General features: G+C 42.9%; 4 protein-coding genes and 1 pseudogene across 4 annotated transcripts; all 5 read right to left on the bottom strand.

Moving 5' to 3' along the window:
* Window positions 1–14,100: 14,100 nt before the first annotated feature.
* LOC113242203 (melanoma-associated antigen B5-like) lies at window positions 14,101–15,183 on the bottom strand. The gene has a single exon (XM_048213538.1). It carries the CDS (start codon window positions 15,181–15,183, stop codon window positions 14,101–14,103), a length of 1,083 nt encoding a protein of 360 aa, XP_048069495.1.
* Window positions 15,184–20,232: 5,049 nt separating this feature from the next.
* Window positions 20,233–21,270, bottom strand: LOC125281227 (melanoma-associated antigen B5-like). The gene has a single exon (XM_048213534.1). It carries the CDS (start codon window positions 21,268–21,270, stop codon window positions 20,233–20,235), a length of 1,038 nt encoding a protein of 345 aa, XP_048069491.1.
* Window positions 21,271–25,715: 4,445 nt separating this feature from the next.
* LOC113242204 (melanoma-associated antigen B17-like) lies at window positions 25,716–26,717 on the bottom strand. Its single transcript, XM_026480163.2, has one exon. The coding sequence runs from the start codon at window positions 26,715–26,717 to the stop codon at window positions 25,716–25,718; it is 1,002 nt and encodes a 333-aa protein (XP_026335948.2).
* A 4,153-nt stretch (window positions 26,718–30,870) lies between these two features.
* LOC113242285 (U6 spliceosomal RNA) lies at window positions 30,871–30,969 on the bottom strand (annotated as a pseudogene).
* A 31,085-nt stretch (window positions 30,970–62,054) lies between these two features.
* LOC113249590 (melanoma-associated antigen B17-like) lies at window positions 62,055–63,056 on the bottom strand. Its single transcript, XM_048213533.1, has one exon. It carries the CDS (start codon window positions 63,054–63,056, stop codon window positions 62,055–62,057), a length of 1,002 nt encoding a protein of 333 aa, XP_048069490.1.
* Between the last annotated feature and the right edge of the window lie 8,647 nt (window positions 63,057–71,703).

Below are 71,703 nucleotides of genomic sequence, written 5' to 3'. Positions count from 1 at the left end.
GAGAGGCAGAGTGAGAAACAAGTCTCCCCACTGAGCTGGGAGTCTGATGAGGGGCTAGATCCCAGGACCTGGAGATCATGACCTGAGCCACCCAGGCGCCCCTGAACATAACTATTTTAATTGATAGCAATGATACCAACTTTCCATTTAGAGTACTTGTAAAAATACAAAAGGAAATTTTAAAAATCAACAAAATATTGGACAGATAGTATATGGATATGACAAATGTAAAAATCTTACATGCAATCCAGTGGAAAAAAAATGTAAATAGTTCACAGAGTTGCAAATCCAAAGAGAACAGACATAGGCAAAGAAGCTCAAATTCACCCTCAGTGAGGGAAATGCTAATCAGAGTAACAATGAAATACCATTCTATCTCTTAAAATGGCTAAAACTAAAAAGAGCTACAACCTCTTGTTGATGGTGAATGAGGCAACAGCTACTGTCATAATTGCTAGTGAAATTCTGATGCATTAAAAGCTTTCTAAAATAACTTGACAACATACACTAAAATTAAAAATTAGTATAGCCCGTAGTGGGACCCCATCCCATAGAAATAAAAAGTGCAGAGGACACGTGCATGTGAAAGTTTATTGCCGCAGTATTCGTTTAAAAAAAAAAAAACAAACCCAAATTTGAAAACAATGTGCGTCTCTGTCACGAAATGTCAGGTTAGATTGCAGCATGTCTGTCCTCTCAGTTACTATATTGCTATTTGACATACTGAATCAGAACTTTACCAGTTGAGTTGGATCTTTCTCATGAGGTATTGAGATCCCACGATGCAGACCTACGTGTACAGTTTAATGACACTGCTATAAAATCAGCAGTAACAAAAATCAGTATTAGCCTTATATGCGTAGTGTACACCTATTTATACAGTATATGTAAGGGTACAGACTACGTTTTATTGGTCATCTTTAAGGCAGAAAAAGGGGCATTTACTGATTGGAGGGAGGTAAGAGAGGAGGGGCAAGCAAAAACAAAAACGAAAAAAAAAAAGGCTACACCAGAAATAAGGTATCTATGTCCATTTTAATCATATATTTAAAATTATTTTTCCATATATTTTATAAAATTTAAAAAACAAAAGTACAAAGATACTTGAGTATCAGTAACACAAGTAAGCCAATTCTTTTTTTTTTTTTTTTAACCAATTCTTACAAGCTCATTCTACTGGGTTCTTAGGTATATAATAACCTTCAAAATAGCAGTTTTTCTATTTCAATACTGTGTCGCGTCTGTGAGGCAACCGGATCTGGTGAAGGCTGGTGGCACAGGCAGTGAAAAACTTTACCCAAGGCAAAACAAAGGAGATAGAAGTTTATTGAATACACTGCAAGGAAGCAGTGGGCAGGACAGCAAAGGAGAGACTTTTTGCTAGGAGGCGGCCCTGGTGGGTGACTCTAGTTAAGGGGAGCGTGAGGAGGTTCGGGAACATAGGGAGTTTTCCTTTTTTGGTACCTGTGCCTGGTTGGAAGAAGCCAGTCGGTCAGCTAGGGCCTATGGGTATTTTGAGATATATTGGGTCACCTGATGGGCCTGTTTGCATTCACCTTGGTGGCGGCCGCGGACCCTTTCATCTCACTCAGGTCTCCATTGCTCAAACCCGCTGCCTAAAAGTGGCCTCTACAGGGTCTTTGGTTATTTGAAACCACTCACTGCCAGAAAGGGGCCTGTCACTGTCCCTTTTGGGCATGGTTTAGGTTAGCATAGGGTTCGGTTTTATAATGTACTCCTTTAGCATTAATATCCTCAATATTCCTTATTGTGCTTCCTAAACTATCTATTGAGTTGGTTGGGGAGGAAAAAAAATTTTATTTTCTCCTTCTAGGTTCTTTGGCTGGTCTAATAATCAAATAACATAAGCTAGATTAACAGTAGCAAAATGAACATAATTACATACCTATAGGGGCCACGTAAGTATAGGGACTAAAGGACTAGTCAGGCAATTGAGGTCTGGGGCTTCAAGGGGGAGTAAGATCATTTACAGGATAATTACTAAAAGAAAAAAAAAAAGCATCTGTTTGGTAATCAGAAGGTTGCCCTGACCTCTAGATAGGTCATTCAGATAAAACAATTACCTCTGGGTAATAGCTGTCTTTCTGTGCCAGGATTGCTATCTAAATTCTTTTAGGTATGGGGCACCCTGCTGGCTCAGTCAGTAGAGCATGCAAGGCTTAATTTCAGGGTCGTGAGTTCAAGCCCCACACTGGGCAAGAAGCCTACTTGAAAAAAAAAATTAAACAAAAAATAAATTATTTTAGGTAGTTTAAGGGAGAGGAAAAACTTCTTCTTGAGTCCACTGGGTTTTGATGGCCTTCAACTCAAAACAGTCCACATGCCAAAGTGACCCGTTTTGGGGAAACTTGTTCTGCACCCCTTAAGGTTCATTCCAATGTGCATCTTACTTTCTATGATGCTTTGTTGCACCCTCATGATGTTTCTCGGCTTTGCCATAGTAATTTTCATCTTATCATATTCTTGTCTCTTCTTCCCTACTTCATTGTATTTCTGTCCTGGGTCGTCAGTCAGATATTTGAATTTATAGTTATATTTGCTTAAACATTAAATACAAAATATTTGGTCACTCCTGGTGTCTGCTCTGTGGCAACCAGTTTGTAATGGGTCTTCTTCATATGCTGATTAATGGTGATTCTCTTGATTTCGCATTTCAGTAGTGTCTTTATATAGCTGCTGTGTTAGTTCGCTTTTCAAATAATCTATAACATTGTATCCTAGAGAGCAGCGATAATATGAGGATTCGTACTTTCCTCTCCTCTTCGTTTTGGTGGTTAAAAAAAAAATGTCTTGGAATTTTGATAGCATTCATCTTAGTTACAGTCTTTCAGTTGCCGGATTGCACAAAGCAGCTTGTATGCCTGTTTTTTGCACTTTTGGGGGGATTTTAATGTATTAAGTATTTTAGAGTTCACTGAAGTCTATTGAACTGTTTGGCAATTTATTGAATAATTAGTAATTAAATACTATTTCCAAAACAGTAATAATGCTTGCAAAATGGTAAAACAAAATGAGCAAAATGAGGTATGTGATGAAATCTGTGTTTTAATAAATACACTTTTTCAAGAATGGAAGAGTGACTTTCCCTCTGTCCTTCTATGTTCTTAGCTGAGAAACCAAGTAAAATATTAACAGGAGAAAAATTAAGTTTAATAATTTAATATTTTAATAGGTTTAGTAACGTGGGTACCTCATTTATAGGATACCCAGGAAAACTGAATTAACTCTTCGAACCGGCTCTCAAGTCACCACCTTAAATAACATTTCCAGCTAAAGACAAAAGAACGTGTTGTGAAGGGTGGAGGAGGGGAAGCCTGTAATGGGGGTACAAAGAAAAGACCAGTAATATAGGTTATGATTGTTAGGACAGTTGACATCCTCACTTTGTCCAATGATAAAGAGTTTCTAGAGATTTAGAATCATCTTGTCATCTGTCTCTACCAGGTACAGAAAGGGAGACATCCTCACGAATGGAGATTTCCCTTGTAAATGTCTATTACAAAAAGGGTAGCTTTAGATTGGTTTTCAGAGCTGCTTCTTTGTCTGCATATCACAAAAAGTTTTATCTGCTCAAAATAATCTTCTTGACAAAGGGGCAAGTTTTGTATGGCAAATTCTGCTCCCCCTCACTTTAAAAGAGGAGAGGAACGTAATGTCCATCAGCAGAAACCTCTCTGGCATTTTACAGCTAGATACTCTAAAGCAGTAAGTGGAATTGATAAAAATAGTCATTCGTTTTGTCTCACTTTGAAAGCTTTTTTAACATCAGTTTTGTTACCTGAACACTGACTTCACAGTCCAGAGCTATAATTTCTAAATGATTTGTTTCCTTAGCTTGCTGAATGGGTTTTTGTCATTATCCATACCGCTTTATTTTTTAGAATACATCAAGTCAAAGAGGCGATTTTAAATGTGAACACTTTCTAGTACCTTTATGGTCTCTTTCACTTCTCATATTCTATGGATATCTGTTGTGAAAGTTCAAAGGTATTTTGGTCATTTGCTCTACATAGTATTTTTTCTATCACCTGGCTTGGAAGGATAATGTGATGTGATGATAAAGTTGACATTCTTGATGAGGGAACAGAAGGCAAGCTGAGGACAAAGCAGAAACTGACACCCCGCCAACCGCCCCCCCCCCCCCCAGGATGTATGTAACAACCCTCAGGCACTTCTGCCTGCCCTAAAGGACAAAGAAATAGTTAACCTATAGAGACAACAATCCTGCAAGACTTGAGTCTCCCTCAGTTTGCAAATGTCTTTGCGATCTACAAGAAGGAAGCATTTCTATCAATAACCTAGCTTCCGGAAGGGAATGTAGATACAATTAAATGTCCTTATAATCTGCAGCCTCCAGGAAGTTCCCAACTATCTTCAAGTTAATGCCTTACTAGAGGGGTAAACAACCTTAACTTGACAATGGCAAGGCCTCTGGTATCCTGCGAGTCTTCTTTAACATATGAAAGTACACTCTTGAAACCACCCTTTTCCTCATCTCCCCCAACCCCATAGTATATAATCCGCCACCCCTCACAACCCGGGGCAGCAGCTCTTTCTGCCCGCGGGTCCTGTCCCCGTGCTTTAATAAACCACCATTTTGCACCAAAGACGTCTCAAGAATTCTTTCTTGGTCGTCAACTCAGGACTCCACCCCATTGAACCTCACCTATATTCCACAACCTCATCAGTCTGATAAAAATAATATCTTCTGTAATGCACGGCCTATGTAATGCAATGCTTTTACTTTGTAAGGAATAATGTGGTATGTTGTTTTAAAGATTTTATTGAATTAAGGAATTCACTTATTCTTGGTTTGCTGTAATTAAAGAATTCCCACCTCACTACATATAAGAATTTATGCTAGACAAACCGCAGGTCAAAAAGTGATTAACTCCTATTTACCAAATACATAATACCCCATTTGCAAAAGCTAAAAAAAGAGTATTTTGAGGGTCTGAAAGCCTATTTAATAAGTATGATCACATGAGGGACAGGCAAAGGAGGAAATTTTAGTTTCTGTATCATACACTGGTCCAAAAACATTTTTTCTCTTGAAGAAATTTTATACACCACTGCACCATATCATGAACTAGTCACATTTAATTAAAAAAAATAATTTTAGTATAATGCGAACTATTCCAATAATACGTATATGCCAAACTTAAATTTCCAAATACTGTTTTAAGAGCAGTGTTGTCTTCATGGATAGCAGGGGCCTGGGACCCATGCAGTATTTTGACATTGTGCTTTAAATTTCAATTTTCACAAACTGCTTTTCATGACGTGAAAGCAGTTGTACATATTAATTCTCATGAGATTCCCATCAGTATTCATGATATGAATTCTTCGTAAGAATGGGCATTACTATTTTATTATCTGACATGCATGCATAAACCTTAACATACCAAAGTAGTTTTCTTGAAATCAGTATTTTAAAATGTTGTATTTTCTAATAATTATATATAAGTTACATCGTGCAGAGGTTACTTTTGTTGCAGACCTGTCTGTGGTCACACTGTAGCTCTACCCATAGATTTCCAAAGAAAATGAATGACTTCATGACTTTTAGGCTATGTAATTATGGACAAGATTTATAATATTAATGTCATCACTACTTCTGTGTGACATTTTGCAAACCACTTAGCTGTGCATTTATTGTGTCTCTATGAGGAAAAATTTGCCTAACTCAGGAATGTTTAAAAAAAAAAGATGACAAAAATAAGTCACAGTAAAGAATTTATGATCTTATAGAAAATACTTAGAAATGCCATGTGTTGTCTCTATCAAATAAATAGAATCTTCAAAAAAAAAGAAATGCTATATGTTTTAAACATTATTGTTGGAAAAAATGTTTCTAAACAATTTTTCCCTTTTGATGGATTAATTCAGTGAGGCTAGAAAGAATGCTGAAAAACCAAAAATCCATCATAAAAGCCTTTACTATTAGGTTGTTTAAAATCTCATTATATACCTTATCATATTCAACCACTTTTTTTTCCTTTGGCCAGAAATACATAAGCCTTAACCATTCTCATTTCAAACATGTGGAGGAATGTCACAAACATATTATGAAACAATTCACAATCGTAGAAGTTAAGGCTGTTTCTTCTTAAAAACAGGGGAATGGAGTTAAATCTGCGAATGGTGGAGTAGAGAACTCCAAAAGTCTATTCTGCAACAAAGAAAATCTAATAAACTCTTAAAAAACTGTCAGAATCAACGTTATTAGAGCTCTGGAAGTTAATCACAGATTTCCAAAAACCATGGGGACCACTTAAAGAAAGGTAGCTGAATCTTGGTAAGAGATCTTTGTGGAAATTTTGCTTACCACATATCTGGCTCCCCCAGTCAGTGGATAGCCTTGAGGATGGGAGCTTCCTTTCCAGATATGGGTCCCTCATGCCAGAGAGGACAGAAAGCACTTTTTCTTGGGAATTATGGTTGTTTTGTGTTTCTCTGAAGGATGAGTTCAAAGGACTCCTTTTATTTCTCCTAACTCAGAGCTCTCCCAGGGTGGAATTATTTTCTAGGGGGTGTTTGTCAAAAATTTTTAAAGATGAATGTATTAGCCGCTGTTACTTATAGCAATGAGTAACAGCTGGGGCAAACAATAGACAAAAAACCATGGAATGAAAAGTTGAGGAATGAGATACTTGGAGAGAAGAGGTTTTGAAAAGCTATGACATATTCCTGGGAATCTAGACGATTTTCTGAATTCCTAGAACGAGGTTCTGTTGAAAAATGAAATTGGAAGGCCCTAAATCTCTTACTTCAGGCTCACCTTTAGGCTCTGTGCAAGCAGAAGTATAGGCAAAGTTGTAAGCTGCCCAGCTGACTGCAGAAGCCATACTCCAGTACAAACACAGAGCCCATTTGCAGAGAATGGAGGTGATTTATATTTTGGTTTCAGGCATTACAGGAATTTTTGCAAATTACAAGATGGCATAGAAATGAACTAAACAGAAGTATCAGTGGCCACACGTGGCAAAAAGCACAGATCTTAAAAAGTTAGTTCACAAAATTCATGAAGCAAACAAACAGAATCTGCAACAAGAGGAAATAAATAAACCATGAATGGGGAAGAATCTCATTCCAAAACTGATATATTATAATATTCAAAATGTCTAGCCTTCCCAAAAAATCATGAAGTGTGTAATGAAATAATAAAGTAAGGGGGAAAATAATAACAATGGAATCAGTATAAGAGGAAGCCCAAAGATTGGACTTACTAGACAAAGACCTTAAATCAACTATTTTAAATATTATCAAAGTAATAAAGGAAACCATCTACAACAAACTACAGGAATCTATGAAAATGAAGTCTCACCAAGTAAGGAATATCAACCAAGATATAGAAATTATTAAAAGGAACCATATAAATCTGGAGATTCAAAGAACAATAACAAAAATGAAAAATACACTGTAGGGATTCAACAAGCGATCTGAGAAGACAAAGGGGTGACTCAATAAACTTGAAGATAGGTCAATTGAGATGATCTGCTCTGAGGAACTAAAAGAAAAAAAATTATTAAGAAAAATGAATAGCACCTAAGAGATTTGTGGAACACCATCAATTATAAAAGCATACATATAACAGGAGTCTCAGGGACGTGAGAAGGGTACAGAAAGAATTACTGAAGAAATAATGGAGCGCCAGTTTCTTGTCTGTCATGCAAGGAGCTTTGGAAGCCATCATTCTATCCTAACAACAGGTTAAAAAGTGAAGAAACTGAAAAATCAACAAATCTTAGATCTACCAGAGAAGTGAGACCACAGGGCAAACTACCGTCCCTCAAATTAGAGGGAGTACAGGGAATCAGAACATAGCAGAGGAGAAACCCCCATGGGAACCAGTACCAGGGTAGGAAAACCTGAACTGTAACTGAGAAATATCTAGAGGCTCTTTGTAGAAATGACTGAGAGTTTAAAACTCTCTGCACATTTGTGATTAGTACCTCCAGGAGCTCAGATTTTCATAATAAGTACAGAAAGTCCCCTTTGGCTTCTTGCCAGGAGAGAGGAAACTAATCATTTGAGATACGCCAGAGCATTCCATTCTCAAAAAGGCCTGTCCTCAGGAAAAACTATATTGTTGGAGTTGAACCTATTGGAGTTTTATCAGAACTCAGCTGACCTGGGCGAAAGGAAATACTCAACCCTAGCCTCCTCTAGCTTTTCATGTGGGAGAAGGGAAATAAATGACTTCAATCCCACATAGCCATCCTGCCCTGTTTAATGGAGGTGGGGGACTGAGAGTCACCTTTGAACTTTGTAACCTGTAGGTTACAACTACAACTAGCATCCTGGGACTTATGATGGGCATCTGATGTGGGGGCAGTCTTGTGTGGACTGAGCCTGGGGGATCTGATCCATTCTCTAGGTAGATAGGGTCATTATTGAGTTAAATTGGGGAATTGCTTGTTTGTAGAAACCCACACATTGTAGCATATAATATTTGAAATGCAGAAAAGAAAAAATAAAATTTTTCAAAGAAGCCAGAGGAAAAGCAACCTACCTATAGTGGAGCAAAGATGAGAATTATATCTGACTGCTTCTCAGAAACCATACAAATGGGTAAAGAATGTAGTGAGATATTTAGTGTGTCAAGAGAAGAAAACCACCAATCTATAAGTTTGTATCCTGCAAAATTATCCTTCAAAAGTGAAGGAGAAATACTGCCTCAGACAGTCAATCATTGAGGGAATTTGTTGCCAGTAGAAGTATGTGGAAAAAATGATAAAAGAAGTTTGTTAAAGAAAAGAAAAGAAAGAAAAGGATATAGAATCTATATTAAAAGAGGAAGAGTATTAGAGAAGAAATGAGTGGAAGTAAAATGAAACTTATTTTTCCAATTCTTAACCAGATAACAGCTTGTTCAAAATAATAATAACTGTGTATTTGATGATTATAACTCATGCACAAGTGAAATGAATGACAGAAATGAAATAAGGGATAGGAGGAAGGAATTAGGAATAATTTGTGATTACATAAACTACTTGCACTATCTATAAAGCCCACAGTGCATCAAACACTAATGATGTACTATATGGTGGCTAACTGAACATAATAATAAAAAAAATGAAGTCATACGCTGTTATTTCAAAGTGAGCTTGGATTCATTGTAAATATATATTGTAAACACTAAGGTGACCCTTGAAAAGATGTTTAGAAATTCAGAATTGATATGCTAAGGAAGGAAAGAAAATGAGATCATATGACCTGTCTAATTTTTTCCAGTTTTACTGAAGTATGAATGATAAATACACTTTGTGTTTATTTAATGTGTGCAGTGTGATGCCTTGGTATACATCAGCTTATGAAATGATTCCCCTGATTAAGTTCATTAACCTTAAAAATCACAAAAAGCAGAAAAAGAGCATAAGTCAAAAAAAAGGAAAATAGGAAAAGGTCAAAAAATAGAAAACAATAACAAATATGGTAGATATTAATCTGGTCATATCAACAATCTGAAAACACCAATTAAAAGACAATATCTGGAGCGCCTGGGTGGCTCAGTCGTTAAGCGTCTGCCTTCGGCTCAGGGCGTGATCCCGGCATTCTGGGATCGAGTCCCACAACCGGCTCCTCGGCTGGGAGCCTGCTTCTTCCTCTCCCACTCCCCCGCTTGTGTTCCCTCTCTCGCTGGCTGTCTTTCTGTCAAATAAATAAATAAAATCTTAAAAAAAAAAAAAAAAAAAGAAAGAATATCTGTATGAATCAAGAAACAAATCTCAACTACATGTTATTTATAACAAACCCACTTTAAATATAAAGACACATGGATTAAAAGTTCAGGGATGAAGAAAGATAGACCATGGTATTATTAACCAAAGGAATATGGGAGTAGGTGTATTAATTACACACAGAGCAAAGCTCAGATGAAGGAATGTTATCCGGGATAAAGAAGGGCATTACATAATAATCAACGTGTTAATTCTCCAAGATTACATAGCAGTACTTTAATGGGTATGTGCCTAGGAACAGAATATCAAACTGAATGAGGCAAAAATTGTAAGAAAAAGTAGATGAATCCATTGTAATAGTTGGAGACTTCTGCAACTTTATGTATCAGAAATGAAAAGATCCAGCAGGCAGAAAATCAGTAAGGACATAGTTGAATTCATTAACACCATAAATCAATTGGATACAATTAACATCTACAAAGTACTTCATTCAACTGCAGACTACACATTCCTGTCAAGCTCACATGGGGCACTCACCGAGATAAACCACATTCTGGGCCATAAAGCATATCTAACAAATATTTTTAAAAAATGGAATTCATGTGTCTCAGACAATAACTGGAATTATACTTGAAATCACTAACAAAATGATGACTGGAAAAATCCCCAAAGCATGAAGATTAAATAAAACACTAATAAATTACACAGGAGTATAAAAGGAAAACCCAAGAGAAATTTTAAAAATGTGTCTTGAATGAAATAAAATAATAAAACAACTTATGCAAAATTGTGCAGGTTTTCGGATGGGTGTGAGATATAGGACTTTGCACACTGTATTCAAATGCAGTGTAACAGGGCCCAGAACACCTACCTTACCTCTGCAAATGGAAAGTTTCTTTGTAGTTTATCCAGGATTCAAAAGCCATTTTCTCTCCAAGTTTAAGTCTCTCAATCCTTCAACACATCATGTGGAGAACTGGCCCACTCCCCCAGTCTTAACCCACCCACATTGCTAACCCTAAACTTCAGTCTCACTGAAAAACGTGCAGTTTTCTAAACATTCTTGTAACATTTCCTCCTACCTGCCACCTCACTGAGCTCATCTGGACTCCAACACCGTCACCCTCTCTCTCCTCTTTTTCTTTTTTTTTTTTTTTTTTAAGTATTTATTTATTTATTTGAGAGAGAAGGGGAGAGAGAATGTGTGAGTGTGGGGAGGAGCAGACGAAGAGGGAGAGGGAGAGAAGCAGACTCCTTGCTGAGTGTGGATTTCAATACAGGACTTAATCCCTCAACCCTGAGATCACGACCCCAGCTGAAATGAAGAGTCAGAGGCTTAGCGAACTGAGCCACCCAGTTGCCCCTTCTTAATTGTCCCTCTAGTTTACTATAATATCTTACTATCATCCTTATGAGATTACTGCTCCTAGACATCCTCCCCCGCCGCCCCCCCCCCCCAAATCCTGGCATCTCCAGCAATAGCACAGTGTATTTCTGAGAGCAGATGCCTGATTAATATTAAGGGAGTAAATGAGCATACTTTCCAATTTATTAAGCTTTAATTTCTTGTAAATTGTTATGTAAACTAAGCAAATCCAGGTATGTATCATTAAATTTTCCTGAACAACAGTCTAAATGGGATAAGGAGTATAGGAATTGATAATCTTTCACTTTATTTTGCTTTTTATTGATCCAGATAATTTTACTACCGAGTTATTTTATATTTCCAAAGTAACACCTATTCTGATGCCTTGTTGTCCTGGATTCAAAATAATTGGGAAGGTTTTCCAATTTCATTTAAAAATATAAAAACTCCAGGGCGCCTGGGTGGCTCAGTCGTTAAGCGTCTGCCTTCGGCTCAGGTCATGACCCCAGGGTCCTGGGATCGAGCCCTGCATCGGGCTCTCTGCTCAGCGGGAAGCCTGCTTCTCCCTCTCACACTCCTCCTGCTTGTGTTCCCTCTCTAGCTGTCTCTGTCAAATAAGTAAATAAAATCTTTAAAATATATATATATATATATATATATAAACTCCTACCTGTAAACTTGATACATGTTAATAAATGTGTGAAGAAAATGATTCATAAATTTATATTCAGAAGCTATTTAAATAATCTATTAAAAGGTTTAACATTTGGAGAATGCAGTCTCAGGTGGGTTGGGAGAGAGAGAAAGAAATGAAGATCTCCACATTACCACATGAACAGGTATATAAAGATGATATGTTGAAGCAAGTGACCCCTCAGGGATTTGGAATGCTCTAATTCAGGGCAAGAGCAGGTGATACAGGTTTTCTTCTCCACTAACAATAGTGGACAGCCATCAGAGGAGGCCACAGTAAAGAAATGGTCAGAAGGTCAGGTTCCAGAGTTGGAAGGAGGGCACGCGGGGGAAGTCCCTGGTGAAGGGTTCTGTAATGATAGAAGGTGCTGGAACTGGACAAAATACCAGGTCCGGGGCAGAGTCAGCTCTCAGTAGGATACTAGGAAAAGGAAACAAGGGTAATCTCCAAATTATGATTTGTTTTCATGTTTAATTTCCTTCAAAAGCCTGATTGTAGTACTTTGGTTTCGAGTGCCTGTGTACTGCCTGAGATACATTTTGGAATAGTGAGTATATAAGTGAATTCAGAGGCAGCGGGTCTGCCTTGGGTTGGGACAAGTGGAACCATGTGGCATTTAGGCAAATACAAGCCGGGGGTCTAGTCCCAGCTTTGGTAGTGACCATTCTTGTGAACTTGAGAAAATTGCAAGTTCTTCTATATCCAAGTGAGTTTGGTAAGCTCTGTCATCTGGAATGTATATATGTAACCACATGATAAGGTGACTAGCAAATATTACCCAATGTTTTAAATATGGCGATTAATATTATTTTGATCCCAAATGATACCACCCACCTCTCTTGTTATTTTCTTTTAATCCAGGAAGTGTCAGAGAATATGCAGTCTTCTTCAACAAAGAACACGGAATTAACCAAAAATCTACCCTAGCTTGTAAAAGTAACTAAATTTTTCCCATTAGAGCATCTGTCATTTAATTCAGGCATGGAGTTGTCTCAGTTGGGTACAACTCAAGTTCCTAGAAGTGGTGTCAAGGTACAGGCCCTCCCATTCCTTCCAAGTGCCCTTCCAATCAAATGACCTCTGTTAACATTCATTACACCTTCAACAAAAGCTAGCCCTTGCTCAGTTTGCCAAATTAGTGAAGATAATCTAATTAAAATGCCCTTTTAATGGAGCAGGCTCTAGCTCTCCCAACTCAGGGCAAACAGTGCCGGCACAGTAGCTTCTCACCTGAAGGGGCATCACCCTCATTTCTGAGTCCCTACTTTGCATGTTGTATTCATCTGCACTGGGATAAGAACAAAGGACACCCTCCTTTCCTGTCCCAGGGGGTGACTTCTCCTTGGTTTACCCATAATCCCGAAGTAACTCATAACACCAGTTTTCTGTAACGGTCTGCCTGTTTGGGTCCCCACTCACCAAAATTCATATGTTGAAGCCCTAACACCTAATGTGAAGGTAGTTGGAGGTGGACGCTTTGGGAGATAATTTGGCTTAGATGAGGTCATGAGGATAGCACACCCATGATGTGATTAGGGTTCTAAGAGCATGAGAAACCAGAACTCTCTCTCTCTGCCATGTGACGACACATGGAGAAGGTGGCCATCTGTGAGGTAGGAAGAGGTCTCTCGCCAGAAACTGAATCTGCTGGCACCTTGCTTGTGAACTTCCCAGCCTCCATTACTGTGAAAATGTCTGTTGTTTAAGTCACCCAGTCCATGACTAACGCAGGGTGGTGTCTCATAATCCTTAAGTGTACCATCGAGGTACCTCTACTCACCAATTCCACAGCCTCAGCTAGCCCACCACACACTGAAAATGAAAATTACATCCCACTGAGAGATGGCAAGTTCCTGAGGTCCCCAACTGCATTGCTCAGGAGATTTCCACTGAATTATTCTCATAAGGATTACCCCCTCCTCACCCATTCCTTTGACTTTACCTGTGGGCCACAGAGGATATTTCAGCTGCTTACTTGTATGTGTGAAGCTCAAAGGCTCTAAAATTCTGTGAATAGAGGCTGGATCTCCTTTATATTCGCGTCTGCACTACTGACACCGAGGTTTCCCGTGAGCAGATACTCACTGTGTGACGAACAAAAGAGCCAATAAACACAAAGGATAATTTCTTAAGATTTAATTTCTTTCTTGAACAAACTAACAAAACTGAAGTATAATACCCTTTAATTCTGTAAAACTAATGATTAAAGGGAACAAGTAAAAACTGGATTAACCATGTTTCTTTTTTTTTTTTTTTTTTTTTTCCTATTCCATTATCTTTACTACTTTACTATGGGATTCTTTCAAATTGCTAATAATATAATCCCTATTGTGATGTTATATTTTCTTATCTGGAGAATAACAGAACTCAGATTTCACTAGGGGTGGAAAGATATTCTGGGACATGGCCCTGGAAGGTATAATGACTTTGGCAATATTGCTAGCCCTGACCATGGCTTTGGTTTGGACTCTCTCTTCCTCTTCTTGCAGAGCTTCTTCGTAATAGGATGGGAAAGCACTGGGGATGGTATCGTTGACTTTCGCCAGAAATTCCAGGACTTTCATCTTGCTGGTTTCAGCTAGGGCTTTCGGACCCCACAAGAACTCGAAGCGTGGAGGATCACTGTTGGCCACTTGGCGGTATTCTAGATACTGCAGCCTCACCAAATCTTTGGTGATGAGCTTCCTGGGCTCTCCGTAGATGAAGTGCTTCCTTCCGGCATATACTCTCATCATACCCAGGAATTTCCAGATGTCTTCCTCAGCAGCACAGTTGCCCTTCATGAAGATCATTCCCAGGATATTCATCAGGAGACCGGTCTTGGGTAACCCCCTGCCAGCACGCACCCTCCCATTGTTGGGGAGTTTGAGCTTGCTGACGAGGTCGTAGGATTGTCTGGTTGAGTCGATTTCCTTCAAATCAACTGCAAAGACAATCTCAATGCGCTCAGAGGCTTTCTTGAGGATCTCAGGAAATCGGTCTTCGTAATTTGGGCCGATAATCTTCAGCATGTCTTCCTTCAAAATGGGTTGTTTCATTTTATACTTGTACAGAAGGAACTGCTCCAATAAGCCAGGTTTCCTGGTCAGTGAATCTTCTCCTGGGTTCTCAGTGTAGTATGAGGCTTCACAGGGGCTTACCCTATCCTCATCTTGGCTGTTGGAATCTTCATCAGATCTAGTGCTAGAAACGGCTGTAGAAGTAACAGTGGTGGCTTGTGCTCTTCGACGCCGCTGGGAAGTGCTACTTGACCCAGAAGGAGGCAGACTCTGGGCAGCATCTTCACACTGAGGAGAAGAGGAGATAGTAGACTCCTCTTCCACTGCTGCTATGGCCTGAGCAACCTCACCCTGAGCCTCACCTCGAGCCTGGCGGCGTTTCTCAGAAGCCTGGAGCTTACTCTTATGACTGCGAGGCATGATGGCACTATGGTCACAGATGGTACATAGGAGTACCAATAGGAGATCAGGAGATGTGGACACCTGGAGGAAAGAGAATGAGATGATGTGAGTGCCTTCAGTAGGGAGATTCCACCTTGGCTTTAACCAAGGCTGCTTCTGCAGGTTTGAAGGCACTGCTCCAGGAACCCACAAGGTTCCTGTTCTAGTGAGCCTGTCCCCTGAGAACCCTATAGAGGAAGTTAAAGGGAACCTAGACTGTTGTCTGCCAGCCCTGTCTGGGGTGTACTGGGGTGACATCAGAGGCTGCCAGTGGGGAACCTCTGTTCTGGGCTCTGGGGGTCTTCTGAGTTCAACTTTAAGATCATCTTGTCAACTCTCCACAGGTCCTGGGCCTCCTCTATTCTATTGCTGTGAAGTTGATACCTCAAACCAAAGCCAGAGACCCCAGAAGAAGAAGTAATGTAGCAGTTCCTTACTCCCTAACCCTGAGGCACTCAACTGAGAGGTATGTGGAAAACTTTCCTTCATGGACTGTTTTGGTCCTTATTTCTCATTCAGGGTACTCATTTGGCCTCCAGGTAGTGCCTGGCACACCTCCCTTCTGCTCACTGGTGGTTGTATCCTCACAATAAAGATCTCTTCTCCCTCAAATTTGTTATAAATAAGTAACGTTGAGGCTCAGAACTCAAGTTCTAAATGCAAAGGTGGGAATCTGATTTTTTGTTATCTTTCTATGTTCAGTGGTCCCCTCCATCTTTTCTTTGGCCCCTGGCATAGCCTGGGACTCTTCTTTCCCTGCCAACATCTCCTTACACCAGCTGGGAGAATATGGGAATTGCCCCCCCTGCCCATTGTTATCCAAGACTAAGAATTGGGGATGGTTTGTCTTGTACTCTCATTGTGGTGGTTCCATTCAGACGTCATGGTCCTTACATTAACTCTTGGAAAGACCTAGAAATCCTCCTACTGCAGAGGACAAACGGTCCCTTTTAAACAAAATCTCCTACCCGCCTCCACCTCACAGCACACACTCTGTTCCCCCACAACTCTCACATGACACCACAGGAAAAAAATGAGTGTTAGTCAACATATCACACAGATTCCTTCATTCCTCACAGTCCTGACCCTGATTCCCAGCTGAATGCTTTCATTTGCTAACTTAGGGCCCTTGCCCTCAGACCAAGGCTGTCTCATCCCCGAGTCCTTCCTTGCTGCGATAAGCCCGGTGGCCCTGCCCCAAAGCTCCCCGGAACTGATGGTCCCGGTGAGTTCTATGCCACCTTATAGTCCTAGAATTATTGGTCCCTTCAGAACTAACTCTGATTTCCACATCTTTGATATCCTTCAGAGCATTGTACCCTTCCCCTGAAATCAAGGTCTTCAGCTTCCTGATCCTTCAAATATGGAGGGAATCCTCACGCCCACCTGACCGCCATGCTTATTTCCCCCGGGAGCTGCTAGCAGGGCTCTGGTCAGAATTTCTACCTAACTTTCCTCATCTTGATTCTTGTTAGGGTCTTCTCCCTCTGCTGAACTGGCGCCTCCCAAGAAAGCCCTCACCTTCTTGCGATCCTCCAGGCAGAAATCTACCTCAGCCTGCCTGACTGCTCTGCCGCGCGCACACGCGGTTGGGGGGGGGGGGGCTCGACGGTTGGGGGGGCTCAGACCGAGAGTAGGCGCGGGGCCTCAAAAGGAGCAAGGAAGTCACTTTGGGGGGAAAGGGTGTTCTCTCATTCCTTAATCAGGCTTCTCACCTTGTGCTTGGGTCTGAAATATTCCTTTCTCGCGTGCCCTGAGGCACCCGCCGATCGCAAAGTCTGGCACCTTCCTCGGACGCCGCAAGAGGAAGTGAGGGCTGTTCTTCCTGTCACCAACGACAGGGCCTCTCAAGGCTTGCGGCAAGGGCAGGATCTCTGGTGCCCCCTCTGTTCTGGGGTGGAGAACACCCTCAGTTTCATACAGGATTGTCAGCTAAAGTCATTTAGGACCTTGAGCCCTTCACTCCACCACCACCCTTACGAGGTCCTCACATCCTTGATACCATTCTTGCAGAGACATCAGTCTGACAGCGTAGATGTAAGAGCCGGGGAATGGCGGGGGGCGGGGGGGTCGCTGCGTGACTACCTACGTGACTGAATTTGCTTTCATCAGCCTTCATTTATACGGTCCTCATCTTCGCTCCTGTCTCTTTAATGAAAGGCTTTCAGAGCAATGCCACATACCTGCAAACTCTTGAATAATCTCTTAAGTGCAAATCTTACAGAGGATGAATCTGTGTCCCAGGACTGATACGAGATGGGGAAGGTGAAAAACAATTAAGAGACTTAGCTTGGGAGGTGGAATATCAGAGTAAAAAACCACGCCGATATATTCCTTCTCTTTACTATCCAGATGTGGCCTCTTACGTAACTTCTGTTCTAAAATATTTGCCATAGGAAACTGGCTGAGCCAGATAATTTCATGAGACCGCCATTTTTTGAAGTTAAGCAACACTGCGTATTATTAGCAGATGCTATATCCTTCCTTTCATTATTCATACCGCTCATTTATTTTGGTATTCTTATTGCTCTGGCCATATATTCCTTTTTTTTTTTTTTTTCCCTAATCCACTGAGATATATTTTATAGTAGCGACAAGAAAAGTGAATAAAGGCTCACACAGTCTGCTTCAGGATGGGAGTTATAGGCCCTGCGTGCCTTGGATGAATTCACACTAGGGGTATAGGCTAGCTCTGACACTTAACACCTTGTGAATATGAGAATATTTTACATTCTTCATGTGCCAACTGAGTGTGGTAAACTATATTGTAAGACTGTGGGAATGTAGGTACTGTATATAAAGCATCCGTCAAGATGACTGGCAAATACTGGGCATTTAATGAAAGGCAGTTAGGATGGTTTTTACCTAGATAATATCATCCTCCTATGGAGGAATGTTTTTTTAAAGCCAGAATATGTCCTTGGAAATGCAATACTCTTAGACAAAAGAACATCAAATCAGCCAAAAATTGACTTTAACAAGTAAAATTAAGCATTTCTTCCCTATTAGAGTATTTATTATTAATTTTGGTGCATGGTTTTTCTTTCCCCACCTGGATACAACTTAGAACTCCTTGCATTTTGTCAAGGACCCACTCATTAAGTTCTTTCCAGTTGTCCTTCCACTCAAATCACCTCTATTTTCGTTTGTTCCCTCCCCAACAAAATCTAGCCTTCTCTTAGAATTTACCAAAATATCGTCAAGAAAATCTAATTAAAATGCTCTTTTAATGCAGTGGACTCTGACTTTACCAGTTCAAAGCAAAAAAAAAAGTATAAATACAGTGCCTTCTGTGTGTGTCACCTCAAGGGAGTTCACACTTTTATCTCGAAACTCCCTGGAGTCATTGTGTTTAGTATGCCTATTTGTGCACTATATTCTTCTTTATTGAGATAGTAACAAAGACACCTTTGATTCTTGTCTTTTCAGGGCTGAATTGTGTCCCCCCAAAAATTCATGTTGAAGCCATGACCCCCCGTACCTCAGAATGTGACTATAGTTGGAGATGAGGTCATAAAAGAGATGGTTAAATTAAAATTAGGCCATTAGGGTGGACCATAACCCAGTCTGACTGGTGTCCTTATAAAAAAAAGACTAGGACCCACAAAGAGACAGTAGAGATTCATGCACACAAAAGGACAGCCAAATAAAGTGTGTGGCCATATGGGAGCCAAGGAGAGGAACCTCAGAGGAAACCAATTTTGCCAGCTCCCTGACATTGGACTTCCAACCTCCAGAACTATGAGAAAATAAATTTTGTTTGAAACCACCCAGTCTGTGTTATTTTGTTAGGGCATTCCTAACAGATTAGAGGTAGAGATTTCTTTCTGGATTATATATGATGCCAAAGTAACTTATAAGAGTTTGTTTTAATGGCCTCCTTTTTACCCCATGAGGTAAGGAAGGAACTTCCACACTATGGTTTGTGTAGACTTCAAACATGCACCCCCTGACACTGTAGAGATGAGAAAGACGACTGGTTATTAATCATGTGTACTCACTTGGCTGGGGGAGAAGGACACCCCGTGCTACATAGTACAACATGAGGGTTACACCCAGGAATACAATGAATGAGCACATCTGTGGGAGGCACGATTTGGTGTCAGGAGGTGGAGGTGACCTTTAGTTCCCATGGTACCATGTAATCAGCTTCTTTGAATAATTCTGCAAGCTGGTAGGGAACAGAAATCTGCTACTTAGGAATAAGCGAGGTATGTACCTCATCTGCTTGATGGAGATGGTTATTTGATAGTGGATCGTATCTGCAAGTGCACAGTATGGAGGGGAACTTTCATTTAGGCAATTTGAGGCCCTGTCAGTTTCACTAAATGTCAAGGAGCCCATAATATTGAACCTTAATTTTAGACCTTGCAGCACAGTGTAGTTTTCCATTTAAAGATTTTTCTTTTCTCTCATCTCTGAGATGCATCATATTAGGGTATGGCCTCTGATCACCATTCCCATAATCTCAGTCTAATCCATCATGTAGTTTAATTTGAAATTACATCACAGATTGACATGAAGTATCCCAAAACTCAAACTGCATCGTTTCAGGGAATATACATGCTGCTCTGCCCTAGGACACCTCCCTTCTCACTCTAATTTTCTTTTTTTAACTTGAAGACATAGAGGGTATCTCAGTATCTTCCTTATGATCATAGCTACCAGTTTCTAAAGTTCTATGGGAAAGGCTAGGTCTTTATCTTAGCATCCCTAGTCCTAGCATGGAACCTGCCAGAAAGCAGATCATTCAGTAGACATTTTGGGAATAAAAGAGAGAGTATGAGGTCTAACTTGTTCTGATTTAATGTCTCCTAAATTTAATAAACTAAGCATATTGAAGCATAAATCCTTTAATTTTATAAAACAAAAGACTGAAAGGAGAACACCAAAGTTGATCACGGTTTATTATTTTTTTATATTCCATTATCACAGTAAATTTACTGTGGGATTCTTTCACATTTCCATGCAAATCCCTATTGTGATGTCATATTTTTTTATTTAGATTTTTTTTTAAAGCCTCAGATTTCAATAGGGGTGGGAGAAGTTGCTGAATGTGCCCCTATAATGCACACTGGCTATAGGAGTAGCACCTAGCCTGGCTGTAGGTCTGGCTTGGGCTCTTGCTTCCTCATCTCTCAAAGCTTCTTCATATCTTGATGAGAAGGCATTGGGAACCGTATCATTGACCTTGGCCAAAAATTCCAGGACTTTCATCTTGCTGGTTTCAGCTTGGGCTTTCGGACCCCACAAAAACTCATAGCGTGGAGGATCACTGTTGAGCACTTGGCGGTACTCCAGGTACTTTAGCCTCACCAAGTCTTTGGTGATGAGCTTCTTAGGCTCTCCGTAAATGAAATGCTTCCTCCCGGCAAATACTCGCATCATACCCAGAAATTTCCAGATGTCTTCCTCAGTAGCACAGTTGCCTTTCATGAAGATCACACCGAGGACTGTCATCAGGAGACCAGTCTTGGGTAACCCCCTGCCAGCACGCACCCTCCCATTGTTAGGGAGTTTCACTTTGCTGATGAGGTCATAGGATTGTTTGGTTGAGTCGACTTCTTTCAAGTCAACTGCAAAGACAACCTCAATGCGCTCAGAGGCTTTCTTGAGGATCTCAGGATATTGGTCTTTGTAGTTTTGGCCAATAATCTTCAGCATGTCTTCCTTCATAATGGGCTGTTTCATTTTGTATTTGTACAGAAGAAACTGCTCCAACAAACTCACCTTCATAGTTAGAATATCAGTGCTCTCAGTAGAAGGTGAGAACTCAGGGAAACATAGATGTTCCTCACCTTGGTTGTTCTCACCTTCAGCAGATTTTGTGCCAGAAATATCTGAAGAGGTAATGGTGGTAGACGGGGCTCCCCAAGCCTCCTGGGAAGTGCTAGTTGACTCAATAGCTGATGAACTCTGGGTATTACCCTCCAAAACAGGAGAACAGGAGGTGGGGGACTCTTCCATTGCTACAGGGGCCTGAACTTTCATGTGACTCTGGGAGTCACCGCGAGACTGGCGGCGTTTTTCACGAGTGCGGTGCTTACTCTTCTGACCCCGGGGCATAACGAGTATGATGAGGGACAGTGGTTAGGAGTGTGAGTAGGAGAGCAGGGGATGAGGGCCCACTAGAGGAAGAGGAAGGTTAAGGGGATGTGTGCACCTTCAGCGTGGAAATGCCACCTCGGCTGGTGGTATATGAGGAAGGCTACATTTGCAGTTTTCCTCGAGGGCACTTCTCTAAAACCCCACAGGGCTCCCGTTCTCCTAAACAGCCTGTCCTTTGGGAAACCTGTGAAGGAAAGTAGAGTGACGTTTAGGCTGCTTCCTGCCAGACCTGCCTCATGCATGCTGGGGTGAGCGCAGGGGCTTGAGGAGTCTCTTATGCAAGACCATCCGTCTACTAGTGGCAGGTCATGGATTTTTCTTCCTCTGTTCTCCTGAGGCTGACATCACAAGCCTCTTGGCACCCACAATAAGGAAGTGAAAGGGGTCCTGATCTTATAATTCCTGTCTACGTCTGAATGTTCAGTGGGGAGTTTTCTGTACTGGCCTCTTCGGGGTCCTCAGTCCTCATTAATGGTCCTTACTTTGGATCTGTGTAGGGCCTGGCACCTCCACCCCTTTCCCTGAATGGTAGCTGCACCTTCAAACTAAGGATTTCATTCCCTGTAAATCTGATAGCAATAAGTGGGGGAGGTATTGACTTGATAGCCTGGCCCTGGTTCTTCAAGGGCTGAAACCAGGGGCAGAGCCAGATTCTTGGCTACTCTTTCTGTTTAGTGGTGGGGAGTCCCTTGGTCCTTGCTTTGATCCCCAACCCTTTTCATGGCCTGGAATTCCTCCCTCCCTTACCCTTAGGCCTGCCCATCATATCAAGGTCTGTACCACCCTGAGACCCTAGAAGGAGGTGAGGATCTCCTTACCTGACCGTACCTGTCCTTGGTCTCCTGAAGCTGGAAGTAAGAAACTAACGCTTTCAGGCTCCTACTGTTAGGGGTATGTGGCTCCTTTAGTCCTCAGGCTATTCACCTTGGCCTGTGGAAAAACCAAGAAATCTTTCCACTGCTGATGCTTAAGCCACACCCCTTAGAGGAAGTCTGTCACCCCCTTGTGACACCATAGGAGGAAGTGAATATGTCACATTATGTCAACAATGCCTTGGTATCCGAGGGCTTCCAGCAAAGGCAGAGTTCTGTGTGATTCTCTCAGTTTTGAGGGGAAAATGTTTCCCTAAGTTCTCACTCAGGATCCTCCCCTTGATTACTGGTAGGACCTGAGACTCCTTCCTTTGCTTGCCTGAGGTCTCTTCCCTTACACCATGGGAACCCCATTATAACTAGAATCACGGGAAGACTGGGAGGACAAGGCAGAGCTGCCAAGATAAGCGCTCCCTCACTTATCTTGGGGGTTCTCAGGGCCATGAGAACGTTGGTCTACATGGGTGATCTTAGGTTGAAAGAACATGGAAACCCAGGGCTTGCTAGGAGTCAAGGTAAAGATCCTAAGTGAAGATTAGGGGCAAACCCCCACCTGGATCAGAGAGCGCCCCAAGAAGCCTGAATCCTGTTATCATACCTGGAAAGGCACAGGCACCCATGTAGACCAAAGTTCTCATGGCTCTGAGAACCCCCAAAATAAGTGAAGGAGTGCTTATCTTGGCAGCTCTGCCAGGGGGTCACGGGCCAGTCTTTCTGTGATTCCAGTTATCATGGGTGTTAGCCTCCTTAGTCTTCATTCATCAGAATTTTCATATTGACTCCTGTCTCTTCTTTGAAAGGCTTCCTGGGAAATACCTCATCCTTCCAAACTCTTGCTTAGTCTCCCTGCTGCAAAGCTGTCAGTGAAGGGGTTGATTCCCAGGAGTGATTGTAGATGAAGAAGGTATAGGAAAGGTGGGGGCCCATGGCGGGTTGTGTGCGGTCACAGAAAGCAAGCTGATCTCTTCCTTCTCTTCACAGACTTAACCTCTTACATAATTTCACTTCTTAAAAGATTTACTTTCCACAGTGAAGGGACTGAGCCACATGATACTGTGAGCCCCTGATCTTTTGAGGTTTACTGACATTTCCTTTGTTGATAATATAATTGTCACTGAATATTATCTCTTTCTTTATTCATACTGCACGCTAATTTTGCTATCTTTATTGATTGTTCCTCAGGCTTTGTATTCCAGATCTGTATTTTGGGTATGCAGTTGTGCTTTTTAATACCTGAAATACATTTTGGAATAGTGAGCAGAAAAATGAGATAAGCGACATAGGTGTGCCTTGGCCTGGGAGGAGTGGCAGTGTGGGCTCTTGAGGAATTCAGAGCCAGGGTCTAGGCCAACACAGTCACTTGCCAGCCTTAAATTGGAGAATATTCTAAGTTCTTATCTGAAAAGTGAGTCTGATAATGTATTATCATGTAGGACTATAGACATACATGTGATGTGTGTAACCCACCTGGCACAGTGTTAGGCACAGTTTGATGCTTTTATTTATGTTTAAGATTTTATTCATTTTAAAGAGGGAGCACAAGCAGGGGGACAGTCAGAGGGAAAGGAAGAGGAACAAGTAGACTCACGGCTGAGCGTGGAGCCCAATGCAGGGCTCAATCCCATGACCCTGAGACCATGACTTGAGCTGAAGTCACATGCATAACCAACAGCCACCTAGGCACCCCTAAGTTTGGTACTTTTAATGAATGGCAGTTATTACTAAGATGATTTTGACCTCAGATGGTAACATTTGTTTCCTCACAGAATTTTATTTCCAGCCCGAATTAGAGAATATGCAACTCCAAACAATATAAAAATCCAAATCCACTGAAATGCTGCTGGGCAAATAAAATGCAATAGTATTTCTCCATCAGAGCATCTGTTGTTTAATATGGGTATGGGGTTGTCTTCTCCAGTTGGATGCAACTAAAAGGTCCTGTTTGTGTCAAGGATCAACAACTTCCCTCCCGGGTCCATTTCCATCTAATCTACCCCCGATTTTCATTCATTTTATTGCCACCAAAATTCCAGCCTTACCTTAAGAGTTTGACAAATTATACTAAAAGTAATTTAGTTAAAATGCCCTTTTAATGGAGTGAGCTCTTACTTATATCGTGATAAGTGGTAAAGTCCAGGCGCTTCTTAGAATCTTACTTCAAAGGAGTATTACCCTTATTACTCAGAAACTCTCTGGACATTCTATGCCTAAAACACCTCATTTATGCAGTGTTACCTGCCTTGGAGCAAACACATAGGACCCCTTCCATTCAGGCCCCAGCCAGGGACTGCCACTGGTTTTCTTACAATCCCAAAGTAACTGTGAAAATCTGCTTTCCATTCTAGGCCTAGTCTCTCAACTCAGAACCACTGACTGAGGACCTGGTCCATCCCTGCCCAGTGCTCCCACAGCCACACCCAGCCCAAGACGCAGTCTGGCTTTAAAAGACCTTCCACGCAAGGGACTGGCATCTTACCTAAGCCAACACAGCCTTGATCAAGTAATTTACACTAGACTGTTCTCATCCAGGACCTCCCCTTATGCACCCTTTTTTAAAATTGTCATTTATTTATTTCTTAGAATGTGTCTTACCATCTTCATTGTATGGTAACTACTGCTAAAGTCTACAATTCTATGTGCAGTGGTTCCGGCTTATTTTTCTTACCATCCCCGGTGCTATTAGGGAGCTTTCCAAAGAGCAGCTACTCAGTTAATGCTGCTCACCGTGCTGGGCGCCCAGGGAAAAAGATGGAATGAGCAAGAACTTTAATTTCTCATACATTTTGAATTAGCTACGCATATCCAGGTGTATATTATTTATTATTTAATTTTAAAAGCAAAGACAAAGAGAATAAAACAAGTTAACCACCCTTTCCTTATGTGTCACCATTTTTTGATCCCAAATATTTTCCTATGAGGTTCTCTCACATTCCCATGAATAACCCTATTCCAGTGCCATGTTACCTTGCTCTGTAGCAAAAAGAAAATATCGAACGTTTTTCGGCTTGTTAACAAAAACAAAACTCTTCATCTTAAACCTGAATACTAATAAATGTGTTATCCATGGCATTAATAAACTTAGATTCCGAAGCAAAATCTTCAATTAAAATGAACAACATTCGAAAACTTAAAGAAAACATAGACCTACAAATTACTTATGTGCAACAGGAAGAAAAAAAAAAAAGCAAAGCTCCTTGTTATCTGCTTTTGGACCGCAAATACAATATAGATGGTTTGTGACTTTCTTTTTCCTACACCGAAACTGTAACTCTCAGTTGTTAAACAGCAATAAATATGAGAGCCCTGCCATTCTTAAGTTTATATTCTAAAGCTAAGAGCTATTACAAGAAACAAACATTTGAAAACACCGAAATAAATAGAACTGTGTATGTGTTGCTAGAAGCTACCAGTTTAGAACAAATAGGAAGATGATGTATGCTTTGTTCCCTCCAACCCCCAGGACTCTGCACCGCTTGGAAGGTCGACTGCCCTCTTCCACCCCAGGGAAAAGCAGCCGCCCCGACGGACTGACTAGACGCGGCGAGGGCCATGGGCCACCGCGCGCTCCCCCTCCTCTAGCAGAGCCTCCTCGTACAGCTGCGGGAAGCACCTGGGCACGGTGTTGTTGATCTTGGCCAGGACCTGCAGCACCTGCATCTTGCTGGTCTGCTCGTGGGCCCGCGGGCCCCACAGGAACTCGTAGCGCGGAGGGTCGCTGGCTGGCACCGGGCGGTACTGCAGGTAGCCCTGGCGCACCAGGTCTTCGGTGATGAGCTTCCTGGGCTCGCCGAAGATCGGGTGCCTCCTGCCCGCCTGGACGCCCAGCACGGTGAGGAACTCCCAGACCTCCTCCTCGGTGGCGCGGTTGCCCTTCATGAAGATCACGCCCAGGAGCGCCATCAGGAGGCCGGTCTTGGGCGGCCCCTTGCCGCCGCCGCCCAGGCTGCCGTCGCTCGGGAGGGCCAGCTTGCTGACCAGGACGTAGGTCTGGCTGCGGGCGTCGGCCTCCCTGAGCTCGAGCCCGAACACCAGCTCCATGCGCTCCGAGGTGAGCCTGAGGATCTCGGGGAAGTGCTCGCGGTACTTCCTGCTGACGAGCTTCAGCAGCGCGGCGTGCGCCACGGGCTCCCCGGCCGCGTACTTCTCCAGCAGGAACTGCACCAGCACGCTGGCCTTGCGGGTGAGGGCGTTTTTGCGCTCGGCCGGGGCCGGGCCCCCGGCGCCCTGGTCACGTGGCGGGCCTGCAGGGCCCTCGCCAGGAGAGTCGGGGGCCCGGGCGCCCTGGTCACGTGGCGGGCCTGCAGGGCCCTCGCCAGGAGAGTCGGGGGCCCGGGCGCCCTGGGGCTGCGGGGGTGTACCCTCCTCGGGGGAGCCCGGGGGCATCCCCCCCACAGCGGGCTGGGGGGAGCGGGGGGGCTCTTCTGCTGCTGCGGCTGCGGCTGCTGCAGCAGGAGCACCCCCGAGACTCTGAGCCTCACCGCGGCCCTGGTGGCGTTTCTCCCAGGCACGGACCTTGCTCTTGCCCCGAGGCATGGCGACACTGGGCAGGGCTGGCAAGCAGCGAGGGCACCTGGAGAGGGGGGTCGGTGAGGTGGGGTGAGCCCCTTCGGCGGAGAGATGCCACTTGGGCTTTGAACACGGCCGCCCCTCCAGGCCCCCCCCTCCCCGCCCCGCGCACGGCTCTAGGACCCCACAGGGCTGCCGTTACCCTGGTCAGCCTGGGCCCCGAGCACCCTGTGGAGGAAGGTGGCGTGACCCTTGGGTCCCAGCCGCACAGCCCTGCCTGGGGGTTACTGGGGTGACCGTGAAGACCCCTGTGTCCGGGTTTGGCGGGGGGTGGGGGTCCTCTCCGTTCACATTCAAGATCGTCCTGTTAATGGTTGGCAAGGCCCGGGCCCCCGCCGCCCTCCCCCACTCTGCAGGCCACCCTGTTGATATTCCATGGTTCCCTGGGGGAGGAAAGGAGGGAGCACTTCAGCCCACCCCTGAAGTCGGGGCACCTAGTGCTGCACACTTATGGGAGGGCTTCTCTGCCCTGAGTTCGTGGGGTCCTCGGAATGATGCAGAAGCCCCACTTTGGCTCCGTGTAGGACCTGGGACCCTCCCTCCCTCTGACCGCTGGCTGCACCTGCCGATTAAAGCTCCCACCTGCCTGAGACCTGATAGAAGAAATGCTGGGATGTCTCTGCCTGGCATTCCTTTCTTGGGATCTTAAGGGTCGACAGGACGGGACAGGCCATATTCTCTCTGGTCCCCTCTCTCCAAGTGGGTGGTTCCCTCAGTCCTCACTCAGGGCCCTCCCTTGACTGCTGGTAGAACCCGGAGCTTGCCCTGTGGCTGGCCACTCAAGCTACGCTGATGGCAGCAGGTGCTGGAGACTCATTAGGAGCAAGTGAGGGTGACCGTGTGTGTAGCCCCACGTGCCGGAGATTCACCAAGTCTGAAAGTTACAGCAGACACATAAAGGCTCTGTGGTTCAGGGCCCCAGTGGTCCTCACTTAGGCTCTCAGTTTGACTCCTGGGAGGCCCTAGGAATCCTCCTGCTGATCCGTGCCTCCCCTCCCAGGCAGTAGCCCTCACCTCCCTCTGCTGACCTGCTGCCATCCCCTTAGACCAAGGCCCCTACCTCCCCGAGTCTCCAGAGCACAAAGTGAGGGAGCACCTCTGTCTGAAACCAGCCTGGACCCTCCGAGGCCAAGGCCAGGAGTGGGGACTCTGCGTGCCCCCCCCCCATGTTCCAGGGTATGGAGTCCCCCCAATCCTCACCAGGGTCCTTTCCTTCCCACCAGTGGGCCTGGGATCTCTGCGTGTGCTGAGTCGAGCCAGAGTCCAGCAGCCCCGGGCCGAGGCCAGCAGCCCCGGGCCGAGGCCTGCCATCCCTGAGACCCCGCGGGGTAAGTGAAAGGACTTGGGGCTTTAACCACCATGTTGGGGCCTCCGAGGCCCGAGAGCAGGGGCGGAGCGGGGCAGGGTCTGTTGGACCCCTCTTTCCAGGGGAGATGGGGCTGGGGGGTAGTCGGGGGCGTGTCCCCGTGGTTGTAACCCCCAACTCCTCGCGCCTCGACCCCTACCGGCACGTGGGGCCCGTGTCTGTGCTCACCCTAGGCAGGAATTGTCCGACAAGGCCTCACTGCGCACGGCGTGGTTAGGAGGAAGTTCTCGAGGGCCTGGAGATCCACTTCCAGTCTTGTGGTTCTGGGCCCCCAGGAGGAGGGCAGTGGAGGGGGCGGGGTTATGGGCGGAGCTCTGTGGCTGGGTGGGGAGTTTTGGGGGGGTAATTTGGTGTGCTGGATTGTAGGGAAGAGTCCCGCATGACTCACACATGGGCTTTCACTGACTGTTAGGAGCTCGCTGACCTCAGACCAAGCGTCTTATTTTGTTTCCAACCTCTGGTAGGAAGTATTTGGGGGCCTGACCTTAGCTGCCATGTCTAGAGCCCTCCACACATGATACCACAAGGACTCCTGCACGCAGCTTATGTTGTTCGTGCACCACTCATTACTCTCTCGGTGTCTCACTTCGCTTCTGGAAGGTCCCTGGCTACCACCAATCAGCTGACCTAAGGCCAACTCTTCACACCAAAGACTTCAGATTTGTGAGCCTCCTGATATGAATTCCAGGTACACCTCATCAGGCCGCTCCTACCTGAGACTTCCGCCACATGGCTGTCGTACGGTGAGAATCCTCTAGGGTCCCTTTCTGGGTGGAGGAGCCCATCGGATTTCATTCAGGGAAAGTGAATTGAGTTAGTAGGTCTGGAATTCCTTCCTTTTCTCACTTCATACCTCCTCACACCCTCATCAAGGCCCTTAGGAATCCCGTTGGAAAGTGGGGTGCTCCTTAGCCTGACCACTTTCCTGGGGCTTCTTTTAGTTGACATCATTCTCATCACTCAGATTTTCTGGAACGAATTTCCATCCTTACGTGCAGTTATTGTGATCCTTGCTAGTCTATTTTAGTTTGTGCCTTGTACCTTTTGTTCTATTAAGATGTTAATGATGGCCAGTCCACATTCAGTGGCAAATTTTCCCGTGGTTATTAGCACAGCCTCTGTACTCAACACTGCTACAACCAACCTGTACCTTTATTGAAGCTGTAGAAATTCATTGTCCCAGGGCATACTGGATGAGCCAAGCACTGAACTTAAAACCTTCCCTTAGTCAGTTCTGTCATGGGCCCCTCTTGCAGGCTAGTACCATTCTCAATCACGAAGCAGGCCTCCACCTGCCCACACAGAGGCTGTAGTTCAACACAGTTAATATTCCTCAGAAGCTTATCATTTTTGTTGTTTTGCTCTTGTCGATATCGGTTTTTTATTTCTTTTTAAATTTTGCAGGGTTGATTTTGATTATGGGCAAAACAGCCTGAGTTGGTGACATATTTGTAGCTATAGGTAAGGCCATGAATCTGTAAATATGTTAAAGATAATTGACATCTTTATGATATTCTTTTTTATATAAATAAACATAATAAACTGCTTTTTTCGAAAATTCTTTTTCATAAGTCTTTCAGTAAGTTTTTAAAAATTTTTTATTTAAATTCAGTTTAACATATAGCATATTAGTTTCAGAAGTAGAATTTAGTGATTCATCAGTTGCATATAACACCCAGCGCTCATTCCATCAAGTGCCTTCCTTAATGCCCATCACCCACCCACCTCCCCTCTAGCAACCCTCAGTTTGTTGCCTAGAGTTAAGAGCCTCTCATGGTTTGTCTCCCTGTATTCATCTTATATTTCCTTCCCTTCCCCTGTGTTTGTCTGTTTTGTTTCTTAAATTCCACATGAGTGAAATCATATGGTATTTGTCTGTCTGACTGACATCTTTCACTTAGCATAATGCACTCTAGCTCCATCCATGTCATTGCAAGTGGCAAGATTTCATTTTGATGCCTGAGTAATACTCCATTGTATAAAATACCACCTCTTCTTTATCCATTCATCTGTTGATGGACAGTTGGGCTCTTTCCACATTCTGGCTATTGTGAACATGGCTGCCCCTTCAAATCACTATTCTTGTATCCTTCGGATATATATTAGGTTGTAGGGTAATTCTATTTTAAATTTTTTGTGGAATTTTCATACTATTTTCCAGAGTGTTTGCGTCAGCTTGCATTCCCACCAACAGTGTAGGAGGGTTCCCCTTTCTCTGCATCCTCACCAACATCGGTTGTTTCCTGTGTTGTTAATTTTAGCCATTCTGATTGGTGTAAGGTGGTATCTCATTGTAGTTTGGTTTGTGTTGGTCTATCAGTACGTTTTTATAGTTATCTCCTAAAGAACTTGTAGGTATCTGTTTGGTTTTGTATTAGGTATATCTTGGATATTATTGTTGTTTTCAGTGATACATTTTCCATTACATGTTGTAATTTGTTAGTGATTTTGTTTTATCAGATTTCTTAATTTGCTATGTTGATCTTTTATACATCTTTCTGAAGTTGCTTATGTATCTTAATAATTTCTGTACCAATTACTTAGAACTTTTTAATAGATGATATTGTTACCTCTTTCTTTTCGTTATCGTTTCCTCTTATTTACTTTGGTATTCATATTCTTGCATAATAGTTGCATATTGGGTATGTATTTTCATTCAGTTGTAGACAGTGGATTTGATATCATATGCCTTTGTTTTCTTCTCAAACCTATTGGGTATGTTTGCAATAGTTCCCATTTTCTTTTTTTTCCCCCAACATGGACACTTCACAAATTTGCGTGTCATTCTTGCACAGGGGCCATGCTAGTCTTCTCTGTATCAGTCCATTGTTAGTGTATTTGGTGCCAAAGCGAGCATGGAAATTCTTTTGTAATGCACGCTTGCCAAAACTTATTATCATTACCAAGTGTCATTAATTTATTTTGTCAAAGGCTTTTTCTTTACCCTCGCACATAGTCCCATCCTTTTCCCCTCTTTTTTTGCTAACGTAGTTACGTCCATTTGGCTGCATTTGCTAATGTTATTTCACTGCTATATTGGAAATACTATGAATTTATTTAGGATAATTGTCTCTATGCAAGTGAGCTTGGCATAAGTGTTGTTTTATTGAGGGATTCTCAGCTGGTCTTCGTATCAAGAAGAGGTGGCCTATTTTAATGGTTGAATAACTCCCTTTTTTTGTGTAATTTTACATAAGTTTCCATGAGGTGGTGATTACTTTTTCCTTTACCATTTTGTGTAACAAGCCCTAAAGCCTGGGTGGCCCTGGAGTCTTTTGATGTTGCTTTGTGTTGGACTGCTGTTTCAATTTCTTATTTTGTTGGTTGAAGATGTCTGTCTCTCTATGGACCTATTTACTTATTTATATAATGTTAACCATAAAGTAAGCATCCATTTTTACCAGGAAGATGGGTTTATCTGGAAATAGCAGAGAATTTTAGTTTGGGACTTGGAAGCAATGGCACAACCGTAGGCAAGTCCAAGAACAAAGGAGAGGAATACTCTTTAATAGATCGAAGGAGCAATTGGGGGAGCTCTTATATAGTCCATTGTAGTAAACTGGGAGTTTGAAACGGCTTTTCATTGGCTGAGTTGTGACAGTCTCTCATTGGCTGGGCTGTTACTAGACAAGGGAAAAATCTTTTTTCCTCCTGCTCTTGTAGTGAAATATGTATGATCTTCTTCCTATAGGAAATAGATTTCTACCTGTCTGCAACTGAATATAAGTGGTAAGTTATGAGAGCTTCCCCTTTTGGCCTCCTGACTCCATTTTAGATGAGTTTTCCTTGACTTAATTTCACAATATTTTGATTAAAAAGCTCCATTTTATAGGCAGATCTCAAGATAGTGCAGGTTCAGTTCCATACTACCGTAGTAAAGCTAGTACATATTGCAGTAAAGCAAGTCACATGAATTTTTTGGTTCCCAATGCATCTAAAAGTTATATTCACATTATACAGTAGTCTGTTACTTGTACAAAAGCATTATGTTGAAAAAAACAAAACAAAAACAGTGTGCATACCTTAATTTAAAAATAGCTTAATGAAAGCTTCAAGCTCATACAGTTCCAATTATGTGGGACAGATTAATTAAGTGAAATTTCTTTTTTTTTTTTTTTTTAAGATTTTATTTATTTATTCGACAGAGACAGAGACAGCCAGCGAGAGAGGGAACACAAGCAGGGGGAGTGGGAGAGGAAGAAGCAGGCTCATAGTGGAGGAGCCTGATGTGGGGCTCGATCCCATAACGCCAGGATCACGCCCTGAGCCGAAGGCAGACGCTTAACCCCTGTGCCACCCAGGCGCCCCTATTAAGTGAAATTTCTAAATGCCTTTTCAGCTATAAATGCATTAAAGTAGTTTTTATTCACGATGTATGAGTATAAAATATGTGTTACTTTTATGTAATTTGATGAAGGATACTTTAAGTACATTTAAAAATATTTAAAGTGAGAAGATGGTAATTTCCATATTGAAATTATAATGTAACTTGCTAGGACGTAAGAGGTTGTACTAAATATTCAAAGGTGAGTGCATCTTAAAAAGTCATCAAAGATGGTGACATGTAGGGAAAAAAAAACTTTTCAAAGAATACCAGTTATACTAGAAGTGAGGAAAATGAGGAAATTGCTTTTTAATAATTTCTGGAGAAAATTAGAGCTTCATTAGTGCTCAGTGAATACCTGTTAGATTAATTGGCTGCTTTATATGGTGAGACACTGAGCTGAGATATATATGATAAGATGTGGTATAGAGGCATACCTTGGCGATACTGCGGATTTGGTTCCAAACTACTAGAATATAGCAAATATTGTGACGAAGAGAGTCCGTTGAATTTCTTGTTTCCCCAGTTCATATAAAAGTTATGTTTATACTGCTTTTCAATGTGCAATAAGTTATGTCCTTAAAAAGTATATGTCGTAGTATGGGGCACCTGTGTGGGACAGTCTGTTGGGCGCCTGACTCGGTTTCTGCTCAGATCATGATCTCAAGGATGTGATATTGAGCCCCACGTCAGGGTCTGTGCAGGACGTGGAGGCTACTTAAGACTCTCTCTGTCCTTCGCCCTTGCACGCATGTGCTCTAACTCTCAAATAAATAAGTCTTAAAAAAAATACATATTATAATAAGTACCTTATTACTAATAATTTCTAGCCATCATCTGGGCTTTCAGCAAGTCATAAGCTTTTTGTGATGGAAGGTCTTGCCTCTATGTTGATGACCGTTGAGTGATCAGGGTGGTGGTTTCTACAGTTTGGGGTGGCTGTGGCAATGTCTTAAAATAAGCAGCAAGGAAGTTTGCCACATCGACTGATTCTTCCTTTCACACACAGTTTCTCTGTACTATGTGATGCTGTTTGATAGCATCTTCACCAGCAGTAGATTTCATCTCATGAAACCACTTTCTTTGCTCAGCCGTAGGAAGCAAATCCTCATCCATTCAAGTTTTATCATGAGATCGCAGCAGTTCAGTCATATCTTTAGGCTCTACTTACTTCTAGTCCCCTTGTATTTTCACCACATCTGCAATTGCTTCCTCCACCTGAAGTCTTGAAACCCTCAAAGTCATCCATGAGGATTGGAATAGCGTTTTCCAGATCCCCATTAATATTATTTTTACTTCTTTTCGTGAATCTTGAATGTCCCTAATGGTATCTAGAGTGGCAAATCCCTTCCAGAAGGTTTTCAGTTGACATTGCCCAGATCCATCGGGGATTCACTAGCTATGGTAGCTATAGCCTTATGAAATGTATTTCTTAAATCGTAAGACTTAAAAGTTGAAATTAACTCCTTTATCCACAGACTGCAGAATGGATGTTGTGTTAGCAGGCATGAAAACAACTTTAATCTCGGTGGCCATCTCCATCAGAGCTCTCAAGTGACCAGGTGCATTGTCAATGAGCAGTCATATTTTGAATGGAATTTTTTTTCTGAGCACTAGGCCTCAATAGTGGGCTTAAAATGTTCAGTAAATAATGTTGTAAACAGGTGTGCTGTCATCCAGGCTTTGTTTTTCCATTTACAGAGCACAGGCAGAATACATTTAGCATAATTCTTTTTTTTTTTTTTTTAAGATTTTATTTATTTATTTGACAGAGACAGCCAGCAAGAGAGGGAATACAAGCAGGGGGGTGGGAGAGGAAGAAGCAGGCTCCCAGCAGAAGAGCCCACTGTGGGGCTCGATTCCAGAACGCTGGGATCACGCCCTGAGCTGAAGGCAGATGCTTAACGACTGCGCCACTCAGGCGCCCCCATTTAGCATAATTCTTAAGGGTCCTAAGATTTGGGCTTAAGGGTCCTGGAAAATGGGCTTTGGTTTCAACCAGCTGCATTAGTTCTTAAGAAGAGAGTTAGCCTGTCCTTTGAAGCTTTGAAGCCAGGCTTCGAGTTCTCCTCTCTCTGGCTATGAAAGTCCTAGATGGCATCTTCTTGCAATAGAATGTTGTTTCATCTACACTGAAAATCTGTGTGTAGTGTAGCCGCCTTCATGAGTTATCTTAGCTCCATCTGCGGAATAACCTACTGTAGCGTCTACATTAGCACTTGGTGCTTTTCCTTGTATGTATGTTATGTTGTGGAGATGGCTTCTTTCCTTAAACCTCGTGAACCAATTTCTGATAGCTTCAGATTTTCTCTTGTGCAGCCTCCTCACCTCTCTCAGCCTTCAAAGAATTGAAGAGAGTTAGGGCCTTGCTCTGGATTTGGCTTAAGGGGATGTATATTGTGACAGGATTGATCTCCTGTCCAGACCACTGAAACTTTATCCATGTTTCACTTTTGTGTGCTCATTGTAGTAGTACTTTTAATTTTCTTCAAGGACTTTTCCTTTGCATTTACTATTTGACTGTTTGGTGCAAGAACCTTAGCTTTCAGCCTATCTTGGCTTTTGACATGCCTTTCTCACTAAGCTTAATAATTGCTAGCTTTCAATTTAAAGTGAAGGACATGGAAATCTTCTTTTTACTTAAACGCTAAGAAGCCATTGTGGGGTTACTAATTGGCCTAATTTCAGTATTGTTGTGTTTCAGCATAGGCAGGCTGGTGGAGAGGGGGAGACAGTGGGAACAACTGGTCAGTGGGAGAGTTAGAATGCACATAGCATCGATTAAGTTTGCCGTCTTATGGGTGTGATTCTTGGTGCCTCGAGACAATTAGTACTTACCAAAGATCATTGGTTATATAGCATCATAATACATATAAGAATAATGAAAAAGTTTGAAATATTGGAAGAATTACCAAAACATAACACAGAAATACAAAGTGAGGAAATTGTGTTGAAAAAAAATGGCACCAGTAGTCTTGCTTTACACAGAGTTGCCACAAGCCTTCATTAGATAGAAGACATGATGATCTGAGAATTGCCATAAAATGAGATCTGCCTGTACATCACTTTTTTTTTCTTCCATTTATTTATATATACTGAGAGAGAGAGAGAGAGGGAGGGAGAGGGAAAAAGAAACTCAAGCAGACTCTGTGCTGAGCATGGAGCCCGATGTGGGGCTCAGTCTCTCGACCCTGAGATCATGACCTGAGCCAAAACCAAGAGTCAGACCCTTAAGTGACTATGCCACCCAGGCACCCCACATCACATTTCATATTAAAGGCAGAATATTTAAACAGAGCCCTTGTATTACAGAAATTCTCAAGCATAGACAACAGTATGGACACTAGAATAATGAACCCAGTTATCTAACATTAATCAATAGCAATCCTCAATTTTTATAGTAGAATCCTTTTCATATTAAGGTTTAGGTGTGTGTTTATTAGGTGCACTCCAGGGTTAAAAATGTGCGCTTCTGGGGGGTGTGAAGGGACATTTTGCTTAATTGCTGGTAGAATTTAGTACAACCCTATCCATCAAATCAATTGAAAAGGTTTTTAAGAAATATTCTCAAGTTCAATGGGGTGCCTCGGTGGCCCAGTTGTTAAGCGTCTGCCTTTGGCCCAGGGCCTGATCCCAGAGTCCTGGGATCGAGCCCCACATTCTTCCTTTCCCACTCCCCCTGCTTGTGTTCCCTCTCTCACTGGCTATCAAATAAATAAATAAAATCTTTAAACAAAAAAACGTGCGCTTCCATCAGGACGTACATGATGTCCGTTGTCTCCTTTGTGGTAATGTTGGCAGTCATCTTCTTTATCCATTAAATCCATTGGAGGCAGCAGGATGGTCATTTTCTAATTCCAAAATTCCTGAGTTTTGTATCTGAAGTTCTTCTTTAGGTAGAACTTCTTTGTTGCCTATCACTTATCTTGAGATACTGGTTAATACTTACAGTGTTATTTTATCATTGCCATATCTCTAATCCACCTAAATTTTGCCCAGTTTTATTTACCTAATATCATGTATAACTGCTTCTTTCATTCATGATTGTAATACTTATAAAAATTTTTAAATACATCCTTTCAAAGAACTAGCTTTCGGTAGCTGGCTCTCTTCTAATTGATCACTTTTCATTCATCTGTATTGTTTCCTACGTTTGCTTCTTTGTGTTGAATATGCTGTTCTTTCTCTAGCTTCTTGAATTGTTTGGATGTTTTGTACATGTTTGTAATAAATCTGATTAATATAATAAATATCCCTGTAAGTACCCCTTTGGGCTGTTTTGAGCAGTAGGATGCTATAGAGCTTTATGTGTAATGCTCACATTTTTTACAAGTTGAATATATCTCTCAATGCTTTTATGATATTTTGAATATGTGTGTGTGTGTTTATGCAAAGAAGCACTAGGACCAGAATAGAGGTACTTAGAGGAAGTTTCAAGTTTCAGAGTTCATGGGAGTATTTTGCTTTGTTACATTTTACTTATTAATGATAGAAGAAATTTGAGCAAACTTAACTGCTACTAAAAGAGTTGGGGTTTTTTTCCCCCAGAAGAGAAAGTAAGGTTTCATGTGAGAAAAAGAAAAAGAAATTGGTCAACTGCAGTATTCAGATTATCCAGGAAAACAAAAACTACTCTGAGTATATAACTCTGAGGGGATGCTTATTTATTCAGAAACTTTACTTTTTTCATGCTATAGAAAAATTGAGCAGGAAGTATAGCAAGTTCCCATTTACCCTCTTAGCCCCTTATACAGTTTCTGCTGTTATTTACATCTTACCTTGCATTAGTTTAGTGTGTTTGTTACAATTAATAAGCCAGTATTGATATATTATTAGTAACTAAAGTAAATAGCATACGTTAGGGTTCACTCTTTGCAGTGTACGTTCTATGGGTCTTGACTAACGTATAATGACATGTATCCATCATTATAGTATTACAGAGAGTAGCTCCACTGCACTAAAAATTCCCTGTGCTCCACTGACGCACCCTCCCTCCATCCCGCTGAATCCTTTATCTTCTCTACTGTCTTCATAGTTTTACCTTTTGCAGAATGTCACATACTTAAAATAAGAGGGTATGTAATCTTTTCACATCTTTAGATTAGCAGTATGCATTTAGTGTTCCTCCATGTCTTTTCATGGCTTGAACATTCATTTCTTTATATCATTGAACAGTATTCTATTGTCTGGACGTACCACAATTTGTTTTTCCATTCCCTGTTGAAGGACATCTTGGTTGCTTTCATCCTTTGGCATTTATGAATGATGCTATAAACTTTTGTGGCAGGTTTTTGTATGAACATAATTTTTCAACTCGTGGGTAAACACTAAGCAGTGCATCTGCTGGATTGTATGATAAGAGTATGTGTACTTTTATAAGATTCTGTTAAAATGGTTTTTCATGTGGCTATACCGTTTTACACTCCTAGCAGCACTGAATGAGAGGTCCTAGTGCTCTGCATCCTTTCCAGTGTTTGGGTTTGTCTGTGTTTTCGGTTTTAGCCATTCCAACGGGTCTATTGGTATCTCTTTGTTTTAATTTGCAATTTACAAATGAGATACAGCGGTAAGCATCTTTTTATGTAGAAGTATGTTGTTTAATCCTCCCGTATTTGAGATTTTTATGTTATTTTTCTGTTATTTATTTCTAGTTGAATTACACTGTGGTCCTAAAGTATGCTTGCATGATTTCCGTTCTTTAAATTGGATGGTGTTTTATGGCACAGAATGTGGTCTGTCTTGATGTATGTTCCGTGTGAACTTGGGGAAAAAATGTGTTTTCTCTTGTCGCTATGTTTTCTAAAAATGTCATGTAGCCCTTCTTCACTGATGGTGCTATGCAGTTTAATTATACCATTACTATTTTCTGATGGTTGCATTTGTCAGTTACTTAGACAGGTGTGCTGAAGTATTTGTCTCATCGGTGTTTCCCTCATGTATGTTGACACTGTTTTTTGGTGCATACACATTAAGGATGGTAATACATCTTGGAGAATTGACCCCTTTGTGATTATGTAATACTTCTCTTTATCTCTGGTAATTTTCCTTGATCTGAATTCTGCTTTGTCTGAAAGCAAAATGGTTAGTCCAGCTTTCCTTTCATTTGTATTAGAATGGTATGTCTTTTTCCATCTCTTCAGTTTCTTTAATCTATCAGTGTCTTTACATTTAAGGTAGATTTCTTGTAGACAGTGTATTGTTTTTTCTCCTCTGAACATTTGTATTCTTTTAAGTAGTGTATTTAGACCACTGACTTTTAAATTAATTATCGCTATAGTTGGATTTATATTTACCGTAATATTCTGACCCTGTTGTTTGTTGCTCTTGTTCTCTGTTTCTTTTTTGTCTCTCACCCTTTTACTACCTTCTCTGGCTTTAATTTAGTATTTTATAATTCCTTTTTCTCTCCTCTTTAGCATAGCAATTATTTTTACTTTTTTTTAGTGGATGCTCTAACTTTTGGAAGATGCGTTTATGACTACCTAAGTCCACTTTCGAATAATGCACTACAGATTCACAGGTAGTGCCAGTTCCTCCCTCCTGTTTCTTATAACATTGCTGTCATTCATCTTCCTTCCTCATAAGATATAATTACGGAATAGATTGTCTCTGTTATCATTTTGCACTATTATCTGTTAGATCAAATAAAGAAAAAAATGATTTTGCCTTCATTTATTCCTTCTCTGACATTCTTCTTGTCTCTATATGGGTCGGAGTTTCTGACTTATATTACTTTTCTTCTCCTTGAAAAAACTTTTTAACATTTTTTTGCAAGGGAGGTCTTCTGGTACCAGATTTCCTCAGTTTGTGTTTGTCTGTGAGCGTCTTTTATTCTCCTTCACTTCAGAGGAGAATTTTACTCAATATAGAATTCTAGGTTGGTAGGGTTTTGTTTTTCGCTCTTTCAAGCTTTAATTTGACTCTCTTCTTGCTTGCATGTTTGTGAAGAGAAGGACAATGTGATTCTGACCCTTGTGTCTGTACACAAGGTGCCTTTTTCTCAAGAATTTCTCCTTTGGGTTGGTTTCCTACAGTTTGCATATGCTATGCCTAGGTGTAGTTTTTGTTCTTCATACCGCTTGGCACTCTTGGAGCTTCTTAGATCCGTGGTTTAGCATCTGTTGTTAATTTTGGAAAATTCTCTGTCATTTTTACTTCATGTGCTTGTTCCGTTTCTAGCTCTCTTTCTCCTTCTTCTAGTATTTCCATTACACAAATGTTACATCTTTTGTCATCCCACAGTTTTTGGCTCTTCTCTCCCATCTATTTCGTTCTTTTTTTTCTCTTTGCATTTCATCTGGAAGTTCCTGTTGACATGTTTTCAAATTTATTGATTTCATTCCTCAGCCATGTCCAGCCTATTGATGAACCCATCAAAGGTTTCTTCATGTCTTTTGCAGAGTTTTTGATGGCTAACATTGCCTTATGATTCTTTCTTGGAGCTTACATCTCTCTACTCACATTATCCCTTATTTATTCTTGCACAGTTTCCCTTTTCCTATTACAGCCCACAGCATATTAATCATAGTTATTTTAAATTCCTGATATGATGCCAAAATGTCTGCCATATCTGATTCTGGATCTGATGCTTGCTCTCCCTCTTCAAACTATGTTTTTTGTCTCTTATTATGCCTTATAATTTTTGTTATTGTTGTTGAATGCTAGATATAAAGTATTGGGTGAAAGATTTTATGATTTTCTGGCCTGGAGTCAGACAGTGTTTATTGTTTGCTGTAGCTGCAATTGTCGGAGACTAAATTTTCTCTGGTGTCCTTTTCATCTTCTCTTTTTTTTTTTTTTTTTTTTTAAGATTTTACTTATTTATTTGACAGAGATAGAGACAGCCAGCGAGAGAGGGAACACAAGCAGGGTGGGTGGGAGAGGAAGAAGCAGGCTCATAGCAGAGGAGCCCGATGTGGGACTCGATCCCATAACTCCGGGATCACGCCCTGAGCCGAAGGCAGACACCCAACCGCTGTGCCACCCAGGCACCCCCATCTTCTCTGTTTTTCTTAAATAAGGTCCAAGATGTACAGCTCTTTCAGTTGTAATCTTTTGTTATTAGACAGGAGCCCTGTTGGTGTGGTAGTGAGGTGTGGGACATGGGGGAGTAGTCCGTAATCTAATGATTAGGTCTCAGTTTTGTAGTGAGCCTGTGCCTCTGGGCTCTGACTTCGCAAGTGCTTCTCAGTTTTTTCACACCTTAGGTAAAACAGGAAGTAAGGAGGGCCTATTTTGGGGTATTTCTCTTCCTCCTCTTGGAAGGCTAGAGGGGGCTAGAGTTGGCATCATTTCCCCTGCCCCAGATGGCTTAGGCTCTAACAAAACCCTAGTCATTAAGGCTCTGGTAAATAGTTTCTCTGTAGGCAAACCTTGTTACGAAGAACAGATCACTTTGGGCATTTTTCAAACTGGCTACTTTATAGTATCTTTCCCCTGCTAGAAGTACAATGGCACCGTTATCTGACCTTTATTGTCAGTATAAGAACCTGGTAGAGCTCCTGGAAGTAAAACTTAGAGACGTTTAGGAGCCCCTATTAGAGGAGACCTGCCTAGAGTTTTTAACTCGAAGCTGCTCTGCAGTGAGTCTCCAGAAATCTGTGACATACACTCCGAAGTTTCCCAGTCCTGGTGCCAGCTCCAGCACTGGCTTCTGCTCCTGGACTTATGATCCAGTGAGCTGTAATTCTCTATTCCAGCCGGTTTCTCTCTCCATTTTGGGGAGCAGCAGTTAGCCTTGTGACCTCAATTCTCTGATGGATATAAGAAGAATTGCCAATTTGCAGTTGGTTCAGATATTTTCTTGTTGTGAGGATGGGAGTGATAAAGTAAGTTCTGTTCATGTTAGACTAGAAACTGAAAGTGACCCCAAAAAAATCCACTCTCAAGCTCATTTTGTTTGCCAGAATTAATTTCCTTTTGTCTCTAGGCCTTAGAGGGTTTTTTTCTTGCTGTTATTTAGAGACTAACCTCAGTACCTAAACCTAGCCTGCAGTTTCATGCCACTTTGCCTGATCCATAGGCATTCAAAACATGGCAGATTTCCTCTTCAAAAACAAGCAAGATGCCAAGAGCATATCTGATACCAATATTGTATCTTACTATATAAGACACTCTATGTCTGTTATCAGAGGAGTGTTGTCTTGTCTTACCTTTGATGTGTAATGTAATGTAATAATTGGAGTGACATCCCAACACCTTTGTCATAATCTCTTCCTTAGAATCCAGCGTAGGTCCTACACTTGAGGGTAGAAGTATGCAAAGGTATGATCCCTGGGGGGTGGGGAATCATGGGCCCCCATACAGTTGTGTATGCCACACTCTATCCTCTAGGCCCCATTGTTTCATGTCCCTACCTGATACAAAATACATTTCCCCCATCTAAGATCCTCAAAAGCCTGATCCAATTACAACATCACCTCGGATTTCGAATCTTATTATTTAGATCAGGTCCACCTACCAATGATTAGAATCCTAGGTGTAGTCGTTAAGTATACCAACTGGACACATGACATCTTTCTGTGTGGATCTATGAAACATGTTATCCTTACTTTTTGAATGAAAGGCAGACTGAGTTTGCAGTTGAGAATGTCGATAAATACTTTGCAAACGGTTATCAAATGCAGTGGGACAAGTGCCCATAACACATACCTTGCCTGCTCCAATAAAAACGCTCTCCCTAGTTTATCCAGGATTCATGTATAACTGCTAAGAGCTACTTAGCATTGCGGGCTTTAGTCTCTCAACTCTGAGACACATCATTTGAGGTTTTGGCACCAGTTCACCACTCCCACAGCCTTACCTCTCAGACCGCAGGGCGAAACTTGAACTTCAGTACCTCTGAAGAACTGCAGTTACTGAAATCCTGAATAGACTTGTCTCAGAATGTTTATGCTTAATTGCTCTTGCTTAGATTCTTCTTCTAAATTATCCGTGTGCCCTAGCATAATACCCCACCAGCTTCCAGCTGCTCCTATGCGAGAAATCTTAGCATCCCCAGAAACAGCATGGTGTTTTCCAAAAAGCAGGTATTCGGTTAATGCTTAGGGAATAAATGAGCCAATGAACATAGTATCTAATTTATTAAAATTTAGTTTCTCCCACATTCTTGAATAAGCTAAGTAAATCTGTGTGTGTTTAAATTTTTCAGAGCAACAAACTGAACGTTCAGGGAATTCAAGAGTTGAGAGTTTGTTTTTCACTTCTTCACTGTTTCTTGAGCACAACAATTTTACTGTTGAATCCATTCATATTTCCAAAGAAGCAATTACTCAATTGCCACATTATTCTGTTTTAGATCACAAAATAAGATGGAAATTGTCCCAGTTGGTTTTACAAAACAGCATAGCTTCTACTCCTAAACTTGATGCAAAGCAATAAATGTATAATCAAAGTGGTGATTCATAAGCTTACATTCCGAAGCTGTTTAAATTTTCTATTTAAAGGAACAACATTTAGAAACTAAGTGGAGGGGCGCCTGGGTGGCACAGCGGTTAAGCGTCTGCCTTCGGCTCAGGGCGTGATCCCGGCGTTATGGGATCGAGCCCCACATCAGGCTCCTCCGCTATGAGCCTGCTTCTTCCTCTCCCACTCCCCCTGCCTGTGTTCCCTCTCTCGCTGGCTGTCTCTATCTCTGTCGAATAAATAATAAAATAAAATCTTAAAAAAAAAAAAGAAACTAAGTGGAAAGAAAGAAGGAAAGAAAGAAATGAAGTAAGGAAGGGTGGAAAGAAGGAAGGAAAATCTCCAAGTTACCCAGTAAAACAGGAATACGATGATATGGAATGTCTTCCCTCCTCCCATCAGCAGCCCCTCCCTACTTGTAAGGTTGATGGACCTATTCGACCAGAAAGTGCAGAACCTGCCTAAAACCTCACTAGGGATAATGAAGCTGCTGGTTGTGACCTGGGACCGTGTCCGAGCCATAGCAGTAGCGTCCACAGCTCTGGCTCAGGCCCTCCCTTCCTCATCTCACAAAGGCTTTATATTGGCATAGGCGGAAATGGGGCCTTCTCATTGACCTTGGTCAGAAATCTCAGAACTTTCATCTTGTGGTTCCTTTGAGCTCTTGGACCCCACAGGAGTTTATAGCATGTAGGATCACTATCAGGAGCTCGCTTGATACTCCAAGTACTTCCCTTGTACCAAATCTCTGTTAATGAGCTTTCTGGCCTCTCCACAGATGAAGGGCTTTCTCCCAGCATATATCTACATCATACTCAGGAGTTCTCAGATATTCTCCTCAGTGGTGCAGTTGCCCTTCACAAAGGTCATGCCCAGGAAGGTCATCAGGAGACCAGTCTTTCATAACCACTGGCAGCACTCTAATTCCCATGATGGGTGAAATCCATTTTGCTAACAAGGACAATGTTTAGTTGTGTCAAAATCCTTCAAGCAAGGGCAAAGACTAGCTCCACATGTTAGAGGCTTTCCACAGGATCGCAGGAAAAGGGTCCTTACACATTTTGTTGACCTTTTTCAGCATGTGTGCTTTTGTGATGGGCTCTTTAATTTTATATATGAGCAAAAGGAACTGTATCAACTAAGCCTCCGTCTTGGTTAAAGGGCCTCTGCATGAGGTCTCTGTGGCAGGTGGGCCTTGTGAAGTGCTTAGATTTTCATCCTCTTGGCTGTTGGCATCTTCCTCAGTTCTGCTACATGAAAAATCTGCATCTGGGTGGTGGATGGGGGAATCTGAGAGGCCCGGAGAATGCTTTGTGTCCAAATGGCAGGCAGCATCCGGGGAATACCCAGAAAAGAGGAGAGCAGGAGATGAAGGGTGCGTCTTCTCTTGCTGCAGGGACCTGATGTCCTAGATCCTGGGTACCGCTCACCAAAGCTGAATACAGCTGCCTGGACCTCTCAGGTCTGAAAGCAGAGGCGAGGATGTAGTAATGCTTATGTTCTGACGTTTGTGGTCACCTTAGTCCTCCCTCAGGCAGATCCTTATATGTGGTTATTGCTCCTTGTCTAAGACTTTCTAGTAATATGTCGTTGCTACAGGCTCTGAGATTTTGCCCAGGCTAGACGTGAGCTGAAGAACCTGCCGCAAAAGGCATCGTGCCCGGGACAGCTGATATGCTGTGTCTTAGTCCATTCGGCCTGCTCTACAGCATACCAGACTGCGTAGCTTCTAAACAACAGAAATTTCTCTCAGTTCTAGAGGCTGGGAGTCTCGGATCAGGATGCCAGTATGGTTGGTTGGTTTGGTGAAGGCTCTCTGCTGGGTTGCAGACTGCTGACCTCTCACTGTGTCCTCACATGGTAGAAGGGGTGAGGGGTCCCTCAGGTGCCTTTTCACTAGAGCTGCTCCCTCATGACCTGGTGATGTAGGTTTCAGTGTATGCATTTTGGAGGGGACACAAACATTCAGGCCATAGCAGGCTGTCAGATAATAAACCGACTTAACTCTTCTTTCTCCTCACCAACCAGACTTGATGTAGCTTCTGTCCAAAAAATATTGCCTTTCTAAAGGTAAGGTGCTGAACCAGATGTTTTTGGGAGCTGTCAATCTTTTGACATTGTGTAACATTGCAATGTCCGGCACAGTGACTTTGACCCTCAATTATAGTAAGATATATATGGAATAGTAAAAACACCCACCAACTGTGTGTGTTAGTGATTTCGTGTTCATATATACATAAGCATAATCTCAAAATTTCCATGAAAAACTATTTCGTCTTACCATGTGATTTGCTGTGATAATAACTACTCTATTTTTCATTCTTTATAGTTTATGAAAATGATCATGGAAAATTCTAGTACTTACCTAGAAAGAGTTGTCAGGTGTTTCTGTATTCCCTGGAGTCACAGTGCCACAGCTACGTAAACCCATGTTATGGGGAGGCTGAGGGGCTTCCTCTGATTCCTGTAGTGTAGCAGTAGTAAGTCAGTGTTCCCAGACTCACCGGGAAGCAAAAGGGGCAGAACTTTAAAACCTTTTCCTTCTCTGATCTTACCATCTACCTTTCATTGCAGGCTGCAGAGCCAGCACAGGGTATGGCATGCGCCTCCCCTCCACCATGAAGTGTTTTTGGATCTCACTTTAGATCTGCATTGATCAGTTGTACTTCATCAAAACTAAAATCTTTTGCTTTACAAGAGGCACTGTTAAAGACAGATAATAAAAACTGCAGATAGGATGATTTGCATATTTTTGCAATTTACCTTTGTGACAAAAGACTTATACCCAAATGAAATAAGGAAGAATATGCTGAACAACAATAAGAAAAAAGAGTCCAATTAGAAAATATGCATAGAACTTGAACACATTTCACCAAAGAGGACCTGTGAATGGAAAATAGGCAGATGCAAATGTGTTCCACATAAGTGTCCATTAAGGAACTGTGATTTCATACAGTGATGAGTTGCAACTATACACCTACTATAATAGCTAAAATAGAAATTGCTGAAAATACCAAGTATCAGTGAGGATTTCAAGCAGTTGGCTTGCTCATAGATGGATGGTGAGAAAGCAAAATGGTCCAGGATCTCTGGAAATCAATTTGTCAGGTTTATGTAGTTAAACACACACCTACCATATGATCAAGCAGCCTTTTCCTAGGACTTCAGAGAAAAGATAGGCTGAAACATCACAAACAAATGTACATAGCAGCTTTATTTATAGCAGCCCAGAATTTAAGATAACCCAACTGTACTTCAATATACTGGTGAACGTATAAAAGACTCAGGCATATCAGTATGATAGAATACTCCTCAGCATTAAAAAGAGAACCAATTAATGATACATGAAACATGCTGGATGGATCTTGAGAGTATTATGCTGAGTGAAAAAGCTGACCTAAATGTGAAATCTTACATACCATAAATTTCCATTTATATAACATTCTCAGAATGACAGAATTATAGTAGTGGAAAATAGATCCATGGTTGTCAAGGTTTAAGGTTTGGGGAAAGGTGAGACTTCAGATGGGGAGTGTTGAAGACATTTTGTATGGTGAGAGAAGAGTTCTGTATCCTGATTTTGGTCGTTGTTACATAAATCAATACATGCAGGGGGGAAAAGAACTTAAGGAATTCTACCCCCCCGTCAAATAAGTGCATGTTAAAACTTTACACTCTGAATTAGATTGCAGTTTATTTAATTATCTTGTGCAACAGTGTTATTGCCATGATACGCGCCGACCTCACGGGAAGGAGGAGGTAAGAGCAGCGTGTGCCCCCTACACTGTTTCCTCCCCAGACGTGAAGGACAGAAGGGAAATGGATCTCTCTCTCTCGTTCTATTTCTCTCTCCTTCACTTTTGGTAGGATGAAAAAGAGCTGTGTCCGATAATGGCTTTAGTTTTCATTTTATGGGCCTTATCAATTACTTATTGTATTTGGTCTCCTTTTCACATTGGATGTTAGAAAGGACAGGTCCAAACTTTGTTGCCAAACAGGGATATACACAGACATTTTGTGTACTAGATCCTTGTTGAATTCAACTTGGCATTTCTACTCTAATTTTAAAAATCTAGCTTTAATCATTGAAATTTTAAATTATTATATTATTTTACTGTGAACTCTTTTTTAATGTAAATATCCTTAAATTGTTCCTAGGACTAATGGGACTCAATTATATTGATGAATAAATGAAGCAGTGTTATGAAGGAAAATGAAAATGTATAAGAAAATGACATAGAAACGTTTTTCAAAGAATATAGATATAAAAGATATTTAGATGGTAGGAAGATTGTCATACCTTGATGTTTCAAATCAGAGTAAAATATAGAGGAGTTAGGAAATTTGCTCGTTGAGAGATGGGTGCTCAGGAACATGGAATCTGAATATCTAATGCCAGTTTAAGAAAACAATATATTTTTTGAAGATTTTATTTATTTATTTGACAGACAGCACAAGCAGGCAGAGTGACAGGCGACAGGCAGAGGGAGAGGGAGAAGCAGTCTCCCTGCTGATCAGGGAGCCCGATGCAGGGCTCGATCCCGGGACCCCAGGACCATGACCTGAGCCGAAGGCAGACACTCAACCGACCGAGCCACCCAGGCGCCCCAACAAAAAAGTATTGAGCAGAAGTGGTTTTCAGGGCAGCAAAAGTAGAGGAAACTGTCCATGTTCAGCAAGAAATATAGAATATAGGAGATGCGGAGAAGGCAAAAATGACAGAGCATATGTTATCATCATGTAACATAACAACAACTGCTGGGACCACTGGGAGGCACAGTCAGTTAAGCGTCCGAATCTTGGTTTTGGCTCAGATTGTGGTCTCAGGGTCGTGATCTCAGGGTAATGAGATGGAGCTTCACGTTGGGCTCCACGCTCAGCCCGACTCCCTCTGCCTTCTCCCCCCATCAAATAATAGATAAATCTTTTTAAAAAAAATAATACCAACTGTTTTATGATTCAGTAGGATTGTGTAACTACTTAAAAGCAAGAATGGGGCAGCAAGTAATTTAGATCCGCAGCAAAGGCATACTAAAGAAACAAGATGATAAAGTGGAAAAAGAAGGAAGAGTTTTGATTTGCAATGTTGAGGTGCTGCTCTAACTATAAAATGGTTTTAGGGAAAATACTGGTGTCTGTTCATTCTTCTTTACCTTTTTTGGAGAATATGGGCAATTTTTTAAAAAGAGAAAGTAAAGTAGTCTGAGAATTGCACTGCCAACTAGTATTTATATGCCCTTTGTAACAGAAAATCTGAAGAATCACCTTTAGATCAAAAGCATGTGGTAAAACTTGGGAATTGATGAGTTCTGAAAAGAGGGCCGTGGTTCAAAAGCAAAGAAATAAAACATGCTCACTTGAGAAGAGAGAATATAATTCTTTAATAAAGGAAAAGAAAATAACATGGAGCAGATAATACCATGGGGAGAAAATTACTTAGGCATAAGATAATATAAATTTATATCAATGTGAACAAAATCATTAGTGCCTTTGTTATCAGAACAATTTATGAATGCAAACATTGTAATAGAAGAATGTCAAAACCAGAAAATAAGTATGTGATGTGTAACTAACGACTGAGAAGTTAACAACATTGACAGTAGGGGAGAGGAATTAAGTAAGTCACGAATCCCAGTTCTGTTTACATGGTTTTTACTTTGTGAAAGATACTCACACGTCGGCTTAGGAAATGTGTTAAATAATAGTCTGTGAGGGAAAATAAGCTTTATCTGACATTGTTCTCATGAAAATCAGTAAGTAAAAAAAAAAGTACATTTGTAGTTACTACTTGGAATTAATGGCAGCAGTGAAAATATTACATATTTTAAATAGCACAATTTTTTATATGAGCTTGGGTAATAAATATAGAAATACAGTGTGTAATACTGAAAGCAATCAATGTTTTTTGTTGTTGCCACTATTACTTGCATAACAGCACTTCATATAAATATTGAAAATAGTGAATGAATCCAATCATGTCAGGGAGGATTTGTGTAGGATATATATATATATATTTCTGCTTTTAAAATACAACTTAAAACTTTCTGGAGGGCATCCTTTAAGCCAGTTAAATGCACATAGCCTAATAGTTAGATTTTAAATGTGTTTCCTAATTATTAAAGGGTTAAGTTAGTCAGAGACTGCATGTTTATTTTCAGTGTCAGGATGGTTTGATTTATGTAGCAGTTTAACTGGGTCATGGGGTGCCATGGTCAAACATTCTGGGTGCTTCTGTGAGGGTGCTTTTGTATGAGATTAACATTTAAATTCACAGATTGTCCTCCCTAATGTGGGTACTCCTTTTATAATCACTTGAAGACCTACAGAACAAGGTCTAAGAGAGAATTCCTTCTGCCCGATTGCCGTTGAGATGGGACCTTTTTTTCCCCTATCTTTAGACTGAAAATATCAGCTCTTCTGGGGTTTCAAGTCTGCTGGCCTTTACACTGGAACTAAACCTTCAGCTCTCTAAGTCTCCAGCTTGTCAACTTATCCTGCAGATCTTGGCAGTTGTCAGCCTCCATAATCATGTGAGTCAATTACTTACAATAAATATCTCTAGGTAGATCGATAGATACATAGATACATAGAGATGTATATACATACACACAAACATCCTATTGGTTCAGTTTCTCTGCAGGGTATGTAAATCATATTTTGAATATTTATAGTATTTTATAAACATAAAGGAAATGCATATGTGTTTTATCAGTGTTGGAAAATATAGAAACCATAAATAATTAAGTAATCATATACCTTTCCACAAGGAGGAGGAGAACATTTTTGATATTTTGCCCTGCATGTTTATACTCTGCTACTTATTTCTAAATGTGTGTCTATGAATGTATATATGTATTTACATACACATGCATACACACACAAACGCACTTCTGTGTGTTCCACAGTCTCTCCATCCAAGTTTTTATTGTAATGTGTTTCAAATGTTGGGTGGCTTGCAGTTTGAAGGCATTTGTTTGTCACAAAAATGTAGGTTTTAATTTTGGATTGTACTACTTATATTTCTGGAGAAGATGGAATAATAGGAAATGGATCTAGCCACCTGCCAGAAACAACTAAGAAAACAGGAAAAAGTGCCAAAATAAATATGACAACCATTTTCAATATATTGGCCATCAGGGAAAGACAGTAACTCAGAAGAGATGGAAAAGAAAAAAAGTGAGCCTAGAAATGCACCAGCTTGTTGCCTTGAGTCCACAATGCAGAGACTGGTAGTTAAAGTGAAACCCGCAGCTCAGGAGCTGAGAAGATGAGACTGAGGGTTAGAGGAGGACCAGAAAGTTCGAGTTCAGAGGACAAAGTAGCAGAGAGAATTTCAGACTCCACATGGGGTATTTCCTACTTGTACAAGTCACAATGGAAAACCGTGTCATGCCCAGGGCATCAGAGAGAGTACTCAGAAAGTTGCTTCTGTCGTGATGCAGGCTTAGTCATAGATTTATGCAGCTTTGGCAACACCCAACAAACCTTTAAAGCAAAAATTGAAAAAAACATAGTGTTTCTAAGAATCTTACCTGAGTCACAAAATAAAGCTCAAGAATTTATAGGTATTGAAAAAATAGTATCCGACACACTGGGCCTTGATAAGTGTGAACAAGGCCAAATTCACAATGTTTAGCATCCAGTCAAAAATTGCCAGGCATACAAACAAGCAGGAGAATATGTCCACTAGCAGGAATAAAAATTAACTGATCAAAATTTATCTAGAAATGATATAGATAATCGGACGAGTAGACAATGACATCAAAAGAATTATAACTATATTCCATTTTTTTCAAAAACCAAGAATAAAAACATGTTAAATAGAGACACATAAGATATAAAGAAACACAAATGAACTTTGTGGTACCAACTGCAATATCTGGGATAAAAATACACGTTCTTTTGGACTAATGACAGATTAGATATGACAGAAGAAAAGATTAGTGTATGTTGAAGTCACAATAAATTTTTATAGTACATCTGTATATCCAAAGGAAAGAAAACATTAAGCCAAAAATATATCTGTAGTCCACGTTCATTGCAGCATTCTTTCAGTAACCAAGACATGGAAGGAATCTAAGTGTCCATTGATGGATGAATGGATAAATAAAATGTAATACCTATAAAATATTATACACTCATAAAAAGAAGGAAATCCTGCCATTTGCAACAACATGGATAGACCTTGAGGGCATTATGCTAAGTGAAATAATTCAGAGAAAGACAAATACCATATGATCTCACTCATATGTGAGAATCTTTAAAAACACCACCATCACCAAAAAAAATCCCCAATGGATAGATACAGAGAACAGATTTGTTGTTGCCAGAGGTGGAAAGTGGGGTGGGTGAAATGGGTAAAGGTGGTCAAAAGGTACAAACTCCCAGTTATAAAATAAATAAGTCCTGGTAGAAAAAAATTAAAGAATCATTTTTAAAATAACACCTATCACAGGCTAATTTTATTCACCACAGCGGATGTTGCTGAGTTTACTAGGCATGATGTAAAGCAGGCAGTTGTGATTTCTCTGTATTGTCTGAATTATTTTGCTGCAAGAATATATGCATCATTATCTTGGTAATTAAAATATTGAAATAAGTCTAACAACAGAAAGAGCAGCTGTGTATTAAAGTAGCTGCTAGCTGATGCAACGGACACAATGTGAAATCTGAACAGCTCCACAGAATGAAGGCTCATTTCTGGATGTGGGTTGGAAGGGGGGGGGGGGGGGTCTGTGCTATCACGTGACCCAGGGATTCAGGCTCCATCCATCATCTAATCACAGGTTTCAGTGCTTGCTATAGAGCAGAAGAAGAAAGTGTGGGGCTAGAATACTGTCTGTCAAATATGTAGGCACGAAAATGACAAAAAATGCTTCTACTTATATTTCAGTAGCAAGGGTAGTCACGTGACCCTTCCTACCTACAAGTAAGCTGGGCAGCATAGTCTACCGGTGTCCAAAGAGGGGGGCAAGACACCTGTAGATGTGTAGCTCTAGTCTCTCCCATAAACTTGCATAGTAGATACTCAGGAAAAGAGCACTTACTCAAATTCTTTAGGAAAACACAGGACGCCTGGGTAGCTCAGTCGATTAAACATCAGAATCCTAATTTCAGCTCAGGGCATGATCTCAGGGTTGTGAGATCGAGCCCCACATTGGCTCCACACTCAGCAGGAAGTCTGCTTAAGACTCTCTCCCTGTCCCTTGCTCATGCTCTCTCTTTCTCAAATAAATCTAAAAGGAGAATAAGGGGCGCCTGGGTAGCGCAGTCGTTAAAGCGTCTGCCTTCGGCTCAGGGCGTGATCCCGGCGTTCCGGGATCGAGTCCCACATCGGGCTCCTCCGCTGGGAGCCTGCTTCTTCCTCTCTCACTCCCCTGCTGTGTTCCCTCTCTCGCTGGCTGTCTCTCTGTCACATAAATAAATAAAATCTTTAAAAAAAAAAATAAAAGGAGAATAAGAACTTGTTACGAAAACAATCTCCTCCATTCCTGGTGGAGTTTCTGGCAAGGCTAAGTCTGCCTTGAAATTCTACATTTTTGAGAGCCTACTATGTGGCAGGTGCTTCACAATACAGGATCACATCAGGTTTATCCAAAGGATTCTGTAAAACTTCAGCAGGGAGGGATCATCTTATCATAAGAGCTTCTTTCTGGACTAACCATTGCAGTAGATTCCAGACTCTCAATAGGAAAAGAATGTTCTCTTTCTCTTGAAGCGTGGTCAAAAGCTTTGCTCATGAGTCCGGGCAACACTCCGCCTGACTGAACATGCACGACGCTTTACAAGTGCCATTAGGCCCAGGGGAAAAAAACAAAAAAAAACAAAAAAAACAAGCTATTCCCCTGGGGCAAGGACTGAGGTAAGAGGGAGCAGAAAGATGGCGAACTATTTTTGATCTTATGGCATGTCTACCAAGGAACCATTTTCCCCTCAGAAGTACTCTGCGGTTCTGAGGAATTCAGCCTCAGTGGGTGTTTGCTACATAGTGAAATCCCTGGGCGTTCCTCATCCCCAGACTGTGAGGGAGGCTTTGGTTATTGACCACTTAGTTAAGCTACTTGCAGGATCGTATCCCCAGACTATCCCCAGACATAGCTGTGCCAAAGCAAACTCTACTTATGAGCCCACTTGGGACATATTTCGAGAATGTAGTGAAAACACACATGGGTTCTAAACTTCTGTTTCTGAAGTGATCTTTGACATGGATGTGTCTAAACCTGTCTATAACCACCTTTTATATCCCAGGGTCTGTTGCTGTCATAGACGTTCCACATGAAGAAAATGACTGCCAGGGAGTTCAATGTTCTAAGTCAAGAGGAAGGCAGGTGATTGAATAACACCATTTATTAATACTGAGCTTTTCCAAAGAATATATAAACTTAAAATTTACAACACTGAAAGTAATTACTATTTATTGCTGCCTATATCGCCTGCATATAGTCCTCCATGTAATTGAAGGATACAGTCATCTCAGGGAGACTGTTTTAGATAAAAATATAATTTTTGCTTTTAAAATACTTTCTCTGGAGGGAGTTGGTTGAGTATACATATCCTACTACTGGTGATTCATTTTTTTTCCCTAGTTGAGAAAGGGGTAAGTAAATTAGATGCTGAATAGAATCAGGCAAGAGGTTAATATTGGCCCCAAAAAATCTAGAGGATATATGTTTATTTTTAGTCTGTAAATCACATTTTGAATATTTATAGTATTTTATAATTTAAATGTAATTCCTAGGTGTTTCAGCAGTGTTGGAAAATATTGAACATAAATGAGATTTTTAAAGCCTGTGATTTTCACCATCAAGATAGGAACCCTGCTTATATTTTGTTTTACAGGCTTATACTCTCCTACTTACATGTAAATATGCCCATATAAGCATATATATTAGTGTGTGTCCCACAGTCTTTTGAGCCTCGTTTTGATTTGAATGTGTTTGAAATGTTAGCTTTCACCTTGGGATACTTGCATGTGCCGTAACTTGGGTTTTAGATTTGTAGTCTTACTACTTCTGGCAAAGATGGAATAACAGGAAGCAGATTTTTAACCACTTGCCTGAAACATGCACCAAAAACAAGACCAAATGGTAAAATACATATGATGAACCATTTTCAGTATATTGGGCATCAGGCAAGGGAAGACAGTGACTCCTAAGAGAATCAAAAGAAACAAAGCAAGTCTAGAATAGGCCTGGCTTGCTGCCTTGAGTAGTTCAGGTGAAACCTGGTGGTCTTCCGGAGTTGAGGACAAGAGGCCAAGGGTCCAAGGAGGACCGTGGGGCTAGCATCCACAGGATAAAGTACCAGAGAGGAAAATTTTGGAGTCCATACACTGCTCAGAATACTTCTTATTCCATTTAGTCAAAGTGTCAAACCGTATCGTGCTCAGAGCGCCACAGCAAGTCCACAGAAAGGTTTTCTATCTCTAGTGATAAAAAATTAGCCCTAGATTTTTGCTTTCTGGTCTCACCTAACAGAGCTCAAAATCAAGAACCAGAAAGATCATAGAGAGCAAAAAGGAACTAGGTCTATCAAAACGATAGGTGTATTGAAAAAAACTGCTGAGGTCACTTACGCTGGATAAGTGTGAACAAGACAAAATTCACAGTCTTCAGCATCCAATTGAAAGTCACTAGGTGTGCAAAGAAGCAGAAAATATGTCCAGCAGTGTGGACAAACAGTAATTGCTAAAACTGATCTAGAAGTGAGACATGCTGCACTGATGAGATGAGGCACCACGAGATTTAGGACGATTCCATTTGTTCAGAACACAAGAGGAAAGATGAAACATGTTAAATATAGACATGGAATATATAAAAGAACATTCTCATCCTTTCTGTTCTCACCTCTTAAATAGAGTCTAGAGTCTCAATAGGATGAGAAAGTTCTCTTGAAGCGTGGTCAAAAGCTTTGCTCATGAGTCCGGGCAACCCTCCACCTGACTGAACATGCACGACGCTTTACAAGTGCCATTAGGCCCAGGGAAAAAAAACCAAGCTATTCCCCTGGGGCAAGGACTGAGGTAAGAGGGAGCAGAAAGATGGCGAACTATTTTTGATCTTTGCTGTACAAAGGTAGCCTGTCTACCAAGGAACCATTTTCCCCTCAGAAGTACTCTGCGGTTCTGAGGAATTCAGCCTCAGTGGGTGTTTGCTACATAGTGAAATCCCTGGGCGTTCCTCATCCCCAGACTGCGAGGGAGGCTTTGGTTATTGACCACTTAGTTAAGCTCACTCATCAGTGTATTTGTTCAGAGGCCAGGCTCAAATAGCGCACCGTTAACAGATTCCAGATTTGGACAGGAGGGCACGGCAGGGAAGGTCCAGGGCAAGGGTGCTGTAACTCAGGAAAGTGTTGGAACTGGACACACGTGTGGGGAACCGGGGCAAAGTCTGCTCTCCAGGATCCACAGGGCTAGTGGTAGGTGGATCTCAGGTAAATGCAGCCCATAGCCAATCCCCAAATTGTGGATTCTTCTCATATTAACCATGCTCCTTTATGCCTGCTTTTAATATTTTGGCTACAAGTTCCTCTTTCTTATTGTCTGAGATCTGTTTTGGAGTAGCGGGAAGAAAAGTGACTTAAAGGACTCTACATGTGTCTTCAGCTGGGAAGAGTGGCACAGTGTGGCCTCTGGGAACATTCACACCAGGGCTCTGGTCCCAGCTCTGTCACTTACAAGCCAGGTGAACTTGAGAAAATTGTAAGTTCATCATCTGCAAAGTGAGTCTGATGTGTCCTATCTGGTAGGACAGTTGGAATAGGTGTGATGTTTGCAAAGCACCTGATACAGTGATCTTTAAAGGGGGGCATTTATTGCTATGATAATTATGACCCCAGATGACAATACCAACTCCCTTGGGATTTTTTTCTTTTCTAATTTTATGAGATGTCAGAAAATATGCAGCACCTTTGGAAGCAATGAAATACTGCATGGCCAGTAAAACTATGTAAATTTTCCCCATTTGAGAAGATGTTATTTAATTTGAGTGTGGAAGAGTCTCCCCCCACTAGATGTAATTCAGGGGTCCTAGTATTTGTGTCAGGGACCAAAAGTTTCCCTCCAGATGCCTCTGCATCCAAACCACCCTGATTTTTATTCATTTCGCCACCACCAGAAATCACGCCTTCATATAGAGGTTGCCAGATTACACTCAGAATAATTTAATTAATAGAATGTCCCTTTAATGGAGTAGCCTCTGGCCCTCCCAGCCAAGTGCAAAAACAATGAAGTGACATCTCACTTCAGAGGAGTGTCACCTTTGTTTCCTAGAATTTTCCTAGAGATCATGTCCATAAAATACCTAGTTTGTACACTGTGTTCACACGCACTGGGACCAGAGCACAGGCCCCCTTCTATTCCTGCCCCAGGTGGAGATACTCTCCGTTTTATCCACCGTCCCAAAGTAACTAGCAAGGGCAGTTTTTCGTTCTAGTCTTTAATCTCTCAACTCTGAGACCCGCCCTGTGAGAGTAAGTTCCTTGCTCACCATTCTCACAACTTCGTCTAGTCCGCTCTCCTGCTCACCTTACAATGACCTCCTCTAAGGCGGGTGCAGCATCGCGTGGCTCCGAAGTGCCTTGCTTCGGAGCATTTGCTCGTGGCCGCGCTCATCGGGAACCTCGTCTCGCCCTCACCCCTTCTTTTGTCATTTGTGTGGGTCACAGAGTGGAGTTCATGGTCTTCCTTACATGGCAGCAGCCCCTAGACTAAAATACTATAGACAGTGGCCTGGTCTTCTTTTTCTTACCGTCCCCAGTACTAGCATGAGGCCTCCCAAAGAAGAGGTGCTCAGTTAGTGGTTGGGGGGAGAGAGAGAGCAGAATGTCTACTTTATTATTATTTAATTCTCCCACAATCTTGAATAATCCAAGATATTCTAGATACATATCTTTTAGTTTTACAAAAAGTACTAAAAGAGTAAAACAAACCAAAACTTTTGTAGACTGGGAACACAAAACATGCACTGTGTTTCTTCCAGTCCCATCTGGGTCTCCACTGCTTAAAACACTAACTGCATTCTCCAGGGAAAAGATAAAGCATCTCCGTCAGACCCTATCTGGTGCAGGAGTAGTTATTGGTAATGGCCCAGGACTGCGTGCTGGTCTTGGCGTTAAACCTGGCTGCATCTGTTCCATAGGCTCTCTTCCTCCTCTCTCAAAGCCTTTTCATAATGGGATGGGAAGGCACCGAGGATGGTGGCATTGACTTCGAGTTTTCTCTTGCTGGTGATTTCAGCGCGGGCTCTTGGACCCCACAGGAATTCGTAGCGTGGAGGATCACCGTGGAGCTCCGGCCAGAACTCCAGCTCCTTGAGCTTCACCAAATCTTTGGTGATGAGCTTCCTGGACTCTTCATATATGAAGTTGTTCTCCCAACATATACCCAAATCTTACTCAGAACTTCTCAGATCTTCTCTTCCATGGCACAGTTGCCTGTCACGAAGCTCATGCTCAGTAGTGTCACCAGGAGGGTCTGGACAGACCCTTATCATTCAAACTTCCACTGTTAGGAGGTCCAGTACCCAAATGAGCATCAGAGAGATGGTGAGGGTTCACGTCCTTTAATTCAAGGCTAAAAACCGGTTCCATCCACTCAGAGGTTCTCTTCAGGATCTCAGGTAAGTGATTCTCGTGCTTTTTGTCAACAACTTGCAGCATGACTGTTTTTGTATTGCGTCTTTGTTTTATAAGATGTGGAGCAGAAATTGTACCAATATGTTCGCCTTACTGGTTGGAGGAGTTGCGTGTTAGCTCCCCGGGAAGGGTGCTCTCGGTGACATGCTTTTCCTATCCTCAACTTGGTTCTTGGCACTCTCACCCGGTCTTAGGCATGAAACCCCTACGGTGGCTATAATGGTGGATGGGGCTCTCTGTGGCTCCTGGGAAGTGCCAGCAACAGGGGACCTCTGGGGAGTACCCCCAAAATGAGAGGAGGAGGATGGGGGACTCTTGCTGCTGCTGCAGTAGACTGGGCACCCTCAAGACCCTAGGGGCATTTCTCATGGAGGCAAATCTTGTTCTTCTGCGCCTGAGGCATGATGGCACTAAGCAGGGCTGGCAGGCAGTGAGGGCACTTGGAGAGAGGGGGGGCAGTGAGGTGCGGTGAGCCCCTTCAGCAGAGAGATCCCACCTTGGCTTTGACCACGGCCACCCCTGCAGGGTCCCCGAGGGCACCGCTGTAGGACCCCACAGGGCTCGCATTATCCTGGTCAGCCTGGGCCCTGAGCGCCCTGTGGAGGAAGGTGGTGTGAGCCTTGGGCCCCAGCTGCACAGCCCTGCCCGGGGTTTACTGGGGTGATGGCGGGGGCTGGCAGTGGGGCCTCCTGTGTTCTAGCATAGGGAGTCTACTCAGTGTGCCGCCTAGGGGCTTGGGCCCACCCTCCTGTCCTCTAGTGACTTCACCCTCAGACTAAGGATTTTACCTCCCTTACACATGATACAAAGGAGGAATAGGGGATCCTCTGTCTGTCACCCCTGCCCTGAGCCTTGAAGTGCTGAAAGCAAGGGCAAAGCTGGACTCTTTGTTGTTTCCTTTACTCAGGGGTTGGGGTGTCACCCCCTCAGTCTTCAGTCAGGATTCTCAAATTGAATCTTAGGAGGGCCAGTGGCTCCTCTCTACCTTCACCTGAAGCCATCTCCTCACAGTAAGGCCACAACTCTCTGAGACCCATTAGAAAGAGTGAGGATAGCCATATTTGGCCACACCTGCCTGTGGTAGGCAAATCTGGACCTTGTGGTGGTTCACCTCACTGGTCCTCACTCAGGTTGCTCAGTTTGACTCTGAGATGGCCTCATTCCTTCCTCTTTTGATCTTTTACTGTCCTCATTTCTCTGTCACCCCGACAGGAATTGAGGGTTGCCTTTGCTCTGCCTGACAGCTATCCAAATGTCTCCCAGGACTGACAGCTGGGAAGATAGTATGCAGGGCCCCCATTGTTATGATTTTCATGCACTGCTCCGTTTTCAGGGTCCTTCCTTACCCTTAACTCTGGCACAACCTAGAAATTGTCTCTGTGCTAGTTTCAGACCAAGGGCCTCACCGCCCTGAGTCCCCAGAAGTGGAAGTCGGGTAAACTACATCTATTCACAGCTGTTTGGAGATTCTGAGAGCTAATAGAAGGGGACGAAACTCTGTGAGACTCTACTGTTCTGAGGTTGGTGACCTATAGTGCTCACTCTGTCAAACTCTATGATGCCTCCTTCTACTGACCTAAGTCCCCCAGGGTGGGTGCCAGTGGGTGACACATTTGAATACTCCTTCCTAGAGCTCCTCAGGTCAGAGAAGATGGTGAGACTATTTGTTCCTCTCTTTTCGGTTGGGTGTTTCCCTTAGTCCTCACTCAGAGTCTTCACACTAGTTCTTTATATGACCTGGAGGCCTGTTCTCTCACACTAACTCCTTTAATTCCCTCTGACCACCTAGGATTGCCTTGCATGGCAAATCTTCTTGTGGTCACATGGCTGACAGTAGGAGAGGTATTCTGTGGTATCTCCACTTTTATGATCTGGGTGGTTCTCTCTGTACTTAGGGACCTGTGCTTGACTCTTGGCATGACCTGGAATTTCTCCCTCTGCTAACCTGATGCTTATTCCTTAGACCAAGTGCTTCACCTCCCTGAGATGGCCCTAAAAGGAAATGAGTGGGACTCATCATGCCACCATTCCTGGGTTTCCTGAGGGAAGACAGCAGTGGCAGAGCTTTGTGTGGCCCCTTCTGTTCTGGTTGGGGTCCCCTTATCCTCCTTTAGAGTGATCAGCTTGACTCCAGTTAGGAAGTAGTTTTCCACCCTCTACTGAGTGAGGCCGCTCCCATTAGAAAAAGGCCCTCTCCTCCGTGAGACAACTTCCTGTGGAAAGAGGGACACCTCAGTTGGAGAGCGTTGCCCTGGGCCTCCTAGGTCTGACAGCAAGGATAGGACTCTGGGCATTCTCCTCGATTCTGGGGTGAGTGGTCCCCCTTGCTCCTCATTCGTGGTCCTCATCTTGACTCATGACCAGACCTGGTCATTTCTACCCTCCACTCACCTAAAAAGGCCATACTCAGACTAAGGCCATTACCTGCTTGGAAGCTCCAAATTGGAAGTCGGGATGAACCCTTATCTGTCCAGGGCTGTTGGGATCTTCTGAAAGATGATAGTAGAGGCACAATTTTATGACACCGCGCTCTTCTGGGGTTAGTAGCCCCTCGGTCCTTGCTCAGGTCTTTGACCTTGACTCTGGGTAGCATATGGGGCTCCTTTCTCTGCTAAGTCTGCCAGCCTTACACCAAGGTTGTCACCTTCCTGAGACACTAGAGGGGGAAGTCAGGCTGCTGTTCGCTGGCTTACCCCTCCCTGAGGTCTCTGTGTGGCCCCCTCTGTTATGGGGGTCCACTCACCAGTACTCATCATCCTCACTTTAAATACAATTAAGGCCTATGAGGATCTCCTACTGGGGCAGAATCGGAGCTGCTGCACAGGCCCGAGGGCCTCACCTCCCCACGAACTCACTTCCTCTGCTCCCCACCAAAGGAAACAAGGAGACACCTCAGCCAGACAGCTCTGACCATAGCCACACAAGGCAGAAAGCCCGGGATGTGTTGTGGAGCCCCGACTGTTCTGGGGTGGGCAGTTCCTTCTTCCTCATTCAGCGTCCTCACCATGATACCTGTTAGGCTGGGGACCCTTCCTCCGACTGACCTGAGGACACAACCCTTAAACCAAGGCTCTTGCATCCCTGAGAACCTCGAAGAATGAGCTAGGGGATGCTCAGGCTGCAGCTGTACCCGAGGCCCTCTAGGTCTGAGAGTCGCTAAGGCACGGTCTCCCAGCAGTCCCTAAATCTGCCATGTTGGTGTCTAGCCCCCCATTCATACCTGGTCCTCATTTTGTCTTCTCTTTGATTAAAGGCTGCTGAGAAATCCTCGTCCCTGCAAACACTTGAGCAGGTTCCTGACTGTAAACCCTGCAGACACTGGGACATTGTCCCTAGGAAGATGTGAGATGGGGGAGCTGGGGCACAAAGGAGGGGGCTGCCCAGGTGTTATGCTGTCAGAGAAGAATCCCCCTGATCGCTTCCTTCTCTGCGCCAGCTAGACAGCATCTTACATAGTTTCACTCCTGACAGGTTTCCTTCCGACACAGAAAGGGCAGAGCAGGATAATTTTGAGAGCCCCTGATCTTTTCAGGTTATCTGACATTGCATATATAGATGATCATATTGTCACCGAATATAATTTTTTTTCTTTTTTTGTTCACACTACTCATTTACTCAGCATTATTATTACTGTGGCTGTGTATTCCAAAAAACTGCTTTGAGTCAGGGTTTTGTTTATCCCAGGAGATATATTTTGGAGTAATGAGAAGAAAAACGAAATAAAAGGTAGAAGGTCTGGCTCAGGCTGGGAAGAAAGGAAGAGAGCATGGGTCTCTACACTGATCTATCAATCCAGACCAGGGATCCAGGCCCAGTGAGGTCACTTACCACTCCTGTGAACTTGAGATATTTACAAGTCATTTATCGGTAATGAAGTTTGCTAAGTTCTAACCTCTAGGAATGTTGGAATTTATGTACTATATAAAACACTTGGCATACTCAAGAAATCTTGGGTCTGAATGAATGGCACTTATGATTATTATGAACCCCAAAAATACCTCCCTCCCATCTATTTTTAATCCAGTAAATAGCAGAGAATATACAGTGCACAGAGACAAAAAACATTCTTCAGCTGAGTAAGTTAAAGTACCTTGTATTTTTACTAAGACTAAAAGGAAAAAGGAAACCATGAATTAAACCTTTTATTTTTTTTAACTTTTTTTCCATTTTGTGTTTCTAAATATTCTACTATGTTCTTCTTTCACATTTCCATTCAAATCCCTATTGCAGTGCCGTGTTATCTGCTTTTGGACCGCAAATACAATATAGATGGTTTGTGACTTTCTTTTTCCTACACCGAAACTGTAACTCTCAGTTGTTAAACAGCAATAAATATGAGAGCCCTGCCATTCTTAAGTTTATATTCTAAAGCTAAATGAGCTATTACAAGAAACAAACATTTGAAAACACCGAAATAAATAGAACTGTGTATGTGTTGCTAGAAGCTACCAGTTTAGAACAAATAGGAAGATGATGTATGCTTTGTTCCCTCCAACCCCCAGGACTCTGCACCGCTTGGAAGGTCGACTGCCCTCTTCCACCCCAGGGAAAAGCAGCCGCCCCGACGGACTGACTAGACGCGGCGAGGGCCACGGGCCACCGCGCGCTCCCCCTCCTCTAGCAGAGCCTCCTCGTACAGCTGCGGGAAGCACCTGGGCACGGTGTTGTTGATCTTGGCCAGGACCTGCAGCACCTGCATCTTGCTGGTCTGCTCGTGGGCCCGCGGGCCCCACAGGAACTCGTAGCGCGGAGGGTCGCTGGCTGGCACCGGGCGGTACTGCAGGTAGCCCTGGCGCACCAGGTCTTCGGTGATGAGCTTCCTGGGCTCGCCGAAGATCGGGTGCCTCCTGCCCGCCTGGACGCCCAGCACGGTGAGGAACTCCCAGACCTCCTCCTCGGTGGCGCGGTTGCCCTTCATGAAGATCACGCCCAGGAGCGCCATCAGGAGGCCGGTCTTGGGCGGCCCCTTGCCGCCGCCGCCCAGGCTGCCGTCGCTCGGGAGGGCCAGCTTGCTGACCAGGACGTAGGTCTGGCTGCGGGCGTCGGCCTCCCTGAGCTCGAGCCCGAACACTAGCTCCATGCGCTCCGAGGTGAGCCTGAGGATCTCGGGGAAGTGCTCGCGGTACTTCCTGCTGACGAGCTTCAGCAGCGCGGCGTGCGCCACGGGCTCCCCGGCCGCGTACTTCTCCAGCAGGAACTGCACCAGCACGCTGGCCTTGCGGGTGAGGGCGTTTTTGCGCTCGGCCGGGGCCGGGCCCCCGGCGCCCTGGTCACGTGGCGGGCCTGCAGGGCCCTCGCCAGGAGAGTCGGGGGCCCGGGCGCCCTGGTCACGTGGCGGGCCTGCAGGGCCCTCGCCAGGAGAGTCGGGGGCCCGGGCGCCCTGGGGCTGCGGGGGTGTACCCTCCTCGGGGGAGCCCGGGGGCATCCCCCCCACAGCGGGCTGGGGGGAGCGGGGGGGCTCTTCTGCTGCTGCGGCTGCGGCTGCTGCAGCAGGAGCACCCCCGAGACTCTGAGCCTCACCGCGGCCCTGGTGGCGTTTCTCCCAGGCACGGACCTTGCTCTTGCCCCGAGGCATGGCGACACTGGGCAGGGCTGGCAAGCAGCGAGGGCACCTGGAGAGGGGGGTCGGTGAGGTGGGGTGAGCCCCTTCGGCGGAGAGGTGCCACTTGGGCTTTGAACACGGCCGCCCCTCCAGGCCCCCCCCTCCCCGCCCCGCGCACGGCTCTAGGACCCCACAGGGCTGCCGTTACCCTGATCAGCCTGGGCCCCGAGCACCCTGTGGAGGAAGGTGGCGTGACCCTTGGGTCCCAGCCGCACAGCCCTGCCTGGGGGTTACTGGGGTGACCGTGAAGACCCCTGTGTCCAGGTTTGACGGGGGGTGGGGGTCCTCTCCGTTCACATTCAAGATCGTCCTGTTAATGGTTGGCAAGGCCCGGGCCCCCGCCGCCCTCCCCCACTCTGCAGGCCGCCCTGTTGATATTCCATGGTTCCCTGGGGGAGGAAAGGAGGGAGCACTTCAGCCCACCCCTGAAGTCGGGGCACCTAGTACTGCACACTTATGGGAGGGCTTCTCTGCCCTGAGTTCGTGGGGTCCTCGGAATGATGCAGAAGCCCCACTTTGGCTCCGTGTAGGACCTAGGACCCTCCCTCCCTCTGACCGCTGGCTGCGCCTGCCGATTAAAGCTCCCACCTGCCTGAGACCTAATAGAAGAAATGCTGGGATGTCTCTGCCTGGCATTCCTTTCTTGGGATCTTAAGGGTCGACAGGATGGGACAGGCCATATTCTCTCTGGTCCCCTCTCTTCAAGTGGGTGGTTCCCTCAGTCCTTACTCAGGGCCCTCCCTTGACTGCTCGTAGAACCCGGAGCTTGCCCTGTGGCTGGCCACTCAAGCTACGCTGATGGCAGCAGGTGCTGGAGACTCATTAGGAGCAAGTGAGGGTGACCGTGTGTGTAGCCCCACGTGCCGGAGATTCACCAAGTCTGAAAGTTACAGCAGACACATAAAGGCTCTGTGGTTCAGGGCCCCAGTGGTCCTCACTTAGGCTCTCAGTTTGACTCCTGGGAGGCCCTAGGAATCCTCCTGCTGATCCGTGCCTCCCCTCCCAGGCAGTAGCCCTCACCTCCCTCTGCTGACCTGCTGCCATCCCCTTAGACCAAGGCCCCTACCTCCCCGAGTCTCCAGAGCACAAAGTGAGGGAGCACCTCCGTCTGAAACCAGCCCGGACCCTCCGAGGCCAAGGCCAGGAGCGGGGAGTCTGCGTGGCCCCTGTTCTGGGGTATGGAGTCCCCCCAATCCTCACTAGGGTCCTCTCCTTCCCACCAGTGGGCCTGGGATCTCTGCGTGTGCTGAGCCGAGCCAGGGTCAAGCAGCCCCGGGTCGAGGCCTGCCATCCCTGAGACCCCGCGGGGTAAGTGAAGGGACTTGGGGCTTAACCGCCATGTTGGGGCCTCCGAGGCCCAAGAGCAGGGGCGGAGCGGGGCAGGGTCTGTTGGACCCCTTTCCAGGGGAGATGGGGCTGGGGGGTAGTCGGGCGCGTGTCCCCGTGGTTGTAACCCCCAACTCCTCGCACCTCGACCCCTACCGGCACGTGGGGCCCGTGTCTGTGCTCACCGTAGGCAGGAGTTGTCCGACAAGGCCTCACTGCGCACGGTGTGGTTAGTAGGAAGTTCTCAGGGGCTTCCAGATCCACTTCCGGTCATGTGGTTCTGGGCCCCCAGGAGGACTGCAGGGGGCGGGGTAATGTGGTGTGCTGGATTGTAGGGGAGAGTCCTGCAGGATTAGCACGGGTGTTTTCAGTGACTCTTAGCAGGTCGTGTGAATTTTCCCTCTGCTGTGCTGAGTTTGCTGGCCTCAGACCAAGGGTGGCATTTTGTTCCCAACCTCTGGTAGGGAGTTTTGGGGGCCTGAGCTTAGCTGCCATGCCTGGGGCTTCCCCAATCTGACAGTCACCAGGTGGTCGCTTTTGGGGGCCTGTGCACTTTTGGGGATACTCTCAATCGTCTCTCAGTGTCTTTACTTGACTCCTTGTAAGAGTTGTGATAACCTCCCCTCCGCTAACTTAAGCCCTCACACTAGTGACTTAAACTCTCTGAGACTCCTCCTGATAAATAGTGCAGGTACCCCTCATCTGGCCACTCCTCCCTGTGACCTTCCAGAGCTTTCATTAGACATTTATACCTTATTCAAGTCTTGTTTCAAATCACACCATACTGTCATTGTTAATACAAGTGTCTTATAGCAGAGTCTTCCCAGTTCCTCCCTTCCTATGTGTCATACCATTGATGCCATTAATTTTGCTTACCCATAAGATATAGTCACTGGTTACATTGTTGTTTAAAGTTATTTTGAACACATAGATATCTTTTTGAACAGATGAAAAATAAGAAAAATAAAGGCTTTCTATTATTTTCATTTATTCCTTCTCCAACTCTCTTCCTTTATGTAGTTCCAAACTTCTGGTTATACCGTTTTTTTTCCCCCTGAGAACTTCTTTTAACATTTTTTATAAAGTAGATCTTCTAGTGACAAATTCCCTTGGTTTTTGTTTGGCTGAAAGGGTCTTTATTTCTCATTAACTTCTAAGGTTTTTCACTGGCTACAGAATTCTAGTTGAATGGTGATATTGGGGTTTTGTTTTCAATGTTTTAAGAAAGGTACGGTCTTTTTGCTTCCATGGTTTGTGAAGAGAAATAGGATGTAACTGTTTGTGTCTTTAAGTCCTACCTGTACCCAGCTTCTCTCAAGAATTCTTTCTCTTTGGTTTTCTGCAGTGTTTGATATGCCTGTGTGTAGTCTTTTTGTTTTTTGTTGGTTGGTTGGTATTTATCCTGCATGGTTTTCTCTGATCTTCTTAGTTCTGTGGCTTATTTTCTCATTAATTTTGGAAAATTCCCATTCATTATTTGTTTATTGTTTTTTCTCCTTGTCTTATTACTGCTATGCAAGGTTATGTGTTTTATAATCGTCCCACTATCCTTGATTATTTTCTTCTGCTTTTCTTTTTTCCCCTAATTTCTCTTGGACTCTTACTTTGGGGAGCCTACCTTGACCTATCTTTAATTTTCCTGGGACTTTCGTTGGTCGTGTCTAGTCTACTGTTGAGCCTCTCGTAGGCATTCTTCATTTCTGTTACAAGGGTTTTGATGACTCACCTTTCCTCTTGATGCTTTCCTAGAGTTTCCATCTCTCTACTTACGTTACCCACTGTTCTTGTGTTTCTCATTTTTACCATTAGAGACATAGCATCTCAATTATAGCTATTCTAAAATTCTAGTCTGATAATTCCAAATTATCTTCCATATCTGAGTGTGGTTAATTTGCTTTGTCTCATCAGGCTTGTTTTTCCTGCCACTTAGCATACCTTCTAATTTTTTGTTGAAACATGACTTACTAGATAATAGGAACTGAGTGAAATTGGTCCTTAAGTGTGAGAGTATATGTTTTTCTGAATAAGAGTTACACTGTGTTTACTGTTTGCTGTTACTGTTGGTATCTGAGGTTTCCATTTCCATGAGTCTTGTTTTTGGTTTTCTCTAGGAACTCCTCCATAAACAGTCTGTGCCTTGCAGTTTTTAGCCATAATTCTCTAGTATTATAGTGGAACCTTGCTGGTGTGCTGCTAAGGTGTGCGGGGAGGAGAAGTGGCCTGTAATCCTATTATTCGTTCATCATATTTTAGTAATTCTGTGTCCCTGGGCTGTTAGCTTCACAGATGCTTCCCAGCTCTCCCTCCACCCGCCCCCTTATATGAGACAGGGTGGCAAGAGGGGGCTGGAGTCAGGATTTTTACTTCACCCGGATTTGTTGGTTTCAGAAAGTAGAGAAAACTGTCTGGGCCTGTCTTTCAAAATGGTAACTTTTACTTAGGTGTTATTTCAAAAGGGTTTTCCCCCTCTTCCTGTGAGAAACATGAGGAAATTTTTCATGGATCTTTACTATGAGAACTTGGTATAGCTCTAGAAGGTGAAACGTAGAAAAGTGTGGGGGATCCCCTGTGATTAGGTACCCTGGAGTGTTTAGTTCCGAAGCTTGCCGTATACCGCTTCCTTCTAGTGTTGCCTCAATTACAGTTTAAGGTCTTTTTTTATTTTAATTTTTTTCTTTATATTCAATTCAGTTAACATATAGTGTATTATTAGTTTCAGGGGTAGAATTTAGTGATTCATCAATTGCATATAACACTGGTGCTCATTACATCTCGTGCCCTCCTTAATGCCCGTCACCCAATTACCCCATCCCTCCAGCAACCCTCAGTTTGTTTCCTATACTTAAGAGTCTCTTATGGTGTGTCTCCCTCTATGATTTCGTTTTATTTTATTTTCCCCTCCTTTCCCCTATGCTTTTCTGTTTTGTTTCTTAAATTCCACATGAGTGAAATCATATAATAGTTTTTCTCTGATTGACTTATTTCACTTAGCATAATACCCTCTAGTTCCACCCACATCATTGCAAATGGCAAGATTTCATTCTTTCTGATGGCTGAGTAATATTCCATTGTATATATGAACCACATCTTTATCAGTTCATCTGTGGAAGGACATTTGGGTTCTTTCCACAGTTTGGCTATCGTGGGCATTGCTGCTATAAACACTGGCATCCATGTGCCCCTTCAAATCAGTATTTTTGTATACTTTGGATAAATACCTAGTAGTGCTGTTGCTGGGTCATAGGGTGGTTCTATTTTAACTTTTTGAGGCACCTCGATACTGTTTTCCAGAGTGGCTGCACCAGCTTGCACTCCTACCATCAGAGTAAGAGGGTTCCTCTTTCTCTGCATCCTAGCTAACACCTGTTGCTTCCTGAGTTGTTCATTTTAGTCATTCTGACAGGTGTGAGGTGGTATCTCCTGCGTGGTTTTCATTTGTACTTCCCAGCTGTCAGGTGATGTTTACAGTTTGTCTTCCTGCCCCTTCCTGAATCCAGGGGCTTCTGCTCCCAGGAAGCTGTGATTCCCTGTATTTGCCCGTCTCTTTAGTTTTGGGCTTATTAGTTTGCCCTGTAACTTCAATTCTCTTAATAGGTCTAAGAAAAATTACTGACTTTTCAGTTTGTTGGGCTTTTTTTCTTGTTGTGGGGATGGTAGTGATGACTTTTAACATCTTTACATGCCAGAGCAGGAAAATTGTTTAATTTCAAATAGTAGAGTTGGTACCAAACATCCATATCTTGTTTCTTACTTTATTGGAAATTGTTATAGCATTCGGCATTTATGTATGCTTACTACAGATTATACAAAGCGGAAATTCCCTTCTAATGTAAGTTTGCTAAAATTCCTTAACCTAAACCAGTGAATTTTTACCAAAAGCCTTTTCCTTACTTCTGCATATAATTACATTGTGATGTCGTGATTTATAATAGGAAATACCTGTTGTGTCTTCATCCCCATTCCTGACACAGAGCACCTAAAACTCTTGAAATTTCCTAAGTGATAAGAGCAATAAAGGTGACAGCAGTGTTTTTTGTATAATTCAAAACAAGTGCCTTTCAACCATACCTGAGTGTATGTTCATGAAGTGACTTTGGAAAGCCACTAAATATGGGCACTGGCTGCCAGGGGAACGAGCTGTATATGGAAAAGTTTGGAAGCTTCAGCTCCACCTCCTGACTGCAGGGAGGGGAAAGAGGCTGGACATTGACCTAATCACCAGTGGCCAGTGATTTAATTAATTGTGCTTATGTAATGAAGCCTCAGTAACAATCCTAACCAGGGGCACCTGGGTGGCTCAGGTGGTTAAGCATCAGACTCTTGATTTCTACTCATGATCGCTGCGAGGTGGTGAGATGAGATCGAGGCCGGCACTGGGTTCCATGCTGGGCTTGGAGCCGCCTTAGGATTCCCTCTCTCCCTATGCCCCTCCCCACATATGCTCTCTCTTGCTCTTAAAAAAAACCAAAACAAAACCTAACCAAAGCGTTTTGGAGAGCTTCCAGTTTGCTGAACTCGTGGAGGTACTGGGAGGGTGGTGCAGCTGGAGAGAGGGCATGGAAGATCTGTGCACCTTCCCCACACCATGCTTTGTGCATTTCTTACATTTGGTTGTTACTGGGGTCATTTCGTTTTTACAGTAAGTCAGTAACCTAGCAAGTAAATTGTTTTCCTGAGTTCTAGGAGCCATTTTAGAAAATTTTCAAACCCAAGGAGGGGTTTGTGGGAACCCCTGATTTATAGCCAGTCAAAAGTATGGGAAATTTGTGATTAAGTATTGGATAGTCTTAATGGGAATGGGCCCTTAACTTGTGAGATTTGATGCTAATTTCAGGTAAATATTGTCAGAATGGAATTGAATCGTAGGATACCTAGCTGGTGTGGGGGATAAAAACCCAAAAACCCATATGTTTGGTGTCAGTAGTACTGAAAGTAGAAGTGTAAAGAAAAATAATCGTTCCCTTTACAAATGCATTTTCTTTTTCTGTGAATGTAGTGATTTCCATTTGTCAGTATTTTCTTCTGTGATGTAATCACTGTGTTTCTTAGTCACCCTGTTTATTCATTTAATTCATGCTTATATTGAATATCTGTAAATCTATTTTAATGATTATTTGTCTCCATGTGAGTGATCTTTGATCAAGTATTCTTTTATTAGGCATTCTTACCTGGCATTTGTATCAAGGAGAGCTACTCTGTTAAAAATGGTTGATCCATTTCCCATCATTTTGTATGATTTGGAAGAATTTAAATAAGATGGTGATTACTTTTTCCCTAACCATTTGGTATAATCGGCCTCCAAACCTGACTTGTCCTGGAAAATTTAATGGTGCTGTAGGTTTTGACTCTATCTTCAGCATAGTGATTTATGTATTGTAGAATTTGTTCTGTTTTATGCGGATTATCAAATTTAAAGGCATGATACTTTTATAATTAAAACAATCATACACAACATTACAGAGAAGAGAATAATGAATCCAGTGTACCTGAAACTCAGCAACAATAATCCTCAATGGTTACAGGACAAATATTGTTTAAATTAAGATTTATTTATCAGTTTATTGGCGCATCCAATTCTGAGACAAAGCTGTACCATTCACAGATACCTACTGTCTGTTTTCTGCTTTGTGGTGATGTTGATAGTTGTTGAGATCTTCACCCTTTTCTATAAATCCATTAGGGGCTGCAGAATGGTATCCTCTGTCATTCCACTGATTGTGTGTGTGTGTGTGTGTTTTATATATAACATTTAAAGTGAACGATTCGGTAGTATTAGTACATTCATAACGTCGTACAACCACCACCTCTGCCTAGTTCCAAACACAATCATTCCAAAAATTAGCTTCCTACCCTTCAAAAAGTTACTTACCGTTCACTGTTCTCCCTAGCCTCTGGCAATCATCATTCTGTTTTCCCTTTCTATGAATTTACTTAGACTGGATAATTCCTCTACATGTCATACAATATGTGACCTTTTGTGTCTGGTTTCTTTCACCTATCCTGATGTTTTCAAGGTTCATCCATGGTCTATCGTGCGTTGGTATTTCATTCCTTTTTATGACCAAATAATACTACATTGCAAGGATATACTCTGTTTTGTTTATTTATCTGTTGGAAATTTTGGGTTGTCTGCATTTTGGGGCTTTAACAATAATAATGCTTCTGTGAATACTTGTGCACAAATATTCCTTTGAATACACTTAAAATTATGTTGGTTATATACCTAGGAGTAGAATTGCTGAGTCATATGGTAATTCTTTGTTTAAATTTGAGGGACCGCCAAACTGTTTTGCAAAGAGCCTGAACCATTTTATATTCCTACCAGCACAGTATGTGGGTTCCAATTTCTCCACGTTCTTGCTAGCACTTGTTTTTTTGTTTTTCCATTTTTGTAACCATCCTAGTAAAATGCTATCCCATTGTGTCTTTGTTTCACATTTTCCTAATGACTAATGAGACTGGGCTGCTTTTCATGTTAGCCATTTGTAGATCTTCTTTGGAGAAACTTGTATTCAATTTCTTTGCTTTTTTTTTAGTTGAGTTGTTGGTCTTTTTGTTTTTTGGCTTTTTTCCTCCCACAGTGACTGGGAGACAGGCCTATCCTTCCTGATGACTACATTTCAGTGGAAATGCTTTCAGATCTTTGAGAAAGACACTCCTGGGTTGTTGGAGATAAATATGCACCTCAAAGGGACAGAGGATGGATTTATAATTAAAAGTTTTTGTTGTTGCTTTGTTTTTTAAAATAGACTCTCTAAAGGAAGATCAGGGCCCCATCATCAGATGTTGGCTGAAACAAATGGTAATTCTTTTGGTAGACTTGATATGTTCCAAATAGGAACTCAAGAGCAGCTGGGTTGTCCTAAGATGCAGCCTTAGGCTGCGAAAAGCTGTGCTTTAGTTCAGTTAAGTTTCTTAGTGCAGGGGTTTAGACGGACAACAGTTTATGCAGTTCTTGGTTCCCAAATTCTCCAACTCCATGCCATATAACCCTCTCCATAAGCAGTTTAAAACTTGGCAGGTTTCTTTATTCAAGGCAAGTAGGGAAGCAAGAACTTATTTGCTAGCAGAACAGTATCTTCCGTAATGTCTGTAACTAAAGGAGTGATGTCGTACCTTTGGCATATACCGTAATGTAGTAAATGGAGTGACACCCATCACCTCGACATCATCTGTTGATTAGAAACAAGCCACCAGGCCCTCCCCCCACTTCAGCATAGAAGTACACAAAGGTCTGCCGCATCCCATCCCCTGGGCCCCATTATTTCATATCCCTGCCTTATACAGAATTCAT

Source organism: Ursus arctos, chromosome X, assembly GCF_023065955.2.
Source record: "Ursus arctos isolate Adak ecotype North America chromosome X, UrsArc2.0, whole genome shotgun sequence".
In the NCBI taxonomy this organism is placed as follows: domain Eukaryota; kingdom Metazoa; phylum Chordata; class Mammalia; order Carnivora; family Ursidae; genus Ursus; species Ursus arctos.
This window is presented reverse-complemented; position numbering and strand designations above follow the sequence as displayed.

Excerpts from the sequence above, each read along its gene's own strand:
- LOC113242203 (XM_048213538.1), bottom strand. The coding sequence starts at position 15,183 with ATGCCTCGCAGTCATAAGAGTAAGCTCCAGGCTTCTGAGAAACGCCGC.
- LOC125281227 (XM_048213534.1), bottom strand. The coding sequence starts at position 21,270 with ATGCCCCGGGGTCAGAAGAGTAAGCACCGCACTCGTGAAAAACGCCGC.
- LOC113242204 (XM_026480163.2), bottom strand. The coding sequence starts at position 26,717 with ATGCCTCGGGGCAAGAGCAAGGTCCGTGCCTGGGAGAAACGCCACCAG.
- LOC113249590 (XM_048213533.1), bottom strand. The coding sequence starts at position 63,056 with ATGCCTCGGGGCAAGAGCAAGGTCCGTGCCTGGGAGAAACGCCACCAG.